Source organism: Notamacropus eugenii, chromosome 3 (assembly GCF_028372415.1).
Source record: "Notamacropus eugenii isolate mMacEug1 chromosome 3, mMacEug1.pri_v2, whole genome shotgun sequence".
NCBI lineage: Eukaryota > Metazoa > Chordata > Mammalia > Diprotodontia > Macropodidae > Notamacropus > Notamacropus eugenii.
This window is the reverse complement of record NC_092874.1, coordinates 369,006,478-369,078,566: the sequence shown is the minus strand read 5'-3', so window position 1 is coordinate 369,078,566 and position 72,089 is coordinate 369,006,478. Positions and strand designations below refer to the sequence as shown.

Below are 72,089 nucleotides of genomic sequence, written 5' to 3'. Positions count from 1 at the left end.
GAGTATGGGGATATAGACATTATTATTAACATGTTTTTGAGAAGAATGAGAAACTGGAAAATTTTGGAAGACTTCTGTAATAGTCATAGACATCTAAACCAATTTAGAATGAGAACAGTGTGTTTGTTTCTCTGAAGGGATGAGTTAAGAGTGGAAGTGTTGCAAGTCCATACCGATCCTGTAGTAGCACTGATGAGAAGCAATGGTCAGGATAGAGTGAGAGAAAAGAAGAGCAATTTCCCCTCAAACCTTCACTGACAAAAACTGACAACACGTTTATTCAAAAGTATAGATCAGAATCACAAGCTCTTTTCCAGGGAGTTTAACCTAATGACTTTGCAGAAGGCCCCATAGGCCCCAAAACCCACTCTCCCAATGACTTCCTTTAGGGCCTGAAATTCTGGCATTATTAACTCCTTTAGATTAAGGTCCTGGAAGTAGCAATTAAAATGTAAACGTGAAATGAGGAAAATCTCCTCCAATTATCAATCATTAACCCTTTAGCTTGAATTTAGTTTATCGTTTTCCTAACATACTGCATATATCTTAGGAAAAGGGATGAGGTTAAGTTCTGAATGGACAATGGTAAAGGAAAAGTTGGTAGTCAGGACTCCAAAGAAATTGAGGAGCAACATAAATGCATTAGGCCTCTAGGTTGGATGCTTAAATGAAAGAAAAAGGCACAGAAAGGAAAGGCATTGAAGGCAAACTTAATCTACTTTAAAATTTTGCCAGGAGGTGGGCTTGGTCCAGGCCTCATATGTGTACACTCAGAGCAGCAAAGGTCTGAACATTCCCACCTCATTTCTTGTCTTCATTATCTACATATCATCTCTCTATCTATCTATCATCTATCTATCTATCTATCTATCTATCTATCTATCTATCTATCTATCTATCTATCTATCTAATCTATATCTCTATATCTATATCTATCTATCTATCTATCTATCTATCTATCTATATATATGTATATATATATATATCATTCATCTCTATAAAATTAGAGGCCTGAAGTAGTTACCTAAGATCCCTAAAATACCTTACTACTTCAAGGATTTGTTACTGTACTGGTGGAAGAATTCTCTTCACCAATATCGATTATTGTGGGCTAAAAAAAAATCCATTATTCTGTGGCTAACCTGCCAATGAGTCTCTCTCTAATCTTAGATAGGGTGGTCTTTGGACAAAAGATGTACAGTTCATCATCAGTCAATGTTAAAATTCTTTACATCAGTATTCACAACTCCATGAAGGAATACTTCAAGTTAATGATAATAAGAGAAATTCAAATCAAAACAACCCTAAGGTTTCATCTCAGATGCTGTTAATTGGCAAAGATGATGTAAAATGGTGATATTCAATGCTGGAGGGGTTATAGAATAAAAGGCACACTAACATGTTACTGGTAGAGTTGTGATATGATGCAACCATTTTGAAAAACAGTTTGGAATTATGCAAATAAAGTGGTTAAAATGTCCATAGATTTTGTGCCAGAGACACCATTATTGGGCTTATACCCCAAGGAAACCATCATAGTTTCTGGGTAATCAATCATTTTATTAATCATTCCAGAAGATAATTAATAAAATGTTTCAGTGACACTTATGAATGCCACAGACTCCTCAAGGAGCACATTTAACATTTATATGGTCTTGGAAGAGTGGGTGTTCTGAGGGTGGCAATCAGTTCTGATTGGTTAACAGTTAATGAGAAGAATGATTATTATAATTAGAGGTGGGCTTATTCTAATGAAGGGCTGGGGGATATGACTCTAGGACTGCAGGCACTGGGGAATCAAAGAGCATGTTTAGAACCACCCTTACCCTGTGTCAGAGACTCCAGGAAGATCTCCTATTAACAATTCCAGAGGAAGATCACCTATTAACAATTCAAAAGCACTGTCCTGATCAGGTTTCTCAGATCCCTTTCTAGTGAACATTTCAGTCTCAGAGATCTCTTAGCCAATCAAGAGTCATTTCTTTTACTGTCGACTAAGTGCTCAGTAACAAAGCACTGTCTTTCAGGAAACTGCTCACCCTGGCCACAAATTAGATGACATTAAAGAGAGTCCACTGTGTAGGTGGACCTTATATCTGAACATTATATCTGAAAATGACTGATGTAAAGACAAAGGATATCAACAAACTTTTTAAAAGTGAATTACTACATAAGATTTAAAGAGTAAGGTGCATCTTTCCATTAATCACCAAACCATTTAATGTCTTTGTTCTCTGTAAGTGGATCACACCTACTTACCACTGACTAGCTAAACCTAAGCATATTGCAAACTAACAAATTCAAGAAATGCCTACTATGTGTGGGCCATTGTACTGGGCATCAAGAAAACAAATTAAAGATGAAACTGCATGACCTTCCAGGACATATTCCTTTGATTTAAAAATACAAACTCCTGTAGCCTTTTTATATGATCACAAATTTATAACTGAGAGGGATCTTAGGGGTCATCTAGTTCAGTCACCTCAATGCCAGCCTTGGTCTACTCCCTACCCAAGGATTCTGAGCTCACACAGACCAGGTTGGAGCCTGAGGGATTGATCGGAACTCAGAAAATAATAGTTAATAATAATAGGAAGTATTTATATTGTTGCATGATTTTTTTTATCTGTTCAACTAACTAATGCTAATAGTGTAGCTGACTATATACACAAAGAAAAAAGAATGTGCTTATTACAGAGAATGAAGAGAGAGAGAAAAGAGCCGTCCTTGTTAATATAAGTCGTTGCACTGAATCAAAGTGAACTCCCTGTCAGGCTAGATAAAAAAGGGATCATTCTGGAGAATGTTAGTCTTTTTTATTTTAATAAAGTCTCTGTACAAATTAGAGAAGCAAAGAAGACACCTAAAGGGAACCATCTGTGGTAGCTGGTCTTGCAGTTCATGCAGGAGTTATTATACACAGCAAAATGGCAAATGCCAAACAAAATGGAGTCACACATGTTTTCCCCAAAATCTACTTTCAACAATACAGGGCTTTAAGGTTTGTAAAGTGCATCTCATGTATATACGCAATCTCATTTGTTTCTCACAACAACCTTGAGAGTTAGGTGCTGTTACTTCCTCATCCCACAGATGAGCAAACTGACTTGCCGAGATTCATTTAACTAGCTAATATCTGAGGCAGGATATGAATTCAGGCTTTCCTTCCTCTCAATCCAGTCCTCTACACACTGTGCCACCTAACAGCAAGACAGAAGACATCAAGAAACTGAGGTCCAGAAACTCCCCTCTCAAATTTGGTGAGGATCAGGATATCTCATTTCCCAGCAACAAGGATTAGTTTTCCCTAAAAAGCAACAAAAGCTGTCAAGGGGTCCCTGTCTCCCTTGAGGTTTCTTGGTCACCTAAAAGTATAAAAAGTCCCACCCATGTGGTTTTGGTGCCCCTTGAATTCAATGGATGCATGAAGACCACACAGGTAACCATACACTGCCCTGATGACTAGGTGGGCATCCATATGAAGGTGAGGGTGAGAAGCCACATTTAAAGAAACTCAGTGCTTCTGTGTCCTGGATGCATATCCTCCCTGTAGCAGAGCACAGTAAACCTCCTTTTGTTTACTGTTCAGTAATAGGAAATCACTGAATTCCCAAAGTCAGACGTGAACTAATAGGGCACTGGTGTTAGGGTGGCCCCTTAACATTTTATTTTTCATTTTTCACTTTTCCTTTTACATCACCTACATTTCCAAATGTCTTAACACTGTCCCAGAGAGCCTTACAATAAAAAAAAAAACTAAAAAAAGAGGAGAAAAGTTCAGCAAAACTAACCAATATACTGAGAAAAATCTGATGTATGCACATAGTCTCTCACCTTCTCTAAGTTACCATGTCCTTGGAAGGAAGAAATATGACCACTCCTACCTTTAACCTAGCCCCATTGCTGTATTCCTGAAGGAAAAGAGAAGGGGTATCAGCTGTTCCTCAGCTCTCTTTTATAAACCACATCAACCATCTTGGAGACAGACCAAATCTCAGGCTCCTCCTATTAGAAGAGCTCCTTTGACCCTACCTCCTTGTCCCTTCCAGCAAAAGTTCATGCCCTCTAATTTTATCAAGCTAATTGTGCGATTCAGCAAATTGGTGAGGGGTTCCTTTGAATTGTTCTTGTTACATAAAGATAAGGAAACTGGGACCCACAGAGATTAAGTAACTTGCCTGAGTAAATCAAGTAAGAAATAGAATAATAAGAAACAGTAAGTAAAAAGAAGTAATAAGTAGCAGAGTTGGGATGTTTAATGCAAGTCCTCTGACCACAAATTCAGTACCATACTGTTTCTTCCTTGTATAGCCTGAAGAAATTTCCTGGATAATAGATGCAAAAAAAAAGTCTTTCTTCCAAATTTATCTAAATAATGCATATATCTTTGCTTCACATTTTGGAGCTCATTTCTATGAGGAAAATCTTATCATTCAATATTGATCATCAACATCATGGCAGGTATAAAGAACAATGGAGCATATCTAAGAGAATTCTCCTAAAGTTCTTGGAACTCATTCTAAGTGACCAAACAAATAGCTCACAAATATATGTATGTATGTGTATGAACATATATGTTGTATGTATATACACATGTATACATACAACATGTATATACACATATCACATATATAGTTAATAAATAGAACAGAATTTAAATTTATAACAGAAACTCCATGAACCTGGATCATGCCTGTGTTTGAGGAAAACATCTCAGTATTTGAGATGAGAAGCAATCTGGAATCTGGAGATTTGGGGGTGGGTTAAATTCAGGTAGACAGTAGTAGTTACAGATTTTGAAAGAGAGGGTTTCATGTTACTTGTATTTCTCAGGTTCGTTAGAGGAATGTCCCTCATGTTAGACTACAATTAGCTTCTGGTCCCCAGATATTTGCTTATTATTATACTAGATCTTGCTGAAACTATCTTATTAACTAGTGCATATAATTTTCATTTGTTTTGAGCTTCAATGAGGCCCCCAGAGACCCATGAGCCAAAGAATTTCTAACAAAAACAGAGGAGATAAGGCACCTCCTTTTGTAGTCATGGCAACAAATATGTAACCATATGCTGAGGACTGAAAGTAAATCAGGCCAAGCCTGAAGGAAATGAAGCAACTGGTCTAAAAGACATTCATTATCCTATTCCTCCTTTTTCTGTTTCTTTCCTCTTTGTTTTTTCTGGAAGGCACTGTTTTTAAGAAACACTGTGTGAATTAGTGGCCAACAGTCAGATGTTTTTGTTCTCTTAGCTTAATGAGGAATTAACAAAAGTGAAGGGGATAGCAGTGGAGAAAGAAGGAGGGCATTTCTTGTGGGCCAGGAACTGGGGAGATGTGAATTAAATACCTCCTCTGTCCTCACACACCCTGCCCTACAAAATCATTCAGGGCTCTTTCAAGCAAGGAAGGTGTGATGTAGACTTGAGTTAGGTTAACTTGGCTACCTGGTGGAATGATCTAGGTCTAAGACCCAGCTGTGATCCCTTCAGCAAAGAGAAAGAGAAAAGTAATTTTTGAGACTTCATGGGTAATTCATGAGACACCAGGGAACTTCCTCGCTGATGGGGGTGGATGAGTTTTTTAAACCTTCTTGTGGGAAGTTTTGATTTCTTTTTAACTTCCAGATTGCTTTTAACCTGCTTTGACAATTACTTCTACCTGAGGATATTGGAATAAGATTTTAGTAAAAGGACTAGTTCTTGAAACCCTCTCATTCTCAGCGATATATTGTACCAGGTAAAGAATAGCCCTGATGACTGTAAGGAACTAATGAAAATCTGGTAATGTGAATGATTTGAGGACTTTTTTTTAATTTGTAAGTTTCAACTCACATACTAGACTGTATGCTCCATGAGAGGAATAATTGAATGTTTTATTTGTTTTTCCCTCACAGTCATATCTAATAGGCCATCAACAAATATTTGTCCAAAGAACAAGGGAATTGTTGCAGTATTTATTTCACTACATATATAAATATAAGTTCCTTAGCTCAGAAATCTGTCCTTAATAGGCTGCATATATACGGTGATTATCACCAGAACTTTATCTATTTCCCCTTTGGACTGCATATTATGATCACAATTATGCTTTGTGTAACAGGGGAGTTTTAACCTGGTGCTCTCTTGCTCTCTCATTTCCTTTGTCATCTATGTATTTTGTTGTATTCATTCTAGGAAAATAGACTTTATCACACTGCCAAAAGTTACAACAAAAAAAAAAGGTTAAGAACTCCTGGTTCAAAGGAACATAGATTTAGAGCTAGAAAGGACCTGGTTATCAAACCTACTCATTTTCCAGATAAGGAAATTAAGCCTTAAAAATGTTAAGGGGCTAACCCAAGGTTAAGGACTCTTTGAATCCAAAGAGAACAAATCAAATATTCCTTTAGCTAAGTCCTCCCACAGTCTGTACAGTTTTTTTTGGCCACCACAACTTATCTCAACCTCAGTTGCTTATCTATGAGTTGGTGATAAAAATAGTACTTGCTTTACAAAGTTGTTTTGAGAATCAGCACAGCTACACAGAGCCTCATTCTGTGTTGTCTGACTTTTTCTCCATTTATCACCATGATGAAAAAAAAGCTGCTTTAGTTGTCAAATTAGGCAAAAGGTTGGTATTTTTTGTAGTAGATTTTCAATTGTAGAAGGGCCAATTTGTGAATTTTATTCCAGTCTCCTGCTCTTTGGATGTTTCATTGCTTAGAGGTTAGGCAAAGGAAAGGAAACGAAACTTCAGATTTGCCCATTCTTTAAGTTGTTAGGCACTCTGGTAAAAGGGTTAGCTGTGAGGAGGGAAGAATGTGAACTTTAGTTCTTGAACAAGATTTAAAAAATTTTTTTAAATTATTTGTGGATTTATCTTATTCACTTTATTCATTTTCTTATTCATTTATCTTATTCGATAATTTTTAAACACTATTTTAGTCCATCTCTACCAAGGATCATTGCCTACATGTGTAGTATAAATTCTTCATGAGTTCAAATCCTGCCTCAGACACTTGCTTAATTGTATGACCCTAGGCAAGTCATTTAACCCTATTTAAGCCTCAGTTTCCTCATCTGCAAATTGGTTTTAACAGTAGCATTTACTTCACAGAGTTGTTATGAAGATCAAATGAGACAGATATAGTGCTTTGCAAACTTTAAAGTGATCTATAAAGTTCATCACTATCATCACCATTTCTAATGGAAACAATATTTCTCAAATTTAAATGCTGGATCCTGGATCATATCATTTAAGCAAGGATTTCTCATTGCTGATACAAATTTCCTGACTTGATGTGTGATCACCCTCTGCCCTTGTTTCACGTTTACTTCCCTCCTTCTCCCTGAGAGAATACTTGAAAATAAGTGCACACATCACCAGATGAACCCATGCACCAGAGCCTGATAAGTAAAACCCCAAGGAATACTATGAGTTTTCCTTCTGACAATTTACTAAAGTTTTCTTATTCATTAGAGACACCATCATTCTCATTCTGATTAAGTATGTGACATTAACTGTCTTCCCCTGCTCCCCAGTTAATAATGAGATCAGGATTCTAAAGGATGAGGGATTTGCCTGTCTCACATCACGTGATCTGCTCTCACCAAGGGAAAGGGAAAGAGAAATAACTTAGTTTCATATGCCCTTAGAGGAAGAAGTAAAGGCTTAAGTTTATCTCTGCATATGTCCACATGCATGTGTACAAGAATGCATATGCATGAACACCAAAATATTGAAGTAAGAGTGTTCAAACTTTTCTATTAAATTCTTGGGGTCATAAGTAGCCCTCTGCCTCTCTCCTTGGTCTGGCCTCAACTTATGCTTTACAAGACAGAGATTTTAATTAGAAGAGGATTGATGGGGGCAGGAAATGCTGTTAAATATTTTCTTGAGCTCAGACTACCTTTATAACACTTCCTTCAGCTCCTAAGTGTGGAATTAGTTGTGTTTTATATGCTTTAAATTCCTATATCATGTGTTTTTAAACTTAAATTATAAAAGTCATTTAAATTGGATTTTATGATTCATGATTGCCTTTTGCATTTTAGTGACAGCAACAATCTTTGCCTCTGTTGGAGTAAACCAAATTTAGGATTAGTACAGAAGGGATAACACCAAATTTGTACCTTACTAAAGATCTTTCCTAAGAGCATACTTCTTGTTTCATGAGGGTTAGGTGAAGACTCTGTTTCACTTTCATTGGCTCTGGCTTCTCTGACAAAGCTTCTTGGACTGGAACATGAAAGGTTCCAGTCACATGTAGTTGGTGCCTCTCAGACTTGGTGGGTAACTGAGATATTACAAGTTACCATGCCCTGATATTGCACTGATGACATATTGACAAGACAGATGCATTTCCAGATTGAGACAGGGCAAGGGGAGGAGAAATCAATCCAGAGAAGGTAAGGGCCACTGTGTCCCTGCTGAATATCCTTAAACATAAATCAGTTCTGCTCAATGTCCCACGAATGCCTCATTTCATTCCAATATTTAACATGAATTACTGGGGTTAGCCCATGTCCACAAGAGGGAGACAACACGAAAACACCTTTGTATAAACAAGATATATACCGAATAAATTGGAAATCATTTCAGAAAGAAGGCACTAAGATTAAAGAGGACTGAGAAATACTGACTGCAGAAGATGGGACTTTAGCTGAGATTTGAAAGAACTCAGAAAAGTAGGAGGAAGAGATGAAGAGGGAAAGCCTTTCAAGCCTGAGGGAGATGGAGTATCCATTCAAGGAACATGAAGAAGTCCAGTCCTTGTTTCTGGACTGGTCAAGTGTGTAGGGACAAGAAAGATATAAGAAGACTGGAAAGGTAGGAAGGGTCCATGATGATCATAACAAACTTTAAAAGCCAAATAATTTTATATTTGAGCCTAGAGGCAACAGAAAGTTTGAATAAAATTAATGTTTAGTGAATAAGGGAATGACATGGTCAGTCTCACACTTTAGAAAAATCACTTCTATAGTTGAGTGCAGAACAGACTGGACTAAGGAGATATTTGTAACAGGGAAACCAATTGAGTTCAGGCAAGAAGTGATGAGGGCCTGCACCAGGATGGTTACAGTGTGAGAGGAGAAAAAGGTGGCTCCATGACATGTCATTGACATGATGTGTCAACAGATTAGATATGGGTGATGAAAGAGGAAGAGAGAGAGAGAGAGAGAGAGAGAGAGAGAGAGAGAGAGAGAGAGAGAGAGAGAGAGAGAGAGAGAATTGAGGGTGACACCTAGAGTGATGAGCGTGGGTGGCTAAGAGGATGGTGGTGTGCTTGACAATAACAGGAATGTTTGAAAGAGGGGATGGTTTGGGGAGAGAAAATGAGTTCAACTTTGAATATTTGAGTTTTTTATGTCTAGGGTACATTTAGTTTGAGATGTTCAATAAGCAGTTACAGATATCAGACTGGAAATCAGCAGAGAATTAACTGCATAAAGATGACAAATGAACCCATGGAAACTGATGGGATCCTTCAGAGAAATAGTACAGAGAGAAAAAAGAGGGCCTACAACAGAACTTTAGTGGACAACTGTGGTCCAGTGTTTTTATTCATCTTTCTTTTAAAAAAGGACCAATTACATCATGATGGGTGATGACTTGACTCTGGCATGAATTGGATTTAAGTGAAGTAAAGTTGCACAAAGTTGTCAGCCTCACTTTTCTTCTCCAGAATTATTGAAGTCCAGTGGCAAAACAGAAGTTAAGACAGCTAGTGATGACCCAGGATGCAGTGGATTATCTGGTGTCTTTGATGTTAGAACAAACTCTGAGCACTCCATAGTGCTTGCTTCAGCTGCCTTCATGTCCATTGGCACAAATTGTTCTCATCTGCCCATTTCACCTTGGGGGATCTTCATATGCTTGGGGTAGACATCCCCCAACTCACCAAAGGGTTTGAGACATGTTGGTTACCCTCAGGGGTTATCCTGTCTGTCAAGATGGTTTTATGGGATGTGCCCACTGCACATGCTATATAGCTTCTTGGAGCCAAAGGTGAAAGTTGGGTGACAGGTGGACACCAGAGGTGGTTGAGCAGTTCTGAAGAGGGCTCGAGAATCTACCAGAGGTGCTAGTCATCCCTGATTACAAGATCCAACAAAGGAGAATGAGGAATCAGACAGGTAGGAGGAGAACCAGAATAGTGTCACAAAAACCTAGGGACAAGAGAGTATCAAAGAAAAGATGATAATTAGCAGTGTCAAAGACTTCAGAGAGATCGAGAAGGATGAGAATTGAAAAGTCATCAGATTTGACAATTAAGAAATCATTGACAATTTTAGAGAAAGCAGTTTCAATTTAATAATAAGGTTTGAAGCCAGACTCCAAGGTTAAGAAAAAAGAGAGTGAGAGGAAAAGAATTGCAGGCATCAATTGCTTTCTCAAGGAGTTTAGCCATAAAAGGGAGAGATACGATGAATGAATTATGTGAGTTGTTGTTGTTGTGGGTTTTTTTAGGACTGGAAAGATATGTCTATAACTGTTTAGGTAGAGGGGAAGCAGACGGTAGCCAGGGAGAGATTGAAGATAAGTGAGAGAGTGGGGATGATAATGGGAACAATTCATTGGAGAAGGAGGGATGGAATGAGATCACTTGTACATGTAGAAAAGTTTGCTTTGGCAAGAAGAGTTATGTGGATAAAAAAGGAAATATACGCAAAAGGCATCTGAGTGATGTGAAGTGAGAAGGCAGAGATAAGAGGGGGCTCTCAGCAAGTGGCCCCAACTTTTTCATCAAAATATAAGGTAAGGTTCTCTGCTTAGCGGGTGAGAAAAGGGAGATTGGAGGAGCTTGGAAAAGCCCCTGTGGTGGGTGGAATTATGAAATCAGTCAGCTTGGTTTTATGATTTTCTGTAACTTCATCAGCATCATGAATAGGAGCAACTCAAAGCTGGGGCTTGGCCTGGCAAGATTTTTGATAGTATAAGTCAAGAGACTTGAGAGAAGAGAATAGTGTAGGACTGAATTGGTTCCTCAAGGGGTCAAGATGAGGATGAGAGGAGAGGGTAGCCAGTATGGGAGTGATGTCCTGGAAAAAGAACTGAGGAGTGAAGAGACTGGAGTTCATGGTGAGGATGAAGAAAGGGGTTAGGGACTGCAAGACAGATGAAAAAGTAAAATGACAGAATATTGTGATTAGAAAAGAATTTTAGTGTTCATGAACCTGAAAGTAGAATACTTATGAATAATGGCAAGATGAAGGCCATAAATATTTTGAAACTCTAATGAATCAATATGTTAAAAGTCTGTTTCATTATTCCATGCTGCAAGCTGTTTGAGATGATATCGAATATGAGATGATATAGAATGTGAATATGGTGACAATGGAAGCAATCCTGAAACTTCTTACCATGAAGGTATAACGGATACCCTGATCAGAGGCAATAGTACGAGTGAAAAAGGATGCACTTAATAGTGGCTGTAGAGGTAGCAAACTTAACTGACACTGCAATCCCATATCCTGAACAGGTCCTTTTGCCTTCAGTTGAAGAGTGCCAATAGAATTAATTTGCCTCTTGCCTTCTGTAGCACCAATGTGATATGCACAGCACCTACAGCAGTCGTGAATATAGCAGCACAATTCTGAATCCTGAAATACCACAGACTCTCCACATGGAAGGCAGAACCAAAACATTTATTCAGACCCAAATCCATCACAGCAACAAAAATCTATACATAATAACAATGCAGAGAAAACACCATCCCCAAGCCCTTCCCTGCTAGGCTTCCCACAAACCAGTTCCACTAAACAAATCACAATCACTTACATTAGCCAGCAGCCTACATCCTTCCTAGCTCTGACCGGTCCCATGACTAACTACCCATTCTGAAAACTCCTCCTACCACAGGCAGGTTACATGGGGCCTATTAATGAAAATGAAAGATTTGCCATTTGAATTATCATTACACCCTCAGTAAAAGAATGCCAATAGAATTAATTTGCCAGTCAAAGGCAGTCCAAGAACCATGTGGAATCAGGTCATATTGGTCCTTCCAAGGTGAATGCTCTGACTGGCTAGACGAGCAATGTTGGGAAGACACTGGCTAGATCATGCTCTATGAAGGGGATCATATGGTCCTGCACTCATAACAACATAGCAAGAGCCCCCATATCCAGATTGTGATGTACCAAATCCCCACTTTCTGCTGTGCTTGTGAGAGTATCAGCTTGGTTATTCAGTCTTGCAGCAAGGTGTGTAGGCTTTTGGGTGGTTTAATTGGTTCAATTCCGGTTTAATTCTGCTCTGGTGTGCACTAACATGCCCCACAAACAACTGTATGTGATGAAAGGTGTCAGTAATTTTTTTTCCATTAATTCTGACCCTGAAGTAGAGAACTTTTAATTGTTCTATTCTGTTTCCTCTTGACTTAAGAACAGTTGAGCAAACCCATAGAACTACACTGATTCCATCTTGTAACTCAGTTCTGGAGCTAGCTCAGTTCCCTTTCTATTCATTTATGAGTCTAGTTTAATTTCTGTCTTGTGAGAAAATCCTATTTCATTGTTTGAACCTAACCCTGTGTGGCTGAAAAGCTGAACCACCTTTACCCGTTGCTTAGAGACGCTTAACTTAAGACCTAGGTTATGCTGACCAGAAACACAGTCAGATTTGAAGATTAATGCAAGTTTTCTCACAATTATATATCTCAAGCAACTCTTATGTCTTATCTGATAACTGGTCCCATAGTGATCAATCAGTTATTGTTTCCATGTTCCTTTGATTGAATAGACACTTGAAGGGAGTAGGACACCCCTTTTTTTATTTCAGGGTATTGTACCTGTTCACTCTCCCCCTCCCAACTGGGAAACTCCCTAATCTTTCCTCCAATTAGAAATCAGATTACCTAATTTTGTATCCTGATTGTTTTCTTTTAATCAATTGGTCTTATTTGATTGTTCTTAATGTACAAAAAAATCAGTCTTACTCTGTATTTGTCCAGTGCCAAAGCTGAGAAAGATGACTTGTCCTGATTTATTAGTCAATTGGCATACATTGCTTAATAAATCAATATGCTCAGAAGCTCAAACTTTTGTTTCCTCATTTCATCTTTCACCTACCACACACCCATCTCTCAAAGTATTTCCAGTACAAGTCCAATTGCATATACCTTCCTCAAGGAGGCAGAACTATCAATAAATCAAGCAAAATAACATTCTTCATGAGCTGGGCCCACATAGGCACAGGCTTGTTGGGTTTATGGGAGAGAGAAAAGCTTTGGGACTAGGACTCAAAGTCTCAGTTTCTGGGTAATGTCACAGTTTATTCATCAAAGGTACTAATTACTGATCCCCAAGCAAACAGGATCTTAGATGCTTCATTTCCATTGACATTGGAAGTCTCTTGCTCTACCTATTTTAACTAAAGGACATATCTTGAGTTACCCAATTCATGGCGGATAACTGGGAACAAAAGGAAATCATATGATCCTGTGTCATGCTTTCAATAGCAATTATTTCTTGAACGTAGTCTATGCTTCAAATAAGTTTTTGGCTCTAGAAACTCCAATAGTCATTTAAACTTGCCATCCCATTGGTGCCTAGCACAGATTCCTTTAAAACTAATCCTTACGAACAGACCTGCAGAAATACAGGACTCATAAGATCATAAGGGCCCGAGAAAACCTGTTGGACAGCCCACTTTATAAACCTTTCAGTGTTGCAGCCTGTTCTAGTCTCCAGTTAGAAGTGGAAGACTTACAAGTAACCCAATAAGTAGAAGTCATTAAAATACTCAAATGTAGAAATTTCAGTCTCTAAGACTTGAAGACTGTTAAGTTTTTGAATCTTACTGCTAGCTTGTTGGGTTCTTCTTATCTAAAGTATCCCTAAAAACTTATCTGAATCAGCTGGATCATTAATTTTCTTTAGATTAATCTCTTATTTCTTGTCTCACCTTCTAATCTAAGGTCTCTGCTATCATGGCTTTATCCAGGGCATTCATCATTACGTCATTCATATACTGGTAGACATCAATATTCAGGAAGTAGAGCCTCATGATAGGGCTCAATATCTCCCAGAGTTCCACTATGCTCCCTCTCCCCCATCAACTCTCCTCCCCCCCACCACAACATGGATTAGCTTAATTTTTCCTTAAAAGGCAACAAAGCTGTCCCTGGGACTTGACTGACCTGGGAGGAGGAGGGGGAGAAGAATCAAGCTGCATCTCGCTTGATGTCTTACTAGTAGTCTCTGTTCTTGTTGGCATAGCTTCTTGGTCTCCTAAAGGCATAAAAATTGACCCATATGGGGATAGGGCCTTTCAAATTTCTTGGTAGTGCTAACACTATGCAAGCAACCACACCCAGCCCTTTGGATCAGGCATATTTCCATAAACTAAATTCTACAGTATCCTTGTTGAATATCTTTTCACTGTTAGGCATAAGTACACCTCCTTTTGTTAACTGTTGAATAATCTACAAATATCTCATTTTGTTTCAACACCAAATCCAAATTAAGAGGGTACATGCCTACCTCCCCTTCTGCCCCGATAGGCTTTTTTGAGGTTAGCGATCATTAAACTATAACAACATGAAGGCAATTTCAAATAAATCCAGGAAAGGACAGTGAAAGTGTATTGAGCTCTAAAGCAAATTGTTATTTACTGGGCTCAGACACCAGGCTGGAGAAAAAAAAACAACAACCACTCTACTCACCTTAGGCCTGGGATATCCAATACACCATGCTGACAAAATCAGAATAAGCCCAAGCAATAGGAATAAGTATTTTATTCAACTCCCAATTATCATCTCTTAATTGCCAAGGAACATCCACCTTCTTTACTGATCAAACACCATTATTAAAAGGGGAATTTATATAAAGGAGCTATCCAGCCTTATTCATTTTCATTAGTAGGAAGGAGGTATGCTTCACATCCTCCCCCAAGGATTCATTATTATTTAATATTAAGTACACTGAATGGTTCAATGACTACAAGGGCTTCCACTTGCTCCTCACCACAATCACTGGGACAGAAGTTACTGTAAGTTCCCAGGCAGATACTGACTTCCAGATACTCATGATATTCATGCCCAAAATATACTTTCCCTGATCAGTCTTTGGAACTGCAGCCCAAATGAGGAGTCTTCCACCCATTGCCAACAAGAGTACTCCTCATCTCAGTGGTTTGTCCCCCAAAACCTGAAATAGAAAGTACATATCATATAAAGTTATTGAGGATTTCCTGTTATAATTGTAGCCTTACTGCCAACATATAACAAGCTTTCATATGTTTGGTTCCCCATGCACTCACCCTTTCCATACTGTAAATCAGGCATATGACCTCTGGTCCCACCAGGGTTCTAAGAAGCTAGTAAATAACTGAGACCAGGTCTGAACTCAAGTCTTTGAGTCTAGATCCAGCGTTCTATCCATTGTATCACCTAGCTGTTTTGGCTGATTTGCTCTTGTAAAATCAGTTGAATCAAATGGAGATCCCAGATGGGAATTACCCTTTATCCTTTTCCAAGTGGATAAGGTGGGGAATCATGCAGAGGCTGGCCCCATTGTGATGAATTCCATCTATACACAGTTCTAAGATGGAGTACAAGAAAGGAGGAAATGAAAATTTTTAAATATATAATTTGGTGGATTGGTTTTATGCCCCCTCCCCCAAATGCCTCACTTTTTGTTATACACCTGGCTCAGGTATATTAAGCATTATATACCTGTTATTAGGTCATATGGGGATAATAAAAGCAGCCACTGACCAGGATTCCTATGTAGATCAAATGAGATACCATTTGTTAAGTGCTTTCCAAGCCCTAGGGCAAGGCTAGCTATTATTACCTGGAAGCTCCTGAAGTTGATGGAATTTTGTAGCTGACAGATACTTTGAAACATTTTCATGAACCATTGTCCTGAAGTTTCAGTGAGATGTTGAAATTTCTCTTCAATCATCTGTAATGGTAAGGGAATTTGAAGATCTTTCCTGCCCCTTAATAAGCCCATGTGACCTGCTTTGAGCTCTGGCCCAAGCCAAAACCTGAGTCACAGGAAGCAGATGGTGGGAGGAGCTTGCCGAATGAGTAGAGCGGGAAGAGACAGGTGGAACTGAGAGAGAGAGAGGAGGTAGGATTGAGGCAGAGCAGCTAACATGAGTGAGAGAGGGAGTGATTTTGCCTAAGGGATCTTGTTTGTGAGAAGGCCTGATGGAGGAAAGGCTTGGGGATAGCTGTGCTCCCTTTATTGGGGACTTCCTTGTTACTGGTGGAACTGGTTTTCTGGTATCTGAATAAATATTTTTGTTTCATCTTTGAGAAAGAGAGTTTATATTTTGGTAATTTACCCTGGAAATATGCATACATATATCACCCAATTTCCTTAACATTAAAAACCCTCCCATTCTGACTCCCCTAAACTAGAAGGGAATCCCTGTGAAATAAGTTCCCCCAGGATAATAATAAGATAATCTTGAGATTCTTTTTCCATCTGTTCTAATTCCCAATCACTGCTATCCCTATAATCTTATTTTATAGCTTTAGATTCCATGGGGTCTGAGGTATTCCCCAGAGAAACCTCTAGATAAGCATCCTGCAGCTCAGAGGTCAGCAAACTTTATCTGTAAAAGGGCAGATACTAAATATTTTAGGCTTTGTGGGCCAAGAGGCAAAATTGAGGCTATTATGTAGGTACTTTTATAACAAGAGAAAAAACAAATTTCTGCAACTTATCATTGACAAAATTCAAAATATAATAATGAGTACACACACATGCATGTATGCATGCATATACGCACAGGTTTACTAATGAGATGAATGGAATTCTTTTGGGAGATAACATTTTGCTTAGTTAGGGTTCAAAATTAGTATTCTATCATCAAAAGCAACTACAAATGTTCATCTGTTAATGCTGTTCTGTAATTATATTTTATGTATTTCATCTTTTTAAATGTATTTTCACACAGATATGTACTGCCAAATACTAACATCAATTCATGAGAACGGGATTCCAATTGAAAGTGTTCATTGCTTGGAAGATATATATATGTTTAGTTTTCTCTTGACATTTGCCTTTTAACATGTCATTTATATTGCAAATTAATCACTTCTGGTTGAAGGTTAAATAGAAATTTCTCAGTCTCAGAGTTAAATCAATTTTGAAATATGCAAATTTCTTTTATATTTGCATCAAGACCTGAAAAACACTACTGGAACAGTAGTTTGAGCTCAGAAAATATATTCTCTGTAAATATGTATGGGAATAGAGATCTTGCTTCCTGTTTCAATTTTTGGCACAACAGGGAACAACTTGACATTACTTGCGATTCAATCAACATTATTTGATGGATTAACTTTATTGCAGAATAAATGTCACACAAAAGCATTGTTTTGCCTTGTAATTTTAGGGTGAATTCATCAAGAAACATTATCAAGTCTATAGAAAAAGCGAGTTTCCAGAATTATTCATTGTTGATAATAATGATTGATGGCAGCTCTTCTAATTCACAAAATTTCAATCTCAATCCTATGCTCAAAAAATTATTTAAAAAGTTTCTCTTTTTTGTTTTGACCTAATGGGTATGCAAAACATCACAGAACTGCAATACATGTGGTTCTCAAAATAATATTGAAATATGACTGTGTTACTGTGATATGCAAGGTGAAGAGAGGCAGTTTGAAGAGATGAGATCACCACATACACTCTCTGTTTATTTAACTCTGACATTTCAGTGTGAACAACACAGATTGTATGTAAACAAATAAGTGTGTCTGTGTCTCAATAAAACTTTATTTAAAAATATAAAAATAATTCTTAGCCTAGAAAAAGATAGCAGACTGTATTTGGCCCACAAGACTCCTGCTATAGCTGATTAGTCTCTGCCTTTATTAAAATTTACCCCTTCACTTGGTTATAAAACATAACCATTACATGCTTCTCTGACTTCAAATACATACTTTTTAAAAATTAAAAACTTATTTACTTCTGTCTCTGCTTAATCTCTAAAGATAACATTTTTTTCCCTTGCATTGGCAAAATACTTTTTCCATAGGTGACAGATAGAGCCAAATAATCCTTCTGGAATTTTTGGAACTGTTTTCTTCTAATATATATATATATATGTATATATATATATATATATACCTTAATAATCTTACTTAATCAGTAAGAACCTTCTCTTTGTTCCATAAAGGAGGTTCTCTATAGATTCTAAATAAGGCTTTCACTAGTGGGGAAAAAAATGAATTTATCTCTGAAGGGAAATTGCAATCTTGCTAGAGAAACTCGCCATCCTCCCCGACCAAAAAGTGTATAGAGAGATAAGAATTCTCAGAGTTCCTAAGACATTACATGTGGCAAAAACCTAAGTATACAAAAGCAGCAAGAAATGAATAAACCTCTGGTTACCAAATGTTGCAAGATCAGCTTAAATTTGGCTCAGAGAGCAAGTTCTTTTGTTTTTGTTTTTGCTGCTACAACGCAAGTGTAGCATAACCAATAAAACTCAGTTAAAACCACTTTAGTAATTAAGTAGAAAGGATATGAAACACTTTTATTGTAGTCAGGAACTGAAGGAAATGCCCTCGCCGGCTGTTCAAACTCAGGAAAATATTTCCAACACTGTGAGAGTGACAGAGAGAGAAGAGGTACCATTTTGAAAATATTTTGTGTGATTAAAATGTTGATGTTCTTTTTCTGAGGGGTGAGGGGCTTTCCAGATAACCATCTGGAATTGCCACAAACCAGAATGTTGGCACTAACCACATGGTTGAACAAGCAAGGGAAGCAACAAACTGTTGAGCTTCCCATTATGGAACACTAAGTGAAATAAAGCAGTCAGCTTTCTTCATCATATTGGTTCAGTTAAATGCCACCGAATGCTTCTTATTGGCTGTGAAACCTAAACCCTCCTTTTCCATAGAGCTATATAACCAAGAACAATTTGCCAAGAAGGCTGAAGTTGCTACCAGTGAGTAATCTCCCATACTATGCTAATAAATTTCCTTTCCTCTCAGTTGGGCTGCTCACTGCATTTGATCTCTGGTCTATAGACTGTATATTCTGTCTAGGCTCTCCAGGAGCCTAGGCCAAGAAATTCCCTAACAATCATTCCCTACCCCCTGAATAATATATTTATAATCTGACTTGTGCATAAAGTGGGACACAGGACAAACTGTGGCCACAATAGATGCAATCGTTTCAAGAGTCCTCCAAGGTCCCATTGCTCTCTGTGGCAACAATGGAAAGGAAAAAAGTTTTGTCACAAATTCAAAAATAACGATTTTACAATGCAAGAAGTTTCAAGGCAAGGATGAGGAAATATTATATCAATTTTTTATCTTGATATCATTTTTCTTGTCATAAATTTTCAGATTGGAAGAGTGGAGTGGGAGGAGAGAATACAATCAGAGTGGGAAAAGTAGGAAGGAAATGTGCTTCAGCTCCTAAAAGATTTATAAATAATGCTGTACCCTGTGGTACTCCTTGCCTTCTGATGCAATAAATATTGATATCATCTCTATATTTCACTTTTAATTTCGGGGCTTAATTATATCTTTTATCGAAGGATATATGGGGGTATGCTGGGGAGGGCCAATTGTTAAATCTTCAGTAAGTATTTATACCTCAGAAATCAGCAAATGCAGCAAATCAAGATTTAATTTATTCTTCTGTTGATTGTCTACAGTCTAGAAAATGATAGAGGAAATTTTAATGATGCATTTTAAACTTAATACATTTCCCCTCCCCCCTCGAGTTGGTTATTAAACATTTACTAGTACACCTTTGGATTTGTCCTACAATCAAAGGAAAATTTCCAGTCCTGCTTTGTAAGAGCATAAATATTGGATTGAATTTGTGTGGTTTTCTTCCCTAACCCGCTCTTTGAAAATTCAACCTGCCATATACATTTCTTGCTATGATTTTATGTCCAATGTTGAGAATGATCAGTTAGTTAAAAAAAGTCATATCTCATCTTCAGAGGCACAAAGAAGGCCACAGTCTCCTTGTTTAATTTCTTTTTTGGTATATGATGCAAAGCAATCAGTAATGTTCACGGTTTCGCAATAGAGGAAAAAAATTTCTTGAGATCTTTTATTTCCATGACAATGAGTGAGACTTCTCTGTCATATCTTATGAGATGGTTTTTAATAATATGGCAGCTCAGACAAGAGCTTACAGGAATCATGTTCTGGTCATAAAGCCCTGCTATGAATAGACTTTTTTTCACTAGGAAGACTTGCCTCATTGTTGTGGTTAGCCCTCCCTGCCCAGCTTTTTATCTAGACACAGCTATATGTATCAAGGTTTAGTCTCACTGCCTTGGGTTTCTTCCTAAAAGAGATCCCAGTATATGCGTCTAGTTTACCTCCTTCAGTGGAATAAAGAAAGATTTTTGCCTATAACCTCTGTGAGCACTTTGGGTTTTTTTAATTTTATTTTTCAGAACTGTGAACTCTTTAGTATTTTCAGAGGTAACAATTGTTGCGTAACATCTCTGTGGCTCTTCAGACATTTATTTTCAGAGTCTGATAGTAGGAAATAATCTCTGAAGGAAATTATGAAGACTAAAGAGGACTTGGAAAGGCTTCTTGAAGAAAGTAGGACTTTGATAAAAGGTGAAGGAATCCAGAAAATCTAGGAGGTGGCAAATGAAAAGGGAATGAGTTCTAGGCATTGGAGACAGAAAGTAGAAATGCCTAATCAGGAGATGAAGCTTCTTGTTCCAGAAATAGTAAGAAAGTCAGTGTTACTGGATAATAGAGTACGTGGCATGGAGGAGTGTAAGGTGGGGATGAGATGAGAGAGGGTGTAAAAAGGTAGGAATGAACCAGCTTAAGAAAGGTTTTAAAAGCCAAACAGAGAATTTTATGTTTGATTCTGTTGGCAACAGGAAGCCACTGGAGTTCACTGAATGGGGTGGTGGGATGACATAGTCATACTTGGACTTTAGGAAATTCACTAGACTTGAGACAGGGAGACCAAACAGCAGACTATTCCAATAGTCCAGGTGTCAGGTGATGAGGGTTTGCACCTGGGTGGTGCCAAGGTCAGATGAGAGAAGGAGTTATATATAATAGACATTACAGAAGTAGAAATGGAAGGACTGATCGAATATAAGAATGAGAGGATGAGAGAGTGAGGATTACACCTACATTGTGAGACTAAGTGACTGGGAGGATGGTGGTAGCTTCAACAGTAATAGTGCAGTTAGGGAGAAGGGAGAGTTCAGGGAGAAAGATAATGAGTTCATTTTTGGATATGTTGAGTTTAGAATGTCTACATATCTTGTACTTTTAGGATAGTACTTGAGTAAGAGCCAAAAAGAAAATCTTTTGATCTTCATTTATTTGTCATATTCTATCCCATGATGATCTCATCAACTCCCAGAGGTCCAGTTATCATGACTAGACAGATTATTCCCAGATCTATTTACCCAACCTCCATCTCTCTTCTGAGTTCCTGTACTGTTTCATCAACTGCCGATTAGATATTTTGAACTGGATGTCCCATAGGAAATTCAAGCTCACTATGTTCAAAACACAACTCATTACCTTCCCTGACCCTATCCCTCCTTTCTTCTGAACTTCCCTATTACTTTCTAGGGAACTTTCATCCTTCCAGTCATCCAGGTGCAAAAGCTTGGTGTCATCCTCAACTCCTCTTTTGTTGACTTCACATTTCCACAAATCTTGCCATCTCCTTCTCTATTACATCTCTAGCGTACATCCACTTCCTTCCACTTGGATGGGCATCATCCCTTTTTTGAGAGTGAAGAGTGCTGCCTATTGTCTTAAAGCAACTTTCATTTGGGATAGTCACTTAAAGTGCTACTAATTATTAGTAACTGACTCTACAATTTGAGCGTAGAGGAAAACAATCACTAGACCTAGAGTCAGAACACAATTTTTGGCTCCCAGGTTCATCTCTTACAACGCAACCTTGGGCAAGTCATTTAACTTCTCTGAGACTCAGTGTACTCATATATGAAAGGGAGACAATAATATTTGCACTCTTTGTCTCAGTGCGGTTATGGGAATCAAATGAAACAAGTAAATATTTTATAATCCTAAAGCATTATATAACTATCACTTATTGTAATTTAAGATAATTTTTGTAGCTGTGTAGTACTCCCTTTGACCCATTCACCTAAATTATACTGTATTTCAGGTTAGGTTCCTAAAGACAAGAGTATGCTGGAACCAGCTCAAACCAGCTTTCAAGAGGCATTGTTAAATTTAAGCAAATGCTATAAATCAGAGCTGGATTTATTGGGTTTTTTATTTATATACTTAAGAAGTGACAGCGAAAATGCTAATAAGGCAGGTTAGATTTAAAAGTGTGACAGGTGTACATTGTTTTCTTGAAAGCTAGCTCTTAAACATTTACCTGCATGCTACAGATCAGAACTTTTCAGATTTATGAGTAACCCTGAGGAACTGACACTTCTAATTCCTGGACCCTCATCTGGTATACACCTCCATAACAATTAACCCATTGATGCCAATTAATTTTTCAAAGGAATATTTACTTCAAAAATAAAGACAGTAAGAATAGAAATTATAAAGAACCTTTTCCCCAAACTGGGAGCACACTCTCCCCTTATATATGCCACATGTGTGTGCAAGGGCTATCTCCTAACCACTGGTTCTTCGAGTCCTTTTTTCTCTTCAATTATCCCCAACAAGTTCTGTCTTCTGGCCATGGCATTGATGATAGAAAAAGTCACTCCCCTTGCTCAGCTGGGCTAGCTCCTCTTAAGACTCCGAATTTCCACTGCATATCTTTTATCTTCCGAACATCACTATCATTAGTCTTCCATTTGTTCATGGAAGACACCATTGCAGACACTGCTGTGACCAGCCACTTGTCATTGGCTGGCTGGCACTATAATGGGGGTGAGAAAAATCATCAAGTTCCCTTCCCCACCACCTTCCCACCCCCACCCCCAATCATCCCAAGTAGCTCAAAGCAATCCTCTTCACTCAAAAGCTGTCAGGAATGAGTGAGAGATAATCTTAAATTTCTTGAATGCGCACTCAATTTCAATTCAGCCTCCCCTAGGTCCTTCTGGATCTGAAGACAACTATAAGATTCTTCATCATCATCTAGTACTCCTCCCGAGTCATCAGAGCTCAAACTAGTTTCTGAAGACAACGTGACCAAGGACTAAAGTCTCACTGGTCAGTACCCTCAGTAGTAATGATGGATTTCACTGATTCATCTACCTTCTCCCTGTTTGATCAAAACTCTAAAGTCTATGATCATGGAACACAATGAAGTGAGCTTGACCTCCAAGGAAATTCAAGGCCTTGGCTTTGCTACCCTAAATAACTGGGTTAAATACAAATTCCCCAAGTGGTGCGTTGATACTGCCACATGGCATTTTCATGTACTACATGTTTAATTCCACTATTTGAGGAAGCATATATTTTCCCATCTTTTAAAGATTGTTATGGATTTAGTTTAAGAAAAAAATATAATTTGGGGTCTTGCTACTTAAGGAGGAATGGCCACACCCATCAGTGTTTCCAAGATATATAATTTGCTTGCTATTGGACCTGTCTCGAATGATGTAAAACCTTACACACTTTAGCAGATGGTCTTCAAGTATTGGGAGACAAAATCATCACTCACCACTTGATGGCCTTTCCTACCTTAGCCAGACTGGCCCTTAGGCAATAGTTAACAAAGTCTGCCGCTAAATCCATATTCACAGTCTTAATTAGCTTTAGTATAAATGTCCAGAAATTATACTCTGCTGGCATAGATTTCAGGGCTCCAGCGATACTGCCATTCCATGATGAGGCATGAGGGCAGGATTTTCTTTGGTGGAGGTTGTAGAAAACATTTATGATTACATCAAAATGCCATCTAGTCTATAATTACAAGAGATTATCTAAGATTATACAAGTCATGGACTGGATATGATATGTGATGGTGGCAGAAGTTCCCATGCCAAGAGAATCATAAGTTCCTTAATGTTTGTGCAATTAAGAAAGAAGTGCATATTACAGAGAAGCTTTAATTTAATTTAATACTGGTTTGTGTTCATCTGATTTATTCAGAAACCATTTTAGAAATAGAGAGTAAACCATAGATAGGACCATGTCTATATCTCTCCCCACTTCAATGAAAGCTACCAGTAAAGGGCTTGATATGCTGAGTCAAAACTCTCAAAGGACAGGGATTTCATCCTGATTACATAGTAGAAAACACAAATCTGACTAAGCCCTGTAATTCCTGGTCTTTCTCTCCTAACAATAAACCAAGTCAGTAACTACATATGTTGTGGCAAAAAGAAGTAAATGATAGGGGTAAACGATGGACTTGGAGCCAAGCAGAGGCCCTTTGAAACCCTGACATTAACTTCTTGTGTGGCCCTGGGCTAATTCCTTCACCAATACTGGGCTGAAAAATGTTGGACTAGATTAAATTCTAAGGTCCCGTCTAATTGTAACATTCTATGATTCCATGTATTTGCAACTGGTAATGCAACAGATCTGTCATTTATTTAAATTTTTGTAAAGCTATTTGCTTTAGCTTTTTTTTGATGTTTGAAGTGACCCTAATGAGGACACAAGGAAAACTTAGCATCTTATCATATATCATATGATACCAACATATCAACTCAGATTGCTGCTTTTCAGAGTGAGCCAATGTTTTCACACTGGAAAAAGTAATTCCTATGGAAAGTGGATTTACAGATAAAAAGAATTATTATTGCTCAGTTGTTATAAAATTAAAAGGAAATTATAATATATTTTAACAGTGTAACAGTGTAAGAATGTTGGGTCCTGAGTCCAGTGTTTCATCAATGACCAGACTGAGTAAATAGAATATTAATGAATACAAGATGGACAAATAAATGAAAAGATCACTAAAGAGAAACTGAATTCTGAATAACCGAAGAACAAGTGGAGACCTTGGAATATAGATAATAAAACAGAGTACATTCTTCATCAAGGCAGAGGGGTGGAGGCTACAACGAGGTATATGTTGCAGCATAGACACTACAGTGAGGTTTAGAATAAAATTCAGTATGTAAGGGAGAAGTATTTGAGAAAGGGCTGATGTAAAGACAAAATGTATCAATAAAACATTTTTAAAAAATAAAGGGTAGCCAATACATTTGAAGACAAGACGTACTTCTGAAGTGATGTTAATAAGTTGACCAAATTATCAAGAAGCACTAGAGAAAATAAACTAGAGAATAACTGGTCATATAAGACTGGCAAGGATCCAAGAGTCATGGTGATCAATAAACTAAACCCAAGTCAGGAGGAAACTGAAAGTAAGAGAAATAACAATTAGCCAAAAAATGCTGTGGAATATTTTCCAGCTATCTTTTAAAACTGGATAGACTTATACTTAGAGAAAAACCCCAATATAATAATTTATATTTATTATGCAGGGCTTAGTCAGATCTGTGTTTTCTGCTTTGTCTTGATTACAAAGTAGTCTTGGTCTCTCTCCACAATGTCATTCTCACATCTCTAAGCACCTGCTGACTATCTCACTTAGGACTGATTCAAAACTCAAAGGCAACACATCTCAGACTAAACAGATCATCATCTTTCCTTCTAAAATAGCACCTCTTCCAAACTTCCCCACTTATGTTGAGTGCCACCATCCTCCCACCTAGGTTTCACATTTCAGCTTCATATTCAAGTCTTTTCTCTTCCTTGCATGAACAAGAAGCCATTCTCTGGAAATGTTAATCCTTTCCTCTTTGAAACTTCTCCCTTGGGGTCTTCTGTTCTGATTGGTGCCCACCTCCTCCCAAGTCATTTTTATTGACAGCCTCACCTTACCAGCAGGGCACCCTCTCCATCCACTCCATAGCCCCTCTCCAGTTCTAGTGCCGTTAAATAAACTCTTTCATTGTTCTTGGAAGGAGTGTATCAATCTATTTCCAGGTAGCCTCACTCACCCTATACATTTCCTATATATTTCCAAACCAAAGTACAACTCCCTGCTTATTATTATATGTGTGATCTTCTCCCATTAGACCTTGTTTTTAGGACCATATTTGCTTCATATTTTCTCTCTCAAGCTTAGCGGTACATGACATCTACTAAGGGTTTAATGAATGCTTTCTCATTCATTTGTTCATTCATTCCCTTTGTCTTGTCTATTCTGCTCTCACAACATCTCTCAAAGTCATCCCTTTCTCTCCACATATATTGCTAGTCTAGTTAAAGACTAGCATAACCACTCTATCAGATTACTATGATATACTATTGTGCTATAAGAAATAATGAACAGGAAGACTTCAGAGAGACCTGGAAGGATTTATATGAACTGGTGCTGAGTGAAATGAGCAGAACCAGGACAACACTGTACACAGTAACAGCCACAGTGTGCGAGGACTGTTTCTGAGAGACTAAGCCCTTCATAGCAATGCAAGGACCTAAAAACATTTCCAAAGGACTCGAGGCAAAATGCAATCCACATGCAGAAAAAGAACTGTGGAATCGAAATGCAGAATGAAGTAGATTATTTTCTCATTTTATGTTTTTTTTTTCTCATGGTTTCTCCCATTCATTTTAGTTCTTCTATGTAACATGATTAATGTGAAAATGTGTTTAATGAGAATGTATGTTTAGAACTCATATAAGATTGCATGCTGTCCCGGGGAGGGAGTAGAGAAGGATGGAGAGAAAATTTAAGACTTCTGGAAATGGAAACTGAAAACAAATAAATTACTTTTAAAAAATGAAAAAAAATTACTATGATAACCTGCTAATTATTCTTATAATTAGTCTCTCTTCTCCCAAAACCCTCTAGTTGACAAAATGAGCTTGCTAGTGCCTGTCAATTCTGGGTCTCCAAACCTTCAGTGGCACCCTTTAGTCTCTAGAACAAACCATATAATCCTTAGCCCTATACATTCTGGCTCCAAACTATCTTTGCAGTATCACTCCACATTCTTCCTTACTCTGTACTCTACATTCCAATCAATTCAGTCTGTTTGCTATTCTCTGAACTCAGTATGTGGTCTCTAAACTTCTTGCATTCTTACAGGATGCCTGCTGTGCTTAGAATGCATTCTCTTCTCATCTCCACCTTTCAGAATCCTTATCTTCCTTTGCAATGAACTCAGGTAGGATTTCTTTCACATAGCTAAGTTCCCCATCTGTCTTAGTGCTTTCTCCCTCCTCAAATATTTCTAGTATTCTTCATCTGATCTTTCCTTTTGCCACTTAAGTCCTTACCTTTTATTATATTCATCTATCTATATATTATATCTCTCCCAAATAAAATACAAGTTCCTTTAGGGCAAGGACTGATGTTTTTTCTTTCTTTTTAAGCCCAGTGCCAAATGCAGTGCTTTTTCAATATAGCAAATTTATGTGTACATACATATACACACACACACACACACACACACACACACATAAACACAGAAAGAGAAAGAGATAGAAAATACATTTATTAGGCATTTACTATGTACCAGTCATTGTGCTAAGTCCTGATGATACAAAAACAAGCAAACAAGATAGCTCCTATCCTCAATATGCTTAACTTCTAACAGAAGAAAACAACACATCAAGGTACACTGGGAAGAGAAGGTACAAAAGTTCGGAAATGGTAGTTGAGAAAGGACGAGAGCCTAGTTTGGGGCAAGATAAGATTCACCTCTCCAAGTCTTCGATCTCAGAAGCAAAGCCCAAGAGAAGAGATGAGAAGGATGATATAGCAGGCACTTAATGTATTTTTTTTGTATTGAAGTGATATGGATGTTGAAAGGGGATAATGTCAAGTACTTTCTAGCTCCAAAATACATTTTTTTTAAAAAGTAAGATTATTGACTATTAGAGATTTCATAAAAAGAAAAAGGGAAAAAAGATTTCAAAAGATGAAAAAATATATGGCCTTTAAAAAGAATGTGGAAATAGACAATTTGAGGAATTCATTTATTCATTTCTGGTATAATGATATCATTTGATTCACTCAAATAATCTGATGTTATTTGCTTGAAATTATAAAGGGGATAATCAGAGACATATAATGCAGAAATGGATTTTTTTTGTTAAAGGACAAAGACTATAAACTTTATTAAATATAGTTTTCAATTTGTATCATTTAAATAGATTAATCAGCTGAAATCTATTATATGAAGAAATATACTACTTTACCTGAACAGATCTATACGTGAATTTTTGCATAGATTTTCAAAAGACTGATTGATACACTAGCCTATCCAGCCAGCTATCACTCAGGAATGATACATTAAGCTCTTAGTATTATTAACAGAATTACCTTAAGAATACCAAAATTAATGAGCCTACATAATCAGAGAAGGGAAGATATTTTTCCTGAGAAACATTTACTTAATGTTCTTTCCTAGTGCCTCTGTCATGAAACATGATGAAACAAATACAAATAAAGAATGAAAAATTAATGTTTTACCCTTTACTTTTGCCTTCAGTATGATAAGAATAATCTTCAGAACTATGAAAATGGCATGATGATCACACCCTAAAGTCTCCTGCTGCCTTCTATGCCACTATTCACAAATTCAGGGAGAAAAATTTTGAAAGATGTCAGCTCCCTCCAACCAGTTTTGGAAGCAGGAGAGTCCTTGTTCTCTAATTTGTTTCCGTCCTTTGTCGGTGATGACCTCTCCAGTTTGTTTCACCACCACCAGCTTAGGTATGGTTGTGATATTATACCTCTTCTTCAAATCACTGAGAATGACAGAAAAATACAGGAAAATGGTTACATTTCAAGTCAAGGAATTAACCATTACAATGACTATATTTACTTCAAAGTTTGAAGGATGCATGCTCCCTCTCTCAATACAGACCAATACTCTATTTCAAGCTACTGCCTCCTTCAGAAGCTGCAATGCCATTCACCAACAGTGAAGGATAGACTGTTGCAGGTGATGTTGAGACTGGTCTCAGTGTCTTCCAACGGCAGTGACTAAAGTCCTAGCAACTTCTCCTTTGGTTTTCAGAGGGCAGCCAAGGTGCACTCTATAGTGCCTGCTATATGACCAATTCCAGTACTGGGCTAAAGCTGAGGTAGAGAGCTTTATAGCAGTATGGTACACAGTACAATGACCTCATGCTGCCATCTGACATAGAGAAAAGTAAGAGTAAGGTAAAAAAAAAAAAGGTTTTAGTTTTAAGAATTTTATTTGCTGTACAATATTTGCAGTACATGAAAAAGAGAATATTGTCTGAAATCAATGGTTTGGTTTGGTTTGGTTTGAACTGAGATGTTAGCACAAAAGAATTAACATGGAATTCTGGGGAATAACTAGCCAGAAAAAATGTTTTGCATGTTGCCAATTTTATTTTCTGTACTGCATTTTATGGGTTATGTTACAGTTATTGGATTAGCAAAAATGCATATTATCAGAATTAATGTTTTGTTATAAGGAATTGTATGAAAAAAGAAGAACTGTATGCAAAAAATGTGTTTTCAGCCATCTCAACAAAAGATTACAGTTTGGGGTAGTTGCAGGAACCTAATCCTCAGTTTCTCATAGGTTCAATGAATCAACATTCATGTTTTTCACTTTTGCACCATTTTCTAGGAAAATTATCTCCAAAGGAGTTGAGGATTGAGGTCGACTATACATGCACACATACACATATATCCATAAGAGAATGGTGCTTGGTCTTACCTATTGGTGTTAGTTCCCTATCTATCTTGATTAGTTCTTTATCAGAGGTATCTGAAGAAGATTGTTTTCCCAATTGACTGGTACCCTCTATAACTTAATTATGTTTCATTATCAGCTCTATCTTTTATTATCTCCTCTATCCCTTGTTGAATGAATAATTCTCTTCTATGATGTAGTTTTGAGAGGCACTTGATTCGGTTCTCTAATTTTTAATGGTATACATTTAACTTGTACATTCATTTTGAGTTTATTGTTATATGTGATGTGACAGTCTAATTTTAGAACAAGTAAAGATGATAAAGTAGGAGGAAGCAGCACAACCAAACTTCCTCCCACAACTACTTCAACAAAGATCAAGAAAGAGCACCAGACTGAGTAGTGGTCAGGAAATACAAGGAGAAAACACAAATCGTTGTTTCCAGGCCAATTTATATGCACACGTACATGCATACACATATACATATACACAATACACATACATATACCAAGGAGGTCAAAGATGGAAAGAATACTTCCAATACCGTCTCCAAAGAGCTGATAAAGAAGCCTGCAATCCACCCTGTGACAGATAACGGACTCAATGCGCAAACTGAGAAAAACATATATGAACATGGTCAATGAGGGAGCTCATTTTGCTGGGCTCTATTTACTTGTTAATTAACTTACTTGTTACTTGTTACTTAAGGGTAACAGGGAATGGTCAGGGACAGCTTAACTTCTGAACATATGCAGTGTGTTCTGCTCTAGCCAAACCATATCAAGAGGCACAGTGAGCCTGCATCTAGAAGTGTCTGGTGATATGTCATGGAAAAGTCTTCCTCTCTACTTCAGAAATGTGTAGGCATTTTATGACCAATTCCAGTACTGGGCTAAAGCTGAGGGTGCATAAGAAAAAGACTCCCACTAGGGCACTTATTTTCTCGTTTTCCTGGTGGTAAATGAGACAATAACTGATAAAAATCCTCCAGGTGGGGAAAGAAGTAGAAGCAATGGCAACAGCAGCCTCTGGCTGCCCAGCTTCCTATCTTGCCACTTAGGGCTAAAACATGTCCATGAGCATAGACTAAGTACTTCTTTGTTTCTTTGCATTTGTTCTTTCCTGCCCTAGGATGGGGATGGCATGGACTAGGCTGTGATCTTCTGAGCTTTGGAAGGTTGGATTAACCATCAGAGGTCTAGAGTCCGCACCAGAGTCTGTCAGCAGGCAAGCCAGGTTAGAAAACAGTGACCCCTGAGTACACTTCATCCAATACAGCAGTGAATTGACTCTGAGGTTCAGTGTCCTGCTGTGGCAAGAGAACAACTCTACAGCATTGACTCTGCTAAATCTAGAGAGTGTAGACAGTAGGGAAGGGGAGGGAATGCTCTGTATAAATCAATTCAAGTTTGAGTCCATTCTCAGTGACACAGGTAGTATACCCTCAGTTTAAGGGGATGTATTTCTATTCTTGCTGTATCCTCTCAGCAAATATCCCTTCATGAAAGTGAATTGATTTTAATTGGTTAAATGATACTGTGGCACTAATCACTGATATTAGGGAGATATTACATGTGACTGGTAATTGATATGAGAATGGAGTCTAGAATTAATAGCATTATAGATCGCCCAACGTATCTCAGGGACATTCACAGAACGTGGCTTCTTAACCTTTTGTGTCATGGATCCTTCACAGAATGATGTTTTTAAATGCATAAAATAAAATACAAAGGATTACAAAGGGAACTAATTATACTGGAAAAGCTCTAAAACATTTTTAAAAAGAAAACAACCAAATTCACAGATTTCCTGAAATTTATCTGTGACCCACTCCCTCATCAACAACAACTACAACCACAGCAAACAACCACTTAGAACCCTGAGAATAAAGACACAACTGTGCTCCGGGGACTCAATTTGCCAATGACAGGAGTTGGAATAATTGCCCCGGTGGTATTTAGATGCATTACACAAGGGTTTGGGGTTTTTTCTCCAATAGAAAAGGTATAGAACAAAGTTGGATAGGATCCACTTGCCCCACTCTAAAGAGGGAGAGGGGGAGGGGTAGAGAGAGACAGAGAGACAGAGAGAGAGAGACTAGAAGGAGCTATAGTCATGCAGGGCAGTTTTGAAAGTTATTGTTATATATTTTACAAGAAAAACAAGTTCTACTAATGGAGATTTATTTTCATGTAAAATCCTTTTCTGTTCCATAATATTTTATGGAAATATTAATTTTTGTTTGGGTTTTATTAAGTTCAGAATAAAAATTAAATTAAATTTTTTTAAAGAAAGGAAGGTTCCCATATACATCAAAATATTTAGAGCAAACATTTTGCAGTAGCAAAGAACTAGAAACAATGTAGATGCCCACTGATAAATTATAAACAAAAAACTCAGTTTACCATCCCCTTCAATCCTTAAAGAATAGTCTTCATAAAGTTCTGCAGCAAAAACAAACAAACAGAAACATGGTGGCCAGATATGAACAACAGAGGAGTTCATCACCAGTATGGTACTCAAAGCTTTTCCATATGGACAGGACCTGTCTGACCCTGCATTTCACTAACATTACCTTCAAAACCCAGGGTCCCTTCATTGTCTCAACAAGTTAGCAGTTTGATTTTAATGGTAATATGAGAGTGAAAATGGGATGTTTTTAATTCTTTAAATTCTAAATGAATTCAAGGAAACATTACTAGTATTATTACAAAAGCAACGTATAGATATCTTTACTCTTTTTCTATTATTTTCCAACAGGAAGTTATCAGACTTCTTTCTAATTTTAAAATTAAGTTAATCGAAAATTCTCCTTGTTAGGGAATTTTTTTCCTGTTAACCTTCAGAGAGATTATTTCTCTCCTTTCATGCCAGATTATGGAAATCCCCACTCCTGTTTAGTGTTGCCCGATTTCAGGGTCTTAATCCAGAGAGTAATCTGATTTATTCCATCTGTTGCTCTCAAGGCTGGTCTGAAGCTAAATTGGGAAGTACAAATTTGCTTGAGACACTATTTCCAATTCTCTTTTCCTGCATATCCCTACTCAATCAAACAGAGATAGAAACACACATGCATAGTTTGGGGATTTTTTTGTGTGTATATATACATATATATGTATGTATGTATGTATATGTGTGCAAATATATGCATATATAGACACATACATATACGCACATGCACGTACAATCCCATATCTACTCTTTTCAAGTAACGTGACATGACAATTTAAAATGTTAACACAATCTTAAGTTATAGTATCTAGAAAAGGAAAAAGCTGTTATTCCCATTCTTTCCTGACTAAATTTAGAGTACAGTGTTCCTCTAGGTACTTTCCCTCTAAGTCTTTGACAAGCTGGAGCACATCCAGAGATGTATAATCAGAATGGTGAGGAAACTTGAAAATATGCCATATTCTAATTACTTAAAGGAACTGGTAAACTGGAGAAAAAAACATGGTGAGGTAGGGTGACCTGTGCAAGAAGGATTAGATTTGTTCTATTTGGCTTGAGAAAGCCAAACTATTGGGTGGAAATTGCAGAGACATAGATTCCTTCTCAATAAAGAAAAAGTTCCTAACATTAAAACTGTTTCAAGGTGTAATAGACACCCTTAAGAAGCAATGAATTCCTCATATATTCCGACAGAGGTTATTTGCCAGGAATGTTGTTATGTTGTAGGAGGGATTCCCATTTAGCTATAGGTGAGAACTTCAGGCTCTAGGATCTGGTGCTTCTTCATATCTTTCCTTTGCCATCCACTGTGATGTCCTATGTATGCTTACTCTTCCCAGGTACAGTAGATTCCCTTACTCCAACGTTTTAAAAATTCTTTTTCCAAAAATTTTTACAGCTAAGCTCGGGGATAAAGGCCTCATTTCTAGAATATATAGAGAACTGACCCAAATGTATAATCATACAAGTCATTCCCCAATTGATAAATGGTCAAAGGATATGAACAGGCAATTTTCAGAGGAAGAAATTAAAGCTATCTATAATCATATGAAAAAATGCTCTAAATCACTATTGGTTAGAGAGATGCAAATCAAAACAACTCTGAGGTACCACATCACACCTATAAGATTGGCAAACATGACAGAACAAGAAAATGATAAATGCTGGAGAGGATGTGGGAGAGTTGGAACACTAATTCATTGTTGGTGGAGCTGTGAGCGCATCCAACCATTCTGGAGAGCAATTTGGAACTATGCCCAAAGGGCTACAAAAATGTGCATACCCTTTGACCCAGCAATATCGCTACTAGGACTATATCCCCAAGAGATCATAAAAATGGGAAAGGATCCCACATGTACAAAAATATTTATAGCAGCACTCTATGTAGTTGCCAAAAACTGGAAGTCAAGGGGATGTCCATCAATTGGGGAATGGCTGAATAAATTATGGTATATGAATGTAATGGAGTACTATTGTGCCATAAGAAATGATGAACAAGAAGACTTCAGAGAGGCCTGGAAGGACTTATATGACCTGATGCTGAGTGAAAGGAGCAGAACCAGGAGAACTTTATGCACAGCAACAACCACAGTGTGTGAGAGTTTTTTCTGGTAGACTTAGATTTTTGTAATAACACAAGAACTTCTGAAAAAAAAAAAAAAATCCCAATGGTGGACCTCAAGGCAAAAAGCCTTCCACACTCAGAGAGAGAAATATGGAAGTCACTCACATAATGTAGCAGATCATGTTTGTGTATGTGTATCTGTTTGTGTATCATGTTCTGATTTGTTATACGGATTCTTTCATTTATCTTAGTCTGACTACACAGCATGACGATAGTGAAAATATACTCAATAGGAAAGTTTATGTAGAATCTATACAGAATTGTATGCAGTCGTGGGGAGGGAGGGAGGTAGTGGGGGGTGGGTGGGGAGGGATAAAATCGCAATTGTATGGCAGTGATTGTTAAACATTAAAAAAAATAAAAAAATTAATTAAAAAAAAAAAAATTCTTTTTCCATATGAAAATTTGACTGTCATATCCCATTCCACTGGGGCCTTTCTTTCACTAAATGATACTTTAATAAAATAGAAACTCCTAGGTGAAATATAAACTCTTTTGAAGGTAGGGACATCGCACATGTTTTCAATCTCTACAGTACACTGCCTACCTAGAGTAGGCAATTAATAAATGTTTTGTGAATATTGAATAAAGAAACGATAGTGACCTGACCTGATCGACCATTTCATTTTCATGCGTTAATGGGCATTAGTGGATTAATGTTGCCCCTGCTAGGTAAGATACTGCAAGAGTACTTAAAGGAGTCTCTAGAGAAACTCAAAAGAATTGTCAACCCCAATTCCTAAAGGAATGATTCTAACTGCAGGAATTTTAAGCACTATTTTAGGCTGGTAGGGTAAAGATTTGGGAATGAGCTTTGCACCTGTAAAAGAGACCTCTTCTTCATGGCTGACAGAGTTACTGAGTTTCTCTCCCTCAATATATGCTAATATCTTTTTTTCTCTCTGATTTCGAGTCATTTAGAATGTGAAAAAGAAAATAAGTTATAAAGAGGTGACATAGCATAATGGATAAGGTACCAGGCTTGGAGTCAGAAAAACCTGAGTTCTAATTCTGCTTCAGAAATTTACTAGATGTTTGACCCTGGGCAAGTCACTTAACTTCTTTCAGGTCCTTTCCCTGCATATAAAAGACAGATAAGAACACTCACCTCAGAGGGTTGTAGTAAAGATCAAATGAAATAATTTCTTTGTTAACACCTTCCTGTTTGACCACTTCTTAGTTTCTTTTGCGAGGTCTTCATCTAGGTCCTGCCTACTGACAATGAGCGATCCTCAAGGCTCTGTCCTGGGCCTTCTTCTCTTCTCCCTTTCTACTATTTCACTTGGCGATCTTATCAGTTCCCATAAATTCAATGATCTCCATGCTGATGATTCTCAGATCTACTTATCTAGCCCTAACTTCTTTTCTCATCTCTAGGCCTACTGGTCTAGTGAACATATTTCGAACTGGATGTCTAGTAAAAAACTTTACTCACCATATCCAAAACCAAACTCATTATCTTTCCAGCAATTCCTCAGTAGTAGGGAGGGAATCACCATCCTCTCAGTCACGCTAGCTCAAAACCTAGTTGTCATTCTAGACTCCTTACTCTTTTTCATCTGCTCCCCCCCATATCCTGTCTGTTGCCACTTCCTACTGATTCTGCTTTCTAACCTAAAATCCAATCTTATCTAATCTAAAATCATTTATATATGTTCTCTTGCTTTCTCTTATGCTGCTACTACCCTACTGTAGGCCCTTATTACCTCATCCCTGATAAGTTTGCTGGTTGGTCTCTCTGCCTACTCCAGTGGAAATAACAAAAAAGAAAAGAAAAGAAGTACAACATCTCATTACAACACCTTGTTCATTTTAAGCCTAGAGGATAATTGTCCTCTAAGGTCAAACTGGTTTCTTTATCTTTGACTTGAGAGAATTAGTTTTAAAAGAAACATTCTAAGTTCAGTCACTATCACTCTGAGACCCTAGTTTGGAAAAATTCCTAACACCTAGACAGAAGTTGGTTTTTCTCTGCCTAACCTTAAATTTAGCTCTATGTTTAGTTAACCTCTGACCTCTTTTTCATTAAGTCAAAATTCAGTTTACTGGAAACATTTAGGTAATGAAGCGGTAGATTATGTTATAGTATCTGTGGAGGTGAAGGTGGAGAAAGTGCCAACCTTTTCTTGGGACTTTCCCTCAGTCTGGATTCTTCTCTCTGTGATGCCCAGAGAGCCCAGAATTAATTCTCCTCAGTTATCTCCCCTTTCTGCCACAGCTCAGTCCACTCTTTGTTCCATGCTTGCTCTAATCTCTCAAATCCAGATACTCAGAATCTCTGTAAGGAAAAAAAGATCAGAGGCCTATGACGGATTAAGGAAAAGAAGAGAAAAAAAAGCTGTGCATTCTCACCCCTTCCTGTCACGTAGTTCTAGGATCAATTATAATAAGAAAGATTTCAAATGAGGGAGCAAGCAGAGATAAAGAAGAAACAAAATTATCATTATTTGAATACTGTATGGTATATTTATAGAACCGTAAGCAAATAAAATACTAATTAAAACAAATAACTTTATGAAAGTAACAATAAATCCACAAAAAGCATGTCTTTCTGTATAGAGTGAATAAAAACAATCAGATATAGAAAAGGAAACTACAAAACAACCATAAAGAGTATAACATATCCAAGAGTTAAGCTCCAAGATGTAGCCAGAGTTTGTGTGAATATAACATAAAACATTATAGAAATAAAGACAAATATTTGGAGAAATATTCGTTGTCTATGGCTGTATCATGCAAATATAATAAAAATCGTAATATCACTTAAATTATTTTATAAATTGAGTTCCATACCAAACTACCAAATGGTTACTTTATAGAAATAAAAAAATACTAAACGATCTGAAATAGTAACACAGGATTTGATAAACCCAAGTATGGAAGGATTTTAGTTGAGACTGAAAAGAAGCCAGGAAGTCAGTACTCAGAGCAGAGGAGGGGGAATGTTCAAGGAGAGAAGGATTAACAGTGTCAAAGGCTACAGAGAAGTCAAGGAGAATAAAGACTGAAAAAAGGCCATTGGATTTGGCAATCAGGAGATCATCGGTACCTTGGAAGTGAGCCATTTAGATGGAATGATAAAATCAGGAGCCATATTATAAAACATTAAAAAGAGAGTAAAAGGAAAGAAAGTAGAGACACCTATGGCAGATGGCCTTTTTGAGTTTAGCTGCAAAGAGCAGACAAGAAACAGGATGGTAGCAGGGATGGAAAGATCAAGTGAGGGTTTTTTTCTGGGTGGAGAAACATAAGCATGTTTGTAGGCAGTAGGAAAAATGCCAGCAGAGAGGAAGATATTGAAAATAAGTAAGAGAGTGGGCACGACAGAGGTGTCAATCTGTTGGAAGAGATGGGAAGGAATGGGATTACTTGAACATGTTAGAGGAGTGAGCCTTGATAAGGTGTAAGGTCAGTCATCACGTGAAACAAGAGTAAAGGAAGAGAAAGTGGCAGAAGACATCTGTGTGATAGGAGATTGGATGGAGGGGAGAAGAGGGAGAAGATAAAATAGACAATCGCAAAATAAAAATGCATTTTGCAACAGCAATAAAATTAAAAATAGGACAAATAATTAGCTGAGAAAATAATTTGCAGTAAATTTCCCTGGCAAATGGATATCCCAAATAGACAGGGTTTGTCTATAAGCACAAAAATCAATCTCCCAATAGAGACCCTGTCAAAGGATACAAACAGTCAGTTTTCAATTGAAGAACTACAAGCTATGAGCAATTGCAGGAGAAAATGTTCCAAATCACTAACACTGAGAAAAAATGTAAGTGAAAATCACTCTGAGGTTCTATCTTATACTCATGAGATTGTCAAAGTTAGCATAAAGAGGAAAATGGTCATTGTTGAACGGGTCTCAGAGGATAGACATACTATTACAGATAAATTATGTATTAGTCTAGGCCGTTAGGTGGAACAGTGACAAGAGTGCGTGGCCTAGATCTAAGAAGACTCATCTTCCTGAGTTCAAATCTGGCCTCAGACACTAGCTGTATGACCCTGGGCAAGTCATTTAGCTCTTATTGCCTTAGTTTTCTCAACTAAAAATTGAGCTGGAGAAGGAAATGGGAAACCACTCCAGTATTTTTGTCAAGAAAATCCCAAATGAGGTCACAAAGAGTCAGACATGACTTAACAACAACTGAATGGATTAGTCTATTTTGAAACTCATTTTGTAACTATTCTTCAAAAGTCACTAAAACACATACCTTTTGGCACAGTGATTACAAGAAGGAACAGATCTAGTCAAAGGAGGTCAAAGATAAAAGGGAAAGACCTGCATGTACTGAAATATGTATTGCAGTACTTCTTGTTTTAGCAAAAAATTAGAAATAAGGTGGGTGCTCTTCAGTAAGGGAATGGCTGAACATGAAAAAAGATGACTATAAAATATCAGAGAAACCAGAGGTGACATATGAACTGATGCAGAGTGAAATGAGCAGAACTAGGAGAACAATGTACATAATGGTCATAATAAGGTAAAGAAAAAACAACTTGGAAAAACCACAGAAGAGTATCCAATATAGTGACTTAGTAATGACTTCAGAAGACTAACGATGCAGCATGTCACATACCTCATGTATTTTTTTAATTAATTTTTTCCCCATCAAGGCAAATAAACTTTCTTTTTATCCTACCCTATCTATGAGAAGGAAAGAAAAACAAAACCTCTGTCAAAAGCAACATATTCCTACATTGGGCATGTCTGGAAAGGAAGAAAGGGAGGGAGGAATGAAAGAAGGAAGGAAGGAAATCTCAAATTGCACGCATGGTTATTTCCTTTCTATTTCTCATAAGTCCTCTGGAATATGATTAAATATTTTATTATTCAGAGCTTCTAACTCCTTCAAAATGGTTCATTCTTTTAATATTGATTATATGAATTGTTTGGTGGAACAAGGCAAATGCAGAAATTTGTTTTACTTGACTATGCATATTTGTAACGGGTTTTAGTTTTCCTGCCTTTTCAATGAAAGGGGGGTTGTTAAAGGAAGACAATTAGGAGCCGAAGATTTTTTTAAAACTGGATTAAAAACTTAGCAAGAGATATTCAGTGGAGTGCCTTAAGGATCTGTGGTTGGCCCTATACTCTAATATTTTTTATCAGTGACTCGGATAAAAACATAAATGGCATGAATATCAGATTTTTAAGTGACACAAAGATGAAAGGAAAAGCTGATGTATTAGACAACAAAGTCAGGATTCAAAACATCCTAAAATGATTAAAAATCCCAACAGTATTGGGTTGAATTAAGCAGATTAAATTTATGAGGAATAAATGTAAAGCCTTACACTTTGGTTTAAAAAAACAAACTTTACAAGATAGAAGAGGCATGACTAGAGAGCAAGGAGGAAACTGAGACCAAGAGCAGTTATGCAACTTGCCTGGTTAAGTAATACTTGTAGTAAGTGGCAGAAGTGGGATTCAAATTCAGTTCCTACAACTTCAACTACAGCATTTGGTATAAAAACAACAATAACCACCTTCCACCAGATGCTATCCTTTTTAATATGTGGTCTATCACCTCTAACTTTTCTAAAATTCTGTTAAGGTTCCTAACTTTTTTCTTGTTTAGATTTTTATTATATTTGTCTAGTTCTGAAAGGGACACATTGAGATCCCCACTATTAAGGTTTTACTCTCTTTTTCTCCCTGAATTCAATCAATATGTATTCATTATTAATATTTATTCATTATTAATATTCTTTTTGGCTGCATGAAGTATTTTTTCTTTGACCCAGAAGCTCTGAATTTTGGCTCTGATGTTCCTGGAAAGTTTCATTTTAGATTTGCTTTTAGGTGGTTATCACTGGAGTTTTCAATTTTTTTTACTTTGTCAACTAATCAGTTAATAAACATTTATTAAGTGCTTCCTTGGGAGTCATCCTACCCCAGGACAGAAGATATGTGATTTCCTAGGAAAAGATAGCATATAGAGTGGTGGGGTGAATTAAGATAGAAAGAAGATATTGCATGACTGATCATGGTGAATGGGGGCTGATCATGATGAAAGCAGAGAATAGTACCAGGCTTCACAATTAAGGACACAGGGTGACTTCTACCAAGCAACACTGTTACCCTGTGAATTGCTATTTCTAAGTGAGGCATATCACAAATAACAGAAAATAATGGACCACAAGGATACTATCTAAAAAGTCAATTGCAGCTTGAGAGAGCTCAAACATAGTACTTCAAAAGTTTTGCCTCCATGAGGGGCACATAGACCATGAATCAGAAGAAAAAGAAAAAATAAAAATAATGATAATAGTATTTATATAGTGCCTATTATGAGCCAGGCACTTTGCAAATATTATCTCATATGATTTCAAAGCAACCCTCCAAAGTAGGTGTTATTATTATCCCCACTTTACAGTTGGGGAAACTGAGACAAAAAATGTTCAGTGATTTGCTTAAGGTCATCAGCTACTAAATGCGTGAAGCCAGATTTGAAATCTTTCTGATTCCCAGCCCAGTACTCTATTTACTGAACCACCTAGCTGTGAGAACAAACCAAAGGAAAAAGTATTAGTAAAAGGTACAGTAAAATGAAGTTGCTAAAATACAAGGTTAGAGGTATTAAAAGTCAATTTGGGGGAGAACATAAATGGCTCTATTTTGTGCTTTTTTGCTGTTACTATGTTTCTTTTTCTGTGTGACATGGCATATACTGAATGTCTCCTTCAGCATGTCCCTTCCCCCAATCACTTTTTGTCTTTGTTGTTTTCAGTCATATCTGACTCTTTATTAGTCATTTGGGGTTTTCTTGGCAAAGATCCTGGAGTGGTTTGCCATTTTCTTCTCCAGCTCATTTTACAAATGAAAAACTAAAGCAAACAAGTGACTTGCCCACAGTCACAAAGCTAGTATGTGTCTGAGGCCAGATTTGAAAGGAAGAAGAGTCTTCAGTCTTCTTCCTTCAGGACTAGCACTCTCTCCACTGCATCAACTAGCTGTCCCAATCACTTTACAGTTACAAAAGCTAACTCATACAACTTTAAACAGTTCCTAGAACTTACCATTTCTCTTCATCCTATCTAATAAGGCACACAATAGGAGGTTTAACAAAGGTTATTTAACTGATTGAGAAAAATATCATTTTCTTTAGTCTGATAAAATGGTATGCTAAATGGCCTTTGTAACAGTTTTAACCATCCTTTTTATTTTTGCTAAAAATATACCTTTTCCTGTACCTATCCTGATACCCTTTCTGATCTTACCCCAAATTGTTTTGTAAGCCTGCTTATGTGACCTAGCTAATCTTACGCAAATGCTGGTCGTGTAACTCAGGAAAAAAGACTATAAACACACACATACTTGTGTGCAGACATGCACATCAATGTGGAATTTTGAGACATACATATCCGTCACCTACTTAATGGGTGCATCACACTCAAGTGATTAAAATGCAGTGTGCCTGTCTGTGAGTAACCTGTGCTGATTTATTAGTGCAGTGGCTGCTAGCAAGAACCTTAAAAATTCTTGCTACAGAAAGGTGGTGAAGAAGAAAGATTTTGAACTAATTGTTTAAAAGTGCCAGGGGAAAAAAGGGATCAAAGTAGAGAGAGAAATAAAAGAAACTAACAATTTAAACAATTTCACCCACCTGATTGTGCTGGGTACATTAAAAAAAAAAAACTAGTTAAAGTTCTAATTTGATGCCTCCAAGTAATTTTTTCAAACATTTGGTCTATTGAGAACAAATTCTGGTATCTTTTACAAGCAGGAAAGGCTTTGAGATCAGGTTTGGTTATGAGCTAAATTATCTGTTCCCCAAGGACCAACCTAGCTAAGCTTGGAGAAAATCTCATCATTAAAGAATAATCACCAGATAATGATTTTTTTCAGCTACACAGTTTCTACAGTCATTTAATAAAGCAAAGATGGCTTGTGGTAAGAAATAAAGCTCTTTCTTGAAAATAAGTTTAACAAATACTAAAAATGTACTTCAAATCATCACTTCCTAGCCAATGTTCCTCTTGCTACACAAACACTGCAAAAATCAGAGTACAACATAGCAAAACAGTGGACTATAAAATTTCCAACAAGTAAATCAAATTGGGAATAGGAATGATACTACAATCTCCACATTTACTATGGTAAGGGACCTTCCCAGGATCCTTCCCAATTTTTCTGATGTTTTTTTCAAATATATGCCTAGAGATGAATGCGATTCTCAGTTTTCCTTGGATCATAGAGACCATAGCTGTCGAGGTAAAAGGGATCTTACAGTAATCAAGTTCAACATCTTCATTTTGCAGGTGAAGGTACAGGGAGGTTAGATGACTTAAATCACACAGCTTGGATCTAGGATGGGATCTGAACCCAGGTCTTCCTAATTCCACATCCTGCATACACTCTATGCACAACAGCACACTGCCCTTCCTAAGGTACAAATCTTAGTAGCTTGGGGACAACAAATAAAAACAACCTATAAATCTAAGATCATTAATCATCATTTATTAGCAAATCATTGATTCTAAGCAGATTTCATTTGACTAACTTTCCAAGATACTCGACACCGGTGATATTTATTGCACTATAATAAACATCTACCTGTTTCATATTCAAATCATTCACTGTTTAACCACTCCAACTGCAAAGTTTCTGCTGTTAGTGTTCATATGCTTTGGTTTTACCATACTTCGTAAACTAAATCAAGAGGCTAGAAGAAGAGAACACTGGATAGCGCCTGTAAGAACCCTAACACTTAACAATGAACAAACCTCCAAAGAACTCACAAGTGCTAAGATCAAGTTCCACCTTTTTACTGACGTAGAAGGGAGAAGCTAAGAAAAGCATCTTTGCTTGAAATAGACTCATTAGTTTACGATTAGAGAAGAAAATTCTGTGGACTGGAAGGGAAGGAGGGGTTATTATGGTACTAAATTAATCTATTTTTATGGAAGAGGACGAAACCATATGGCTGGATTACAAAGGGATGTCCTTTCTCGAGGAATCGCTCCCGTCCATCCCCAACCTCCTCTTTCCCTTCCCCTACTCACTGTTTGAAGGGGTCATGGAAAGGTAGGGCCAACCACTCCCCGTGCATGTCGTGCATATAATCTACCATCTCCTCCGGGCTGCGATCAGAGGAAATAAAGACTATTTCGAAGGGGGCCGGCGGATGGGTTTCTTCCACCAGCTCCGTGTAGAAGTCGCAGAGGAGCGGAGTGAAGTCCCTGCAAGGAGAGCACCAGCCTGCCGAGAAGTACAATCCCACCACCTTGTTCTGCAGCACCTCCTCGGGTTCCACCGTATCCCCATCCTTGTTGACAAGGATCCGCCCGCTAAAGACGTCCGCCATCCTCACGGCCGTACCACGTTCTCCCTCCCCGCTGCTGCTCTCTCTGCCCTGGGGAGCCAGAGAATGCGCTAGGGAGGTTTCTCCTTTCTCTCTGCAGATTTTGTAAAGGTTGAAGCTAGTGCTTTGCTCAGTGATGAGAAAAGAAGCGGGGGCTAAAGGGGAAGTGCGCCTTCCTCCTGTCCAGCAAGGAGATGGATGCTGCTCCAGAAAGTTAAGCTCCAAGGTCACTTTAGAGGGGGGAGGATCATTTTCTTGACTCCTCGCTCACACAGCAATAATTAGCTCCTCATACACACTTTTAAATAATGAGGAGATTGGTCCCTTTCCTACGACTACTAATGTATAGCTGGAGTGACCCCTCACTACCACGTTCCCAAATCTCACAGAAACTTTGTTCGCCTTTCCAGGAAACCTTGGAAATCCCCGTTTACGCCGCTGCTGTAGTTTTTGAGAGTGAATGGGCATCTCTTCCCTCTCCGGGCATCACTTCCCTCTCCAGGCTTCACCCGCCTTACGCTCCTGACCCCTCTTCCAAACTCTTTTTTCTTTTATCTTGTTAGTTCTCCCGAGAGATAAGAAGAAGAAAGGCCTTAGAAAGATCAGTTCAGAGCCCAAAGCTATCCGGAGCCACTGAGAGGAGCCAATTAAGAAGCTTATGACCTAGCTAAGTATGACCAGTGAGCAAACAAACATGGGGGGAGAAGGGACAGCTGCAGGAGTCCAAGTTTCTAAAATCTAGAGGTTCCTATTTAGTATCAGTGCCACTGAAAAGGGGGAAGGAAAGAAAGAAAAAGAAAGAGAGAAGGGAAGGAAGGAAGGAAGGAAGGAAGGAAGGAAGGAAGGAAGGAAGGAAGGAAGGAAGGAAGGAAGGAAGGAAGGAAGGAAGGAAGGAAGGAAGGAAAGGACGGAAGGAAGGAAGAAAGGGAGAAAGAGAGAAAGAGAAAGGATGGAGGGAGAAAATGACATCTATGAAACTTAAGGAACCAGCCACAAGTTCAGTGTTCCTGGCCATTCTAAGATACTAGAGTCTGGGAGCAGGGACAGAGGAATCAGTGCCCCCAGGCAGTGGCAGCATCTTCAGCAGCCTATGTAGGATATTACTCCATACTGTACAGGCACCTCACAATTTTTTCCAGGGTTTTCATGACCAGTTCAACATTCCTCAGCATCACCCTTCCCTGCTTCCCCTTCTAATCCTCCCAGCTAATCACCATCCAGACAAATTACTTGTGCTGAAAAATTTCATATTTCATAAAAATTCACAGCCATTGCTAAGGCAGCTGGAAAGGTAAACATTTTGTAAGCACTTCTTTTCTTTCTTCAAGAGTAGCCAAGGCATAGAGTAGCAAGCAAGTAATCTATTTCTCACTTTTGGTGGAGAGCAGAGAGTTTTCTTCTTAAAAACTTTAGGATACAAGAGAAGGGATACAGGAAGGAGAAGTGGATAAGTCTTGGAGAAAGCCTCCCTCCCTTTTAGAGAAAAAGTATCTTAAGCTGTGTGGCAGGAACTCTAAAATATGTTGCTCCAACCATACCACACCCTTTTGATGGGGTCAAGTTGTGTTGCAGCAGGACAACTCAAAAAAAATTACAAAGACTCTTGACACCAAGCCAGCTAAAGAGATTTATTATGGTTTTGCGGTTACATGCTCTGGTGAGTTGCTAAGTTCCTTAGAAGAATTAGTGATTTCAATAAGGCAAGATATTTAATTTTATAGAGTATATGATGCTGATTACACACTCAAAATTTACATAGAATATGGGAATATGATTAATATTAAAAAGACAGAAGAGATTTGTTAAGGGATTAGGTAATAGGGGAGGGGTCCCAGCCTGGGTGGAGTTTTGCTTGTGGTTACCCACAATGCATATAGAAAAAACCAAGAGGGGGAATTTATATATGATAATGATATTATAATAAGCCTCTCTATATCATAAATTTACTCTTGATCAGATCTTTGCTATTACTATGCAGGTGCTATCTTAGGGAGGACACTTTCTATGGTCTGATGGTCAAGTATCCTGGTTGGCATCCTGGTGGTACCGCTTTGATTGGCTAGCTATTGTGCTCCTGTCTGACCAAGACAGTTAGGCACTGTGTCTTGGGCTAAATGGATGATGTGGTTGTAGTTGAGTGCATAGACAGACCTGTTTCTGTAGAAAATATGTGAATTGAATCTGGAGGCAGAGGCTAGCTGGGGCAGTGGGCCTGATGTTCAATGAGACCAATGATTGAGTTTGCGGGGTCTGGGATGTTAAAGTCACAATGTGCAATCAAATCAGGGTATGGTTGCTGTTCAATGGGGTCCATAAGGAAACTAGAGTATTGGTGCTAGGAGCAGCTTTATTGGGATTCCATCACTTTAGTGACAAGGTTCTAAGTTCTTCTAGAAAAGAGCAGTCAAATACATGTTGCCCAACACACCTGAGTGAAGCCTGAGCCATATTAAAATGTAATTGGGAAATATTTAACAAAATAAATTTTAAAAGGCCTGAGACAGGAAGGCAGAGTAAGGCTCTGAACTCTCCAAAATTCTTCTCCAAACTACAAAATAACACCTCAAAATGAATTCTAAAGTGGCAGAACAAACAAAAGAACAGGGTGAAACAAATTTCCAACCTAAGACAACTTAGAAAGTCAGCAGGAAAGGTCTATTTCACTGAATAAAAGGGGAACATAGTCCAGTGCAGGTGGTGCCCAGGCAAGCCAGTAGCAAAGCCCCATGCCCCAGCACAGGCAAGAGATAAAGCCCCAGGCCTTATTACATCATTAGAAGTTTGGGACAATGCCTCCTCCACTTGAGAAGTGGAGACCGACTTTAACATAAAGTTAAAAGTCATGAAATAGAGGCTCCAATGTAGTATTAGTACAGTTGAAAAAAAAAAAGGAAAGAAAATGAGGAGACAGAGAGAGAGAGAGAGAAAGAGAGAGAGAGAAAGAAAGAGACAGAGACAGAGAGAGAGAACGAGAGAGAGAGAGAGAGAGAGAGAGAGAGAGAGAGAGAGAGAGAGAGAAGAAAGAACCTGACCATGGAAAGTTATCAGGTTGACAGGGAAAATCAAAACACAAACTCAGAAGAGAAAACAGGAATTTGAATCCTCAAAGAAAAATGTGAATTGGTCTCAGGCCCAACAAGCACTCCTAGAAGAGTTCAAAACAGATTTTAAAAATAAACAAAGAGAGAGGTAGAAGAAAATTGGGAAAAGAAATGAGAGTGACGCAAGAGAATCATAAAAAAGAGTCAATGGCTTGGTAAAGGAAGTACAGAAAAAGGAAAATGATGTACAAAAAAAAAAAAGCAATGAAGAGAAGAACTACTTAAAAAGTAGAATTGACCAAATGGAAAAGGAGGTGCAAAAGCTCCCTGAAGAAAATAATTCCTTAAAAATTAGAATTGGGCAAGTGGAAGCTGATGACTCCATGAGTCAGAACTGAAACATTTGTGAGGAGGGACAGGGTGAAAGAAGAGAGAGAAAGATAAACAGAGGGAAAACAGAATGGAGGGAAATACACAGTAATAATAACAGTAAATGTGGATGGGATGAACTCACTTATAAAATGGAAGTAGATAGAAGAGTGGATTAAAAACCAGAACTCTGCAATATGCTGTTTACAAGAAATACATCTGAAGCAGAGAGACACACAGAGGAAATATATGGAGCTGGAGTAGATTCTATATATTTTAGCTGGAATAAAAAAAAAAAAACAGGGATAGCAATCATGATCTCAAGCAAAGCAAAAGCAAAACTAGACCTAATTAAAAGAGATAAATATGGAAATTACATCTTACAGAAAGGTAATATAGACAATGAAATAATTTCAGTACTAAACATATATGCACCAGAAGGTATAGCATCCAAATTTTTTGAAGGATAAGTTAATTGAGTTAAAGAGGAAATAGTAAAACTAGAAGGGGGCCTCAGTTTTCCCTTATCAGAAGTAGATATATAGAACAAAAAATAAATAAGAAAGAAGAAAAGGATATGAATACAATTTAGAAAAGTTAAATATGATAGACCTCTGAAGAAAACTGAATGAAAATAGAAAAGAATATGCTTTTTTCTCAGTGGTACATAGCACCTACACAGAAACTGCGTATGTATCAGGGTAAAAAAAAAAATCACAATTAAATATAGAAGAGTAGAAATACTAACTGCACCCTTTTCATATCAAAATGCAATAAAAATTATGTTCAATAATGAGTAAGGAAACCATTGAACTAATAAGCAAAATTAGGAATTGGTTTTATTAAAAAATAAAGTAGATAAACCACTGGTCAATTTGATTTTTTTAAAAAGGAAAGAAGAAAACCAAATTGCTAGCATTAAAAATGAAAAGGGTGAACTCACCAGAAATGAACAGGATATTAAAACAATTATTAGGAGTTATTTTGCCCAATAATATGCCAATAAATCTGACAATCTAAGTAACATTGATGAATATTTACAAAAATATAAAATGCCCCATTTAATAGAAGAGGAAATAGAATACTTAAATAACACTGTCTTAGAAAAAGAAATTGAACAATCTACATATGAACTCCATAAGAAAAAATCCCTAGGGCCAGAGGGATTTATAAGATTTACAACATTTAAAGAACAATTAATTTCAATACTATATAAACTATTCGAAAACAATAGGTAAAGGAGTCCTACCAAAGTCCTTTTTGACAAAAATACAGTACTGATACCTAAACCAGGAAGAGTGAAAACAGAGAAATAAAACTATAAATTTGCTTGTTTAATATTGGGCAAAAAATTTAAATAAAATACTAGCAAGAAGACTACAGCAATAAATCACAATGATCATATCATGATCAGGTGGGATTTATGCTAGGAATGCAGGACAATTTCAGTATTAGGAAAACTATCTCAACAGATGCAGAAAAAGATTTTGACAAGATAAAATACCCATTCATATTATAAAAATTAAAGAGCATAGGAATAAATGAAGATTTCCTTAAGATAGAGTACCTACCTAAAAATTAATTTACTTTACTCAGTGACCTATCTTTCAAACTGCCAAAAAGTATTTTATAGATTCAGGAAAAATAATAATAATATTCATCTGTAACAACAAAAGATCAAGAATATCAAGGGAATATAAATGGGGAAAAAAGTGAAGGATGGTGGCCTACCTCTACTAGATCTTAAAGTGTATTATAAAGCAGTAATCATAAAAGCAGTATGCTACTGGCTAAGAAATAGAGTGGTGGATCAGTGCAAAAGATTAGGTATACAGTACACAGTGGTAAATGACCACAGTAATCTAGTATATGACAAACCCAAAAACCCAAGCTTTTAAGACCAGAATTCACTATTCAAAAAACAAAAACAAAAACCTGCTGGGAAGACTAGAAAACAGTATGCCAGAAACTAGCTACAGACCAACATTTTACACCCTATGTCAAGATATGGTCAAATGGGTATATGATTTAGACACAGAGGGTCATACCATACGCAAATTAGGGAAGCATCAATAGTTTATCTGTCAGATCTATGGATAGGAGTAGAATTCATGGCTAAAAAACAAAAAAAGAAATAGTATTACAAGATGTCAAATAGATAATTGTGATTATGTTAAATTAAAAATATTTTGTACAAACAAAATTAATGCAACCAAGATTAGAAGGAAAGCAGAAAGCTGGGGGAGAAATTTACAGTCAGTGTCTCTGATAAAGGCTTCATTTCTCAAATATATAGAAAATTGAGACAGATTCATAAAAATACAAGTCATTCCCCAATTGATAAATGGTCAAAGGATTTTTTCAGAAGAAATAAAAATTATTTATAATCATATTAAAAATGCTCTAAATCACTTTTGATTGTGGAAGTGTAAATTAAAACAACTCTGAGATACACCTCACACATATCAGATCAGATAAAATGACAACAAATGATTAATGTTTGAGGGTATTTGAGAAACTTAAAACACATGCACTCTTATTGGAGTTGTGAACTGATCCAACCATTCTGGGGAGCAGTTTGAAACTATGCCCAAAGGGCATATACCCTTTGATCCAACAGTACCCCTACTAAGTCTGTATCCCCAAAAAAGGTTTTTTTTTTAAATAGGAAAAAGGACCTATTTGTAGAAAAATATTTATAGCAACTCTTTTTATGGTGGCAAAGAACTGGAAATTGAAGGGATGTCCATCAATTGGGGAATGGCTGAACAAGTTGTGGTATATGATTGTAATGGAATATTATTGTGGTATAAAATATGTTGAGCAGGATGATTTCAGAAAAGACTTATATAAACTGATGCAAAGTGAAATGAGCAGAACCAGGAGAAAAGTGTATGCAGTAACAGGAATATTGTATTATGATCACCAATGAACAGCTTATTTATTCTCAGCAATACAATGATCCAAGACAATCCCAAAGGACTCCTGATGAAAAATGCTATTCACTTTCAGAGAAAGAACTAATGAAGTCTGAACGCGGATCAATGTATACTATTTTTTACTTTATTTATTTTTGTGAAGTTTTTTGTCATAACATGACTAATATGGAAATATATGTTGCACGATCAAGCATGTATAAATCTATATCAAATTGCTTACTATTTCCGGTAGAGAAAAGGGAAGGAGGGAGAGGAGAGAATTTAGAATTAAAATTTAAAAAAAAAAAAATTAATGTCAAAATTGTTTTTGAGGACTTCTGGGAGCCAAGATGGTGGAGTCTTGTTACCTCCCACCTCTTGTTGACCTTGAAGAGCCCAGAGAACATCAGGATAAATCCTGGAACAGTGGGAGCAGCAGAAGGAGTAAACAGTCTCTTAGCCCATGAGTCTAGGAAAATCACTAAGGAGGGTCCCTCCTTCTGTGACTGAAGGGGACCAACCAGTGCAGAACCATAGCTGTCACAGACAGCCCTACCTTAGCAAACCAGGAGAAGATTCTGAGCCTCAGGGGGTGAATCCCACAACCACCAACACCAGAACCTCTACTTTAAAAGTCAGGAAAAGGGAGATCATTACAAGTAAAAAGCAAAGCAAAGGTAGACCAGTGGGAATAGGTTAGGTACTCAAGACACAGTAGTCAATGAATATGGCAATCTACTGTTTAATAAACCCAAGGACCCCAACTTCTGTGAAAAAACTCACCGTTTGACAAAAATGGTGGGAAAACTGGATAACAGTGTGGCAGAAACTGGGCATAAACCAATGCCTGACACTGTACACAAGAATAAAGTCCAAATGGATACATGATCTAGGCATAAAGATTGATACTATAAACAAATTAGGGGAGCAAAGAATAGTGTATTTGTCAGATTTATGGAGAATGGAGAAATTTATGACCAGATAAGAGACAGAGAACATTATGAAGTAAAAAATGGATGATTTTGATTACATTAAATTGAAAAGTTTTTGCACAAACAAACCCAATGATGCCAAGATTAAGAGGGAAGCAGAAAACTGGGAAAAAATTTTGCAACTAGTATCTGTGATAAAGGCCTCATTTCTAAAATATATAGAGAAATGAGTCAAATATACAAGAATACATGCCATTCCCCAATTGATAAATGATCAAAGGGTATGAATAGGCAGTTTTCAGAGGAAGAAACTAAAGCTATCTATAATCATATGAAAGAATGCTCTAAATCACTACTGATTAGAGATGCAAATCAAAAAAACTCTGAGGCACACCTATCAGATTGGCTAACATGACAAAACAGAAAGAAGATAAATGTTGGAGAAGATGTGGAAGAGTTGGAACATTAATTCATTGCTGGTGGAGCCGTAAGCTGATCCAACCATTCTGAAGAGCAATTTGGAACTATGCCCAAAGGGCTACAAAAATGTGCATACCTTTTTACCCAGAAATATCACTTCTGGGACTCTATCCCAAAGAGATCATAGAAATGGGAAAGGGTCCAAAATGTACAGAAATATTTATAGCAGGTCTTTTTGTGGTGGCCCAAAACTGGAAATCAAGGGGATGCCCATCAACTGAGGAATGGCTGAACAAATTGTGGTATATGAATGTAATGGAATACTATTGTGCTATAAGAAATGATGAACAGGAAGATTTCAGAGAGGCCTGGAAAAACTTATATGAACTGATGCTAGCTGAAAGGAGCAGAACCAGGAGAACTTTGTACACAGCAACAACCACAGAGTGCGAGGAATTTTTCTGGTAGACTTATCCCTTCACAGTAATGCAAAGACTTAAAAAATTTCCAATGGACTCTTGAGGCAAAATGCCTTCCACATCCAGAGAAAGAACTGTGGAATTGGATCACAGATAGAAATAGATCATTGTCAGGGGCGGAACCCTGATCACCGCATCAACTTACCCTGCCCAGGGGTCTTCAGACGTCTCTGGCTCCCCCCTTGGGGATCAGGGGGAGAAATTACCAGGCAGAACTCCGGAGGTGGATAAGAGCACCTTTATTACATGATAGTCAGCCAGAAGTCCCCCCCGTCCCCTTCCGTGTTGTGCCTTATATCCCCCAGAACTCGCCCTCCTATTCCGGGTAAGCCCCTCCCCAGTTCCTCCCTGAGGGCGGAGCCCAGCCCAGTCCAGTAGAGCCGCCCCAGTGCCAGCGTGGCAATGCCACGTCAGCAATGCCACCGTGGCAAAGCCACGTCAGCAGGTCCAGACCCTTGGGCGTCTCCTATCCTCTCAGGGGGCCCAGGTCCAGAGCGCCCCTCACAGATCATTTTCTTTTGTATTTTGTTTCATTTTTTTTTATGGTTTCTCTCATTCATTTTAGTTCTTCTGTGCAACATGTTTTTAATAGGAATATACATGTAGAACCTATATAAGATTGTAAGCTCTCTCAGGGAAGGAGTGGGGAGGGAGGGAGGAATGAGAGGAAGGGAAGTGAAAAAAATCTAAGATGTTTGGAAGTGGTTGTCAAACACTGAAAACAAATAAAATAATTTAATTAAAAATTGTTTTTATATGTAATTAGGAAAAATTAAAAATTAAAAAACAATAAAACCACAATAAAACATAGGTAACACTGCACTATTTTAAAATGTATTTTTATTTTGTTAAGTGTTTCCCAATTGTGTGTAAATTTTTATAATCTTTAAAAAAAATGATTTCCAAATTCTCTCCCTCCTTGCTACCCCACCCCCTTCCTTGAGAAGCAAGCAATTTGAAGTCAATTATACATGTGTAGTCATGTAAAACATGTTTCCATATTAGCCATGTTGCAAAAGAAAAGCAAACAAAATAAAACAATAAAAATTAAGTTTCAAATATGCCTCAATCTGCATTCATCAGTTCATTGATTCTCTCTTTGAATGTGGATTATGTTTTTTCATCATGGACTCTTTGGAATTGTCTTGATTAGAATAGCTAAGTGTTTTGTAGTTAATCACTTTTACAATACTGCTTTTGCTGTGTACAATGTTCACTTTGTATGAGTTCATATAAGTCTTCCCAGGTTTTTCTGAAACCATCCTTATAATTTCTTATTGCACAATAGTATTTCATAACAATCATAGACCATAGCTTGTTCAGCCACTCCCCAACTGGTGGTCTTTCCTTCAATTTTCCATTCTTTGCTTTATTGATAATGTATTTTTGCTTATTGTTAATGTAATTTTGCTTCTTAATGGGAAGATCTTTCCCATTCATTAATAGGCCCATGTGACCTGCTTAAGTCACATGGAAGCTCAAGTCACATGAGTCAAGTCACATGAAACAGGAAGGGTTGGAGCAAGGAGAGTGGAACAGGAAGAGCTGAGCTAAGAGGAAGTTAGAGAGCAATCAGAGCTGAGAAAGGCAGCAACTAGCATGAATGGGGGAGCTTGCTTGTGATTTTGTTTGAGGGAGCCTGTTTCTAATTTGTTTAAGGGAGCTGGCTTGTGGGAAGCCTAACAGAGGGAAGGCTTGGAGATAACAGTGCCCCCTGTATTGTTACTGTATATGGATTTCTTTGTTGATGTAATGGACTTGACTTTCTGGTGTTGGCATTCAGCTCTCTGGTGTTTGAATAAATGTTTTAGCTGTGTCTTTCATGTGCAGAATCCATTGTATTTTGTGATTCAGAATGTGCTGGCATATTCATGGATGCTATAGGTTCTTTGAATATTGTGTTGACACTACATTTGCTACCACAAAAACAAATCATCCTGCTATAAATATTTTTCACAAATAGATCCTTTTCCCTTTGATTTCTTTAGGATTCATACCTTGTGCTGGTATTCCTGGGTCAAACTGTGATATGCACCATTTGATAACCTTTGGGACATAGTTCTAAATTGTTCTCAAGAACAGCTGGACTCATGTACAACTCTACCAATGGTACATTAGTGTCCCAATTTTTCTACATCCCCTCCAGCATTTATCAATTTCCTTTTCTGTCATGTTAGTCAATCTGATAGGTGGGCAATGGCATTTCAGAATTATTTTAATTTACTTGTCTCTGATCCATAGTGATTTAGAGCATTTTCTCATGTTACTGTTGATAGATTTGATTTCATCTTCTGAAAATTTCGTATGTATCCTTTAACCATTTATCATCTGGGGAATGATTTGTATTATAAATTTGGCTCAGTTCCCCATATATTTGAGAAATGAGGAGTTTATCAGAGATATTTGCCACAGAAGTTTTTTTGTCCCCACAGTTTCCTGCTTTCCTTCTTGTCTTGGCTTGTACTGGTTCTGTTTGTGCAAAGTTTTGTTTGTTTTTTATTTCATGTAATCAGAATGATAGATTTTACTTCCTGAAATCCTCTCTTTCTCTTGGTTGGTCATTAAGTCTTCCCTTATCCATAGATCTAAGTGGTGCATGTCTCAAAACTCCCCTAATTTACTTATGATATCACTTTTTATTCCCAAATAATATCAATTTTGACATTATTTTGGCATATGCTATGGTATGGTTCTATGTCTAGTTTTTGCCAAATTGCTTTCCAGTTTTTCAAGCAACTCTTGTCAAATGTTTAGTTCATACCTCCCAAAGTTTGGATATTTGTGTTTATCATACACCAGATTACTATGACCATTACTGCGTATTGTGTGCCTAATCTATTGCTCTGATCCACCACTCTATTTTTCAGCAAGAACCAAGGTGTTTTTTAACAATTATTCTTTGTAATGTAGTTTGAAATCTGGAACTGTTAGGCTGCCTTCTTTTACTTTTTTAAAAATTCCTTGACATTCTTGACCTTTTGCTCTTCCAGATGAATTTTGTTATTGTTTTTCCTGGTTCTATAAAATACTTTCTTTGGTAGTTTGGTATGGCACTGTATAAGTAAATTAACTTAGGTAGAATTGTCATTTTTATTGTATTGGTTCAGCCTATCTATGAACAATTAATATTCCTCCAGTTGTTTAGATGTATCTTAATTTGTGTGAAAAGTGTTTTTTAAATTTTTTTTCATAATCTTTGGGTTTGTCTTGGCAGGTAGGTTTACAAGTATTTTATATTGTCTGCAGTTATTTTAAATTTATTTTCTCTTTTTCTTCTTGCTAGGTTTTGTTAGTTGTGTATAGAACTGTTGATGATTTATGTGGTTTTGTTTTATATTCTGCAACTTTTTTTAAGTTATTGATGGTTTCAACTAGTTTTTAAAAATTGTTTATCTAGGTTTCTTTAAGGTTTTTGTTGTTCATTCATTTTAATGTTCAATTCTTCACGACTCCATTTGGGGTTTTCTTGGCAAAGATATTGGAGTGGTTTGCCATTTCTTTCTCTAGTTCATTTTACAGATGAGTAAACTGAGGCAAACAGAGTTAAATGATTTTGTGCTTAGGGTCACAAAGCTAGTAAGTGTTCTGAAGCCAGATTTCAATTAAGATTGATGTCTTCCTGTCTCCAGGTTCTGCACTCTGTCCACTGTACCACCTAACTGTCCCTAAGTATACCATCATAGCACCTGCAAAGAGTGACAGTTTTGTTTCCTTGTTGTCTATTTTTAGTCCTTCCATTTCTTTTTCTTGTCTTGTTGCTATAACTAGCATTTCTTATATAATATTGAAAAACAGGGCTGATAATGGACATCTTTGCTTCATTCCTGGTCTTATTGATATAAGGCTTCAAGTTTAACCCCATCACACATAATGCTTTCTCTTGGTTTTAAATAGATAATACCGACCATTTTAAAGAAAGTTACATTTATTACTATGCTTGCTAGTTGTAGTATATTATTTTTGTACTGACTTGTACTGTCTCATTGCCTTTTTCTGTGTCTATTAATATAATCATATGATTTTTTGTCTTTGATATTGATAGTCAATTATGCTGACTGTTTTCCTAATATTGAAAAATCTCTGCTTTCCTTGTTATAGTGTATGATCCTTGTAATACATTGCTGTAGTCTCCTTGCTAGTTTTTTATTGAACATTTTTGCATTAATATTCATTTTCAATTAATTAATTTCTTTGTTTTCAGTTTTCTACAATCACTTCCAAAAATCTTAGATATTTTCCCCCTTTTTTCTCCATCTATTCCTCCTTCCTCCCCAAGACAGCATGTAATCTTTTATGGGTTCTACATATATATCTTACTAAATACATGTTCACCTTAGTCATGTTGCATGGAAGAATTAAAATGAATGGGAGAAACCATGAGAAAAACCAAACCAAAACACTAGAGAAAATAGTCTGCTTAATTCTGCAATCCAATTTCATATTTCTTTCTCTGGATGTGGATGGTATTTTGCCTCAAGAGTCCACTGGGAATTTTTTAGGTCCTTGCATTGCTACGAAGGACTAAGGCTACCAGCAAAATTGCTTGCACACCATGGTTGTTGCTGCGTACAAAGCTCTCCTGGTTCTGCTCCTTTCACTCAGCATCAGTTCATATAGGCCCTTCCAGGTCTCTCTGAAGTTTTCCTGTTCATCATTTCTTATAGCACAATAGTATTCCATTATATTCATATACCACAACTTGTTCAGCCATTTTTGTAGCCCTTTGAGCATAATTCCAAATTACTCTCCAGAAGAGTTGGATCAGTTCACAGCTCCACCAACAATGAATTAGTGTTCCAACTTTTCCACTTCTTCTCCCACCTCTTCTACGACATTTACACTTTTCCTGTTTTGTCATGTTAGCCAATCTGATAGGTGTGATATGGTACATCAGAGTTGTTTTGATTTGCATCTCTCTAATCAATAGTGATTTAGAGCATTTTTATATGATTATAGATAGCTTTAGTTTCTTCCTCTGAAACCTTCCTGTTCATATCTTTTGACCATTTATCAATTGGGGAATGACTTGTATTCTTGTACATTAGACTCAGTTCTCTATATGTTTTAGAAATGAAGCCTTTATCACAGACACTAGTTGTAAAAATTCTTTCCCAGTTTTCTGCTTTCTCCTAATCTTGGTTGCATTGGGTTTGTTTGTGCAAAAACTTTTCACTTTAATGTAATCAAAATCATCCATTTTTTCACTTCATAATGTTCTCTATCTCCTGTTTGGTCAAAAAGTTCTCCATAAATCTGAAAAATACACCATTCCAATGTCTGATACCATACGCAAGAATAAAGTCCAAATGGGTACATGATCTAGGTATAAAGATTGATATCATGAACAAACTGGAGGAGCAAGAGATAGTGTATTTATCAGATTTATGGAGAAGGGAAGAATTGGTCCATACCCAGTTTCTGCCAAACTGTTATCCAGTTTCCACCACACTGTTATCCAATTTTCCCAGCAGTTTTTTTCAAACAGTGAATTCTTTTCCAAGAAGCTGGGGTCCTTTGGTTTATTAAACAGTAGATTGCTATATTCATTGAGTACTGTGTCTTGAATACCTAACCTATTCCACTGGTATACCCCTCTGTTTCTTAGCCAGTACCAAGTGGTTCTGATGATGGCTGCTTTATAATACATTTTGAGATCAAGTAGGGCTAGACCACCTTCCCTAGCATTTCTTTTCATTAGTTCCCTTGATATTCTAGACCTTTTGTTCTTCCAGTTGAATTTTGATATTATTTTTTTCTAGCTCTACAAAATAATTATCTGGTAGTTTGGCTGGTATGGCACTGAATAAGTAAATTAATTTAAATAGAATTGGCATTTTTATTATATTAGCTCAGCCTACCCACAAGCAACTGATGTTTTTTCACTTACTTAGATCTGACTTTGTTTGTGCAAAAGAGTTTTGTAATTGTATTCATAAAATCCCTGGGTTTGTTTTAGCTGGTAGACTCCCAGATATTTTATAGTGTCTACCATAGCTTTAAATGGAATTTCTCTTTCTGTCTCTTGCTGTTGAACTTTGTTAGTAATATGTAGAAATGCACTTGATTTATGTGGATTTATTTTGTAATCTGCAACTTTGCCAAAGTTGTTTATTATTTCAAGTAGCTTTTTACTTGATTCTCTGGGATTTTCTAAATATATCATCATATCATCTGCAAAGAGTGGTAGCTTACTTTCCTTTTTGCCTATTCTAATTCCTTCAATTTCTTTTTCTTACTGCTACAGCTAACATTTCTAGTACCATATTGAATAACAGGGGTGATAATGGACATCCTTGTTTCACCCCTGATTTTATTGGAAATGCATCTAGCTTATGCCCATTACATATAATCCTTACTCATAATTTTAGGTAGGTACTGCTTATTATTTTATGGAAAGCTCCATTTATTTCTATGCTCTCCAGTCTTTTCAATAGGAATGGATGTTGTTTTTTGTCAAAAGTTTTTTTCTGCATCTATTGAGACAATCATATGGTTTCTGTCAGTTTTGTTGTCGATATGATCAATAATGCTGATAGGTTTCCTAATACTGAACCAGTCCTGCATTCCTGGTATAAATCCTGCCTGATCATAAAAGTATTATTCTCAGGATAAGTTACTGTATTCTTTTTGCTAATATCTTATTTAAAATTTTTGCATCTACATTCATTAGAGAAATTGGTCTATAATTTTTTTCTCTGTTTTGACTCGTCCTGGTTTAGGTATCAGAACCATATTTGTATCATAAAAAGAATTTGGTAGGACTCCTTCTCCTCCAATTTTCCCACATAGTCTATATAGTATTGGAATTAACTGTTCTTTAAATGTTTGATAGAATTCACTTGTACATCCATCTGGCCCTGAAGAGTTTTTCCTAGGGAGTTCATTGATGGCTTGTTCAATTTCTTTTTCTGAGATGAGGTTATTTAAGTATTTGACTTCCTCTTCTGTTAATCTGGGCAATTTATATTTTTTAAATATTCATTGATTTCACTTAGATTATCACATTTATGGGCATACAGTTAGGCAAAGTAATTTCTAATTATTGTTTTAAATTCCTCCTCTTTGGACATGAGTTCATCTTTTTCATTTTCAATATTGGTAATTTGGTTTGCTTCTTTGTTTTTTTAATCAAATTGAGCACAGGTTTATCAATTTTATTGCTTTTTCATTACATCAACTCTTAGTTTTATTCATTAGTTCAATATTTTTCTTAACTTCATTTTTATTAATCTCTCTTTTGGTTTCCAGTATTTCTAATTTGGTATTTACTTAGGGATTTTCAATTTGTTTTTTTTTCTAGCTCCTTCAGCTGCATGCCCAATTCATTGATTTCCTCTTTCTCTATTTAATTCATGTAGTCATTCAGTGATATAAAACTTCCCTTAAGAATTGTTTTTGCACTATCCCATAAGTTTTGGTAGGTTGTCTCATTATTGTCATTCTCTTGAATGAAATTTTTGGTTGTTTCTATGATTTGTTGTTTAACCCACTTCTTCTTTAGGATTAGATTATTTAGTTTCCAATTAATTTTTGGCCTATCTTTCCATGGCCTTTTATTACATATTATTTTTATTGCATTATGATCTGAGAAGGATGCATTGACTATCTCTTCCTTTCAGCACTGGATTGTGAGGCTTTTATGCCCTAGTACATGGTCAATTTTTGTATATGTGCCATATGCCTGTGAGAAAAAGGTATATTCTTTTCTATCCCTATTCAGTTTTCTCCAGAGATCTATCTTATCTACTTTATCCCGAGTTCTTTTCACCTCCTTAACTTCTTTCTTATCTATTTTGAGGTTAGATTTATCAAGTTCAGAGAGAGGGAAGTTGAAGTCCTCCACTATACAGTTTTGCTGTCTATCTCTTCCTGCAACTCCCTTAGCTACTCCTCAAAGAGTTTGGATGCTATACTACTTGGAGCATATATGTGTAGTAATGATATTGCTGCATTATCTATGGTGCCTTTTAATAGGATATAATTTACTTCCTTATCTCTTTTGATTGGATCTATTTCTGCTTTTGCTTTGTCTGAGATTAGGTTTGCTACCCCTGCTTTTTTTTACATCAACTGAAGCATAATATATTCTGCTACAACCTTTTACTTTTACACTGTTTCCTCCTGTTTCAAATGTGTTTCTTGGAAACAACATATTGTTGGATTATGCTTTTTAATCCATTCTGCTATCTGCCTCCATTTTATGGGAGAGTTCTTCCCATTCACATTCACAGTTTTGATTACTATCAGTGTCTTTCCCTCCATCCTCTTTCCCCCCATCTATGATTTTAGTTCTCCCTTCCCCTTTACAATAGAGTTTTAACTTTTGATCACCTCCTCCCTTAGTTTCCCCTCCATTTTTTCAGCCCCCCCCTTACTTTTACTCCCCTTTTCCCTTACTATTTCTTCCCTCCCTTTTAGCCTCCACTCTTTTTACTTTCCCCTTTCCACTCCTACTGCCTATAGAACTAGTTAGATTTCTAATTCTATACAGTTGAGTTTGTTGTTCTCTCCTTGACCCATATCAGATGAGAGTAAATCTCAAACAGTACTCATCTCCCTCCCCTCTTTCACTTTACTGTAATATATTTTTGTGTCTCTTCCTGTGATGTAATTTACCTTTTTCTTCTTCCTCCTTTTCACATCTCCCATTACAATCCCCTCATACCCTTAAATCACATTTTCTTATCATCCCATCATTTAATTTATACCCACTCCCTCTATCAATTCATATCCTTTTTATGTATCATAATACATATACAATTCTCAAGATTAACAAATATCATCTTCCCTTGTAGGAATGTAATCAGTTTGCCCATATTGAATAACAAGCTTTTTTTTCCTTTTTCCTCCTGTTTCCCCTTCTTGATACTTGTGTTTGAAGATCGAATTTTCCATTGAGCTCTGGCCTTTTCATCAGGAAGGTCTAGAAATCCCTTATTTCACTGAAAGTCCATCTCTTTGTCTGAAATATTATGCTCAATTTTGCTGGATAATTGATCCTTGGTTGTCATTCCAGCTCCTTTGCCTAGTGGAGTATCATATTCCAATACCTCCAATCTTTTAATGTAGAAGTTGCAAGGTCCTGTGTGATCCTGACTGTAGTTCCTCGATATTTGAATGGTTTCTTCCTGGCTGCCTGCAGTATTTTCTCCCTCACTTGATAGTTCTGGAATTTGGTAACAATATTCCTTGGTGTTTTTAGTTTGAGATCCCTTTCAGGAGGTGAATGGTGGATTCTTGTGATGACTATTTCACCCTCTGGATCTAGGACTTCTGGGCAGTTTTCCTTGATGATTTCTTGGAAGATATTGTCCAGGCTCTTTTTTTCACCATGGCTTTCTGGCAGATCAATAATTCTTAGATTTTTTCTCTCCTGGATCTATTTTCCAGGTCAGTTTTTTTTTTCCAATGAGATATTTTAGATTTTCATCTATTTTTTCACTTTTTAGATTCTATTTGATTGATTCTTGATGTCTTATAGAGTCTTTAGCTTCTACTTGCCCAATTTTAATTTTTAGTAGATTGTTTTCTTCAGTTAACTTTTGCATCCCCTTTCTCATCTGTCCAATTGTTCCTTTTAAGGAGTTAATTTCTCCAGTCAGTTTTTTCACTTCCTTTTCCATTTGTCCAATTTTCCTTTGAAGTTCTTCCATGATTTCTTTTCTCATGTTTTTAAAATCATTGGCCAGTTTTTCTTCTGCTTCTCTGATTTGGCTTTTAAAATCCTTCTTGAGCTCTTCCAAGAATGCTCTTTTTAGACCAATTCATATTACCTTCTGAAGTTTCAGATGGGAGTACAGTCTCAATACTGACTTCTTTGGTACTCGTGTTTTGGTCCTTGTACTCATAGAAAGATTCTATGGTCTTTTCTGGTTTCCTTCTTGCTCATGATGATCATCATTTTCCTGACTGTTAAAGTAGATATCTGCTTCTGTGGCACAGGGGGCTCTGTCCCATGGTTCTTGTGTTTAGCGTTTGAGGTTTTGTGTATTGTGGACTCTGGTTCTCTCAGCTAGAAGCTAAAATGCTATAGCTTACCTGATGGTGAGCTGGCTGGTGTTGGAAAGCAGAGGCCAGGTGAACTCTTTCTGAATTTTCCTGGAATTACCCTGGTGCTTGCTCTATTAAGTGTGGAGGAGGGGTGGTTTGGCCACAGGAGGTCTCTTCTCCTGAGCAAGGGCATAGGCAAACTCAGCAGTTGATGAACCACATCTGCACTGGTGTCTCCCCTATTCCCCTGGCTATGCTGAGGCATACCTGGAGTCCTGGTGTTGGCAGTTATGATCTCCACCCACCTGGGGCTCAGGATTTTCTCCCAGTTCACTGATGTGGGCCTGTCTGGGACAGCTCCGGTCCTACACTGGTCTCCTTCAGCCACAGCAAGAGGGCCCCTCCCCTTTACGATTTTCCTAGCCTCATGGGCTAAGAGACTGTTTACCCTTTAATCTGATCCCACTGTTCCAGGTTCTTTCCTGGGAAAATATTCTCTGTGGTTTTCAAGGTCAGCAAGGCGACAAGTAGAGCACTTACAGATCACTCTGCCATCTTGGCTTCCACAAATTCAAGTAGGTGATTTACAGACATTTAATCTGTGGGTTGATAGTCTCAGGAGCCATTGTTGCTATTTCCTGGGGTGTTGGGCTTCTCTCTCACTCAGTTCCATTGAACTTCAGTCCTAGGCTGATATGTTTGAGAATCAGCAGTGCTGCTGCTATTTCAGACTTCCTGGGGCTTCCTGCTCTGCTTTGGCGGGGTCTGCACTTGTACAGCCTGTGTGGTGTGTACTCTTCCAGCCCCAGGCAACAGAATCTTCCCGCTGACCTTCCAGGCTGTCCTGCTTTGGAAATCTGCCACAGTCTGTCTTCTAGTGGATTCTGCCACTCTAAAGTTTGTTCAGATTCTCTTTTTAGAGATATCTGAAGGAGTTTGTCTTAGAGCTTAGGGGAGTACTTGCTCTCACTCTGCCATCTTGACTCCACCCCTCCTTGCATTAATACTCATTAAGAAAATAGGTCAATAGTTTTATTTCTCTGTTTTGCTCTACCTAATTTAGGTATCAAAACCATATTTGTGTTATAAAAGAAATTTGGTAGGACTCTACCTATTTTTTCAAATAATTTAAATAGCATTGGAATTCATTGTTCCTTAAATATTTAGTAGAATTCACTTGTAAATCCATCTTCTTCTAGGGATTTTTTTTTTTTTTTTAGGGAGCTCACTGATGACTTGTTAAATTTCTTTTTGCAAAATACACTTATTTAAGTATTCTGTTTCCTTTTCTATTAAACTGAGAAGTTTATATTTTTGTAAATACTTGTCCATTTCACTTAAATTCTCAGATTTACTGATATATAACTGAGGGTGGACTGATTTAATTTCATCTTCATTAGTGGTAAATTCACTTTTTAAATTTTATTTTAATCAAATTAACCAATGACATCTATTTTATTGATTTTTTTCATAAAACCAGTTATTAGTTTTATTATTAGTGGAATGGTTTAATTTTTTAACTTCAATTTTATTAATCTTTCCTTTGATTCTTCAAGATTTACATTTTGTTGTTTAATTGGAAGTTTTTTATTCACTCTTTTTCTAGTATTTTTAGTTGCATACCTAATTCATTGATCTGGTCTTTCTTTCATTGATGCATGCATTTAGTGACATAAATTTTCCTCTATTTACTTGTTTTGACTGCATCCCACAGATTTTGGAATATTGCCTCATTGTCTTAATCTCTTTAATGAAATTATTGATTGTTTCTATGATTTATTCTTTAACTCACTCATTCTTTAGGATTACATTATTTAGTTTCCAATTAATTTTTAGTTTATCTTTCCATGGCCTTTCATTGAATGTCATTTTTATTGCATTTTGATCTAAAATGAATGCCTTTAATATTTCTGAACTTAATTGTGAGGTTTTTATACACCAAAACATGGTCAGTTTTTCTAAAGATACCATATATAGCTGAGAAAAAGGTATTTTCTTTTCTATTCTCATTCAGTTTTTTCCAGAGGTCTATCATATTTAACTTTTCTAACATTCTATTCATCTCCTCAATTTCTTTCTTGTTTATTTTATGATTAGATTTATCTAGCTCTGAGAAGGGAAAGTTGAGGTCTCCCACCAATATTGTTTTAGTATTTCCTCATTTAATTAATTAAACACACCTCTCAGAAAATTGGATCCTATACCATTTGGTGTTCAGTATTGATATAATTTCATTCTTTGGAAGATGTGATTTCTCTGCTTATCTTTATTCAGTAGATCTATTTTTGGTTTTGCTTTCTGTGAGATCATGACTGCCTTTTTTACTTCAGCTGAAGCAGAGTAGATTCTGCTCCAGCTCTTTATTGTAACTCTGTATGTCTCTAATTCAAGTGTATCTCTTGTAAACAATATATTGTTGGTTTTTAAACCATTCTGTTATCTACTTCATTCAGTTTTATGAGTGAGTTCATCCTATTCACATTTACAGTTATTATTACTAACTGGGCATTTTCTTATGTCTTATTTTTTCTGTTTACTTTTCTCTCTATCCTTTGATCCTGTTCCTCATCTAAAATATGTTTTGCTTCTGACCCCTGCGTTCTATTATCTGCTTTCCCTTTTCTCACTCCCCCTTTCTTTTATGTCTGTCTCCTCTTATTTCCATTTTGGGTAATATAGATTTCTGCTACCAACTGAGTATATGTGTGTGTATGTATATATGTATGCATGTATATAAACACATATATGTGTGTATATGTACATATGCATGTCTGTGTGTGTGTGTGTGTGTGTGTGTGTGTGTGTGTGTGTATATATATATATATATATATATATATATATATAGCATCTTTAAACAAATCTAGATATGGGTGAGGTTCAAACTTTGCCCATCCACCCCCATTTTCCTCTCTACTGTAAAAGTTTGTCCTTGCATGCCTTTTTTTATGTGAGATATTTTTCCCATTCTTTCCCTCCCTTCTCCCTCTTTCTCAGCTATCCATTTTTTTGCATTATTCCAACATATTTGACTCCCTCCTACACCCTCTTTCTATGCAGAATCCTCTTAACTACCCCACTAATGATACAGATCTCAGAACATACCTGTATCACGTTTCTGTAGAGAAAGGTAAAATAGTTTAACCTTGTTGAGTCCCTCTGATTTCTCCATCCTGTTTACCTTTTTATGCTTCTCTTGAGTTTTATATTTGAAAGTCAAAATTTCTATTCAGCTCTGATCTTTTCATCAAGAATACTAGAATGTCCTTTATATCATTATATAATTTTTTCATTAAGTATTACACTCAGTTTTGCTGGGTGGATTATTCTTGGTTGTAATTCCAGATATTTTGCCCTCTAGAATATCATATTCTAAGTCTTCTGTTCCTCTATTGTGATGGATTCTAAATCTTCTGTGATTCTGACTGTGGGTCCCCATATATTGTTTCTTTCTGGCTGCTTAAAGCATTTTATCTTTGACTGGGGAGTTCTGAAATTTGGCTATGATACTTCTGGGAGTATTCATTTTGGGAGTCTCCTTCAAGTGATAGAAGTTTTCAAGTTCTGTTTTATCCTCTGCTTCTAGGATATCAGGACAGGGTTTTTTTTTTCTAAATAATTTCTTTAAATAGGCTCTTTCTTTGATCATGGCTTTCATGTGCGGCGGATAAAAGATAAAATGCCTAAACAAATGTGTGAGCTTCCAAGTATATCAATTTATGATGCAATACATGCCCGTTACCTAACAAATCAGGACTAGTCATCTTCCTCAGCTTTGGCACCGGGCTCCAAACACAGGGGGAGATAGACTTTTATACATTTAAAATTAATTAAATAAGATCAATTAATTATAACAGTTAAGCAGTATATAAAATTAGGTAATCTGATTTCTAATTTGTGGAAAGATTAGGGACTTTCCAAGTTGGGAGGTGGAGCATGAACAGGTGCAATTCCATGAAATTAGAAAGAGAGGTGCCCCATTCCCCAAAGTGTATGTGAACAATCAAAGGAATGTGGAAACAGTAAATGATTCACATATGGGTTGCTTGAGATATATTATTGTGAGAAAACTCCTTGCGTCACTCTTTAGATCTGAGTTTCTGGTCAGCATAATGTAGTACCTTAGTTAAGGGTCTCTAAGCACTAGATAGTGGTGGTCCAGCTTCCCAGCCATTCAAGGAAAGGTTCAAAAACAGCAATAAAGTTTCATCATAATTGAATAGTTTTCTGACAGGACAGAAATTGGACTAAACCCATAATTGAATAGAAAGAGAACTGAGCTATCTCCAGAATTGAATCAAAAGATGGATCAGTGTGATTCATTCGGTTTTCACTACAACTTGGTGTTCTAATCCCATTATTTCTCTCAGTTGCCTCACAGGTAATCCAATAATTCTTAAATTATTTCTCCTCAATGTATTTTCCAGGTCAGTTGTTTTTTCTATGAGATATTTCACATTTTCTTCCATTTTTTCTTTCTTTTGGTTTTGTTTTATTGTTTCTTGATGCCTCATGGCGCCATTAGGTTCCACTTGCTCAATTCTAATTTTTAAGAAATTATTTTCTTCAGTGAGCTTTTTAATTTCTTTTTCCATTTGCTCAATTCTGGTTTTCTTTTTAAGATTTAAATTTATTTGTTTATTTTTAGTTTTCAACATTCATTTCCACAATATTTTGAGGTCCAAATTTTCTCCCCATCTTTCCCCTCCCCACCACCCCAAGATGGCATGCCTTCTGATTACCCCTTCTCCAAGTCTGCTCTCCCCTTTATCATCCCCCCTCTTATCCCCTTCCCCTTTACTTTCTTGAAGGGCAAGATAGATTTCTATACCCCACTGTCTGTATCTCTTATTTCCCTGTTGCATGTAAAAACCATTTTTTAACATTTGTTTTTAAAACTTTGAGTTCCAAATTCTCTCCCTTCTTCCCTCCCCACTCACCCCCATTGAGATAGGTTATACATGTGTAGTTATGCAAAAAGTATAGTCATGTTGTGAAAGACAAGTTCCCCCCCCCAATTATTCTATTTTATCCTTTAACCCTGTCTCTTTTCTAAAATGTTTACTTTTGACTCTCTTAATCTGCCCTCCCTTCTATCATCTTCCCCTCTTATCTCCTTCCCCCTACTTTCCTGTAGGGTAAGAAACCCAATTGAGTGTATGTTATTCCTTCCTTATGCTCAATCTGATGAGAGTAAGGTTCATTCATTCCTTCTCACATCCCCCATCTTCCTCTTCTTTGGGAAACCTTTTTCTTGCCTCTTTTATGTGAGACAATTTACCCCATTCTATCTCTCCTTTTCTCCTCCCAATATATTCCTCTCTCACTCTCTAATTTTATTTTTCAGCTATCATCCCTTCATATTCAACTCACCCTTTGCCCTCCATCTATCTACCTATCTATTTCCTCCAACTATACCCGTACTGAGAAAGGTCTCAAGAGTTACAGCTATCATCTTTCCATTCAGGAATGTAAATAGTTCAACTTTAATAAATCTCTTATGATTTCTCTTTCCTATTTACTTTTCATGCTTCTCTTGATTCTTGTGTTTGAAAGTCAAATTTTCTATTCAGCTCTGGTCTTTTCATCAAGGATGCTTGAAAGTCCTTAATTTTTTGAATGCATTTTTTCCCCTGAAGAATTATATTTAGCTTTCCAGGCTAGATGATTCTTGGTTTTAATCCTACATCTTCTGATCTCCAGAATATCATATTCCAAGCCTTTCAATCCCTTAATGTAGAAGCTGTTAGATCTTGTGTTATCCTAATTGTATTTCCACAATACTTGAATTGTTTCTTCCTGGCTATTTGCAATATTTTCTCCTTGACCTGGGAACTCTGGAATTTGACTACAATATTCCTAGGAGTTTTCCTTTTAGGATCTCTTTCCAGAGTGATTAGTGAATTCTTTCAATTTCTTTCAATTTCTATTTTACCCTAGAATATCAGGGCAGTTTTTCTTGATAATTTTTTGAAAGGTGATGTCTAAGTTCTTTTTGTGATCATGACTTTCAAGTAGTTCAATAACTTTAAAGTGATCTCTCCTGGATCATTTTCCAGGGCAGTGGTTTTTCCAAAGATATCTGCTATTTTTTCATTCTTTTGTTTCTGTTTTATAATTTCTTAATTTCTCATAAAGTCATTAGCTTCCATTTACTCCATTCTAATTTTGAAGGACTTATTTTCTTCAGTGAACTTTTGGGACTCCTTTTCCATTTGATCAATTCTGCCTTTTAAGAGATTCTTTTTCTCATTGGCTTTTTGGACTTCTTTTGAAGTTTAGGTTAGTCTATTTTTTATGGTGTTATTTTCTTTAGCATTTTTTGGGTCTCCTTTAGCAAGTTGTTGACTCGATTTTCATGATTTTCTTGTATCACTCTCAGTTCTCTTCCCAATTTTTCCTCTACTTCTCTTACTTGATATTCAAAATCCTTTTTGAGCCCCTCTATGACCTGCAACCAACTCATATTCCTCTTGGAGGATTTTGATGTAGGAGTTTTGACTCTGCTGTCCTCCTCTGGTTGTACACCCTGATCCTTTGTCATCAAAGTAAGATTCTGTAGTCTGAGTTCTTTTACAATGCTTGCTCATCTTCCCAACCAAACACTTGACTTTCTAACTCTTTGTCAAAGTAGGACTCTGTTTCCAGTGGTGGTAGAGGTGGTGTACTGTACCAGGCTTCAGGGATTTTGTATCAGCTGCTTGATCCCCCACTGTCTGTGCACCCAGAGCTGCATAAGCAGCCTCTGTATTCATTTCTATATTTCTATTTTTTCCTCTGCCACTCTTACTTGATTTTGAAAATCATTTTTTAGCTATTCCAGAAATTCTTGTTTAGCTTATGTCCAATTCACACTTTTTTTCTTTGTGGCTTTGCTTGTAGCTATTTTGACTTCATTGCCGTTTGAGTTTGTGCCTTGATTATCCATGTCACAACCATAGATTTTTATAGTCAAGTTCTTTTTTATTTTTGTTTACTAATTTTCCCATCTTATTTCTTGATCTGGAATTTTATATTAATATTTGGCTCTGTTCTCAGCAATAGGGTTGGAAGGACACTGTCTCAAGTTTAAGGGGTTTTTTGCACTACTGCTTTCAGCACTAGCTCTTTGGGTTTGGAAGAAGCATGGTCAATGCTTTCTTTGCATTCTGATCCTTATCTAGGAAAAGGTCTTAATCCTGTGGGATTGCAATAAATACTGTTCCTTAGGGCCCCTTCTTCCATGGAACTGGAAATGATACTGTTTCTCCAGAGTTTCACTCCCTCTTGACCAAAAGTGCTTCTCTCCAACCTTGAACTATAAGCAAGAATTTTCAAACAGAATCTTGTCCTACATCCATTGCTTGCATAGGGGTTCCCTGTAATCTCTTTCTGACCAGTTGCTGGATCCTCTGACCTTCTCTGGCTTGAGAGCTCCTGAAGCTGCTGCTACTTCTGTCACCACCACTTATTCCCACCCTTGATGTTTCATCCATGTAGATCCTAGAATAGTTTTTTCCTCTGATTTACATTTCAAAACTAAGTAAATATGTGGCCATCAGGGATCTTTGTGAACCAGTTAGAGGCCCCCATATTAATTTGAGTTAACACACTGTTCTTGATATCTTCGCATCACTTTAGTTGAGTGGCATTATATCATAAATTCCAGGTTTCATTCTGCCTTTAGAAAGACTGAGTTTCAGATAATCCATGTGGTGTGAAGTAGGAAAACACCAGAAATATTATAGATGGTACTTCTGGGACAGTAACTAATCCTCACCATGAGTAAAAGTAATCTGTATTAAGGTAGGTAATAGTCATTACCTACCTTAATACCTAATTATGGTACCAAATTACGGTAGGTAGGCCATAAATCTCTTGTATTCAGTCTATCTTGAAATCTGATTTGGTACCAAAATTTGCCCCATACCACCACCCATTAGGTCTTCCTCAACCCAGCAATCATAAGCTTCCTCTCCACAGAAACTCTGTGGAGGATGATGCCTAATCATTAATCCCCTTAGTGCCTCTGCTAAGGGGCAGTTCTCTTCTTGTGTTGGGCCTTGGTAAGAATGCTCTCCCACCTTCATCCAGACAATTAAGATTGTGATGAAGTAAGGTATCTCCCAATATTTTTACCCCTTGTTCTCTCCCAAACCCTTTCTGAGAAAGTTACCTGACTGACCCCAGAAGAAAGTAGAACTTCTAATTGAGGGATAGCTGGGCCACTACCACAGCATATATGGAGGCCCTTGAGGGGGCAGGAACTTTGGAGTCCATGAAACTCAGTTTTGGGGTTAAAAGGAGAGACAGGAGAAGGTAAACTGGGATTATGTTTAAAAGCAGTCTATTCTTCTCAGGTGAGTTTTCCTAGATGATTGTTCCATGAAATTTCTAGACTAGTGCATCACCAAGGCAATATTCATAGCACCGATGGTCATTATGAATATGCTGGCATAGTGCTGATCTACAAAGTATAAGAGACTCTCCATATAAAAAGCAGAAGAAAAACATTTATTCAGACACCAGAAAGCTAACTCCCAACATCAGAAAGCAAATCTGTCATAGTAACCAAGAAGTCAATACACATTAGCACTGCAGGGGACAAAGTCATTCACAAGCCTTCTCCCCCTCCTTCCCAATGGGGCCTTCCCACAAGCAAACACTCACAAGACTAGCTGTGCTTACCTGTGCCCTCTTTCCTCCACCCCAACTGCTCTCACTAACATCTTCTCAGTTCTGCTCCACCTTTCCTGTTTTACCTGTTCAGTAAACTCCTCCCACCACATGTGACTTAGGCTTCCAGGTAATTTAAGTAGGTCACATGGGCCTATTAATGAATAGGAAAGATCTTCCCATTTAAATTACCATTGCATTTGGCCTCAAGGTCTTTTGTATTCATTATGTGGATCAGTGGGGCAACTGGTATCAACAGAACTGTGTAACAGGGATAACAGAAAATAAGTATATAAAACAATATCTTAGGCAACTGGTGCCAATAGAACTTTATAACAATATAACAAGGATTACACAAAATAAGTACATAGATCATGTTAGAGTAGGCCTTGAGCACAAGCACCCCATCATTTCCCCCTCAAATGAATGGGGTCTAAAATCTTGGGCTAAGGGGAGAAGGTCTCTTCTTCTATAGCTGTTTCCTGCTGAAATTGGACACTGAGCTGTCCCTGCCCAAAGAGGTCCCATATGAGAGGTCAGTTCTTTAACTGGCAACTGGAGTTTGGTTGACACCAGGTCCAGGGGTGACACATCACAGTTGTGGATAGGGTGTGACATCTTGCTTAAGTGATCAGGCATCTTCAGTCGGAGGGTACTAAGCCTGCAGGAAACAAATCTAGCAAACAAGTTTAACAGACAAAAAGCCAAAGAGAAACAAGGAGAAAATAACCAGAAGCAGGGTAGACATAGGGTCAGCTGTGCTTCTGGAGTCCATGAACCCAATATCATAACCTCATTCACAGTACAATGTATAAGTTAAGGGTATAACTTGATAATTATGTTCTCCTTAATAAACAATAGTTATGGCATTATCTTTCCTGTGTGCTAGAATTTTCACAGCCTTTGGAACATCATCTGGCTTCCATTTTACCCACACTTCAGTTTCCAATATTATGCTATCAGTAGAACCCAATCCTTCAGTTTCTCTGCTAGTTATTTCAGAAGGATGATCAGTTTCCACAAGTGGTATTGTTTCACAATGAATAACTTGAACTATTCTATCATTTTTACAAAACTGTATGGGTTCTTCATCTAAATTTTGGAATGTCACAATAATTTCTCCTTGATAATCAGAAGCTATCACTCTAGTCAAGCTGCTAATCCAGACTTAGGTAATATCCATCCAAAATGATTTTGGGGGATTCTCATACATATTCCAGCAGACATTTTTCTTATTTCTTTTCTATCTAACCAAAACTCCTCTGAACAATGTAAAGCATATGCTGCTGAACCAAATCATCTTTCCAATGTTGATAAGAATTATTAGAACTTAACTTCCTTAGTCGTTCTTTCAATAATCCATTTATTCTTTCCATTAACCCAGATGCTTGTGGATAATATGGAATATGATATATCCATTCTATGTTGTTTAATACACAATATCTCTTCATTTCATTATCTTTGAAATGTGTCCCATTGTCACTTTGAATCTGATTCTGGGTTTCATAATATAGACTTATGATATCTAGAGTTTTATAGATGTTTTTCTGGGTCACATTCTTATAAGGACAAATCACTAGTATACCTGAATAGAAGTCAACACAAGTACATATAAATTTGCATCCTTTATCTTGGGGCAGCTTCCAGTATAATATATTTTTCAAATTTGGGCTGGTATTTTTGCCCTTGTTATCTCTCCAGTTACTATCTGAGGAACAGTTCATTCCTTTTCCAATTGACATATATAACATTCCTCTCCTACTTGTTTTAACACTGAATGAGAGATACTAACACCTCAGTTTTATGCCGAGGTAGCTCTAATTCATTCAAATGTTTTGCCACAATCCTGTGATAA

The 72,089-nt window shown here is 37.0% G+C and overlaps 1 protein-coding gene across 1 annotated transcript; it reads right to left on the bottom strand.

The window, feature by feature from the left end:
• Window positions 1–27,954: 27,954 nt before the first annotated feature.
• On the bottom strand, window positions 27,955–44,022 carry NXNL2 (nucleoredoxin like 2). Its single transcript, XM_072597393.1, has 2 exons — window positions 43,135–44,022; window positions 27,955–28,625 (listed from the first exon to the last, which is right to left on the bottom strand). Exons 1-2 carry the CDS (start codon window positions 43,434–43,436, stop codon window positions 28,457–28,459), a joined length of 471 nt encoding a protein of 156 aa, XP_072453494.1. The 5' UTR covers window positions 43,437–44,022; the 3' UTR covers window positions 27,955–28,456.
• Between the last annotated feature and the right edge of the window lie 28,067 nt (window positions 44,023–72,089).

What these genes read in the sequence shown, in the direction of transcription:
- NXNL2 (XM_072597393.1), bottom strand. Translation starts at nt 43,436, where the DNA reads ATGGCGGACGTCTTTAGCGGGCGGATCCTTGTCAACAAGGATGGGGAT. An exon ending in TTCCATGACCCCTTCAAACA is followed by an intron (nt 28,626 to 43,134) that starts GTGAGTAGGGGA and finishes TGTCATTCTCAG; the next exon opens with TGATTTGAAGAAGAGGTATA.